The 72089-nt window shown below is 34.0% G+C and overlaps 4 protein-coding genes across 4 annotated transcripts in view; 1 reads left to right on the top strand and 3 right to left on the bottom strand.

Moving 5' to 3' along the window:
- The window catches only part of LOC133305497 (nucleotide-sugar uncharacterized transporter 1), a 5447-nt gene extending 2278 nt beyond the window's left edge, over positions 1-3169 (bottom strand). The window contains exon 1 of the mRNA XM_061505734.1: positions 3073-3169. Coding sequence (XP_061361718.1) covers positions 3073-3145 — 73 coding nt within the window. The 5' untranslated portion in view covers positions 3146-3169. The remainder of the gene's footprint in view (positions 1-3072) is intronic.
- An 8867-nt stretch (positions 3170-12036) lies between these two features.
- LOC133305537 (plant intracellular Ras-group-related LRR protein 6-like) lies at positions 12037-16234 on the bottom strand. The gene is made up of 3 exons (XM_061505788.1): positions 16037-16234; positions 14617-14786; positions 12037-12939 (listed from the first exon to the last, which is right to left on the bottom strand). The coding sequence occupies exons 1-3, from the start codon at positions 16232-16234 to the stop codon at positions 12252-12254; spliced, it is 1056 nt and encodes a 351-aa protein (XP_061361772.1). The 3' UTR covers positions 12037-12251.
- Positions 16235-29409: 13175 nt separating this feature from the next.
- On the top strand, positions 29410-33747 carry LOC133305341 (choline monooxygenase, chloroplastic). The gene is made up of 10 exons (XM_061505531.1): positions 29410-29699; positions 30245-30290; positions 30548-30683; positions 30926-31000; positions 31098-31310; positions 31575-31670; positions 32155-32276; positions 32479-32572; positions 33314-33364; positions 33453-33747. The coding sequence occupies exons 1-10, from the start codon at positions 29420-29422 to the stop codon at positions 33588-33590; spliced, it is 1251 nt and encodes a 416-aa protein (XP_061361515.1). The 5' UTR covers positions 29410-29419; the 3' UTR covers positions 33591-33747.
- Positions 33748-35099: 1352 nt separating this feature from the next.
- Positions 35100-62408, bottom strand: LOC133305339 (calcium-transporting ATPase 8, plasma membrane-type-like). Its single transcript, XM_061505529.1, has 34 exons — positions 62284-62408; positions 61825-61994; positions 57601-57717; positions 57472-57511; positions 55351-55460; positions 55128-55259; positions 54954-55043; positions 52214-52283; positions 51662-51732; positions 51441-51524; positions 51272-51349; positions 51120-51191; positions 50531-50614; positions 50371-50453; positions 49541-49649; positions 49359-49414; positions 48833-48875; positions 48664-48747; positions 48169-48306; positions 48001-48066; positions 47817-47915; positions 47549-47659; positions 47100-47270; positions 46721-46780; positions 44153-44317; positions 43957-44073; positions 43532-43630; positions 43142-43279; positions 42949-43049; positions 42290-42335; positions 41952-42086; positions 35855-35962; positions 35673-35764; positions 35100-35490 (listed from the first exon to the last, which is right to left on the bottom strand). The coding sequence occupies exons 2-34, from the start codon at positions 61981-61983 to the stop codon at positions 35352-35354; spliced, it is 3267 nt and encodes a 1088-aa protein (XP_061361513.1). The 5' UTR covers positions 61984-61994; positions 62284-62408; the 3' UTR covers positions 35100-35351.
- Positions 62409-72089: the final 9681 nt, after the last annotated feature.

Below are 72089 nucleotides of genomic sequence, written 5' to 3'. Positions count from 1 at the left end.
GATACAGACCAAAGCAAAATATGAACTATGCCTCAGATTGACATTGTTATGTATCAAGTATTGCCAAGGACAATTCAACAATTAAGAGTTGGATCAATAAGAAATGAATTTGAATAAAGATTGCAAAGTTCATAGTAAGCATATAGAATTACAAACGCAACTCCCAGAATTCATAACAAACCAGCTCTATTAAAAATGTAGCTTTATAAAATTGGAAGAATTGGCTTAATAAACAAACTCTCCAAAATAGTATAAGACCAAACCCCTGCACAAAGGCTCTTGAAAAAGACTTTGCAAGGGTATGGGAAATAAATACTTCATGAATACTACGAACCACGTGCGAAGGAACTTGAAAAAGTGAGATTCAAAACTGCACAGCACTATGAGATGTTTGCAATCAAGATACACAGAGAGATAGATATATGGCATCTTCCCAACTTAAATCTAAATCAACCTCAACATTAACATCAACATCACTTTTATCCCAAACTAGACATTGGGATTGGTGGTAAATGAACCCAAATGAAAAGTACGAAATTTAAGTATATATATATATATATATATATATATATATATATATATATATATATATATAACATTATTCATAAAAAGCAGAAAAAATAAATTAAATATATATATATATATAGGAGAACAAAAAGAATAAGAAAGTAAGGAATAAAATAAATAAAATAAAAGGAATATAGGGAAAAAAAGAAAAACACATAAATAAATAATAAGAGAAAAAAGGTTGAAAGGAAAAATGAAATAAAAGGGACGAAGTAAAAAAAAAAGAAAGAAAGAGAGGGAGATAAAGAGGAAAAGGACTAGAACGGGACCATCTGGAACATAGGAATAAAAACGGATATAAACCTCTACCATGCTTATAGCTTTTCTCAAATCCGTACTAAGTCACACCGTCCACCAATCTATATCCCACTCCATTAAGTCTTGTTTTACTATCTTCCCCCAAGTAAGTTTCGGTCTACCTCTATCTGTCTTTGTATCAGGCTCTTAGTAACAAACTTTTGTTCTTACGGAAGCATCCAAGGGTCTTCTTATTACGTGTCCAAACCACCTCAATCTATAATCTCTCATCTTTTCAGTCACGGGTACTACTCTTACCTATCGTCGAATATTTTCATTTCTTACCTTATCCATCCTCGTATAACCACACATCTATCTTAACATCCTCATTTCCGCTACTTCCATTTTATGCTCATGTTTCTATGTGCTGGCCAACATTCAGCTCCATATAACATTGCAGGCCTTACTGCTGGTTCTATAGAATTGTTTTTTTTAGCCTAAGGGGAATTTTGCACCACGTCATTTCATCCACCCTACTCAGATTTCATGATTTAAATCCTCATCAATCTCTCCACTTTTTTGCAAAATTGATCTCAGATATCTAAAATCATCTTTCTTGATTACCTCTAGTCCAAGCAGATGCACGAAATCTTGATATCTATCTCTTACCAGAGAAAACTCACACTTCATACATTCAATCTTGCTTCGGCTTAACGTAAATCTTTTAGACTCCAACTTGCTTCTCCACAATTCTAGTTTTCTATTAACACCAGTCTTGGTCTCATCAATACGCACAATATCATCTGCAAAAAGCATACATCATGGCACTTCCTCTTGAATATCTTTTATTTGTTCATCCATAACTAAGGCAAAGAGATAAGGACTTGGAGCAAAACCTTGGTGTACACCTACCGTGATAGAAAAATAACTTGATGTTCCATTACAAGCTTTACACATGTAATAGCACCATCATACATATCTTTGATTGCATCTACATACTTTGATGGTACTTTTTTCTTCTCAAGAACCCACCATAAAACTTTTCTTGGAACCCTATCATATGCCTTCCCCAAATCTGTAAACACCATATGTAAGTCCTTATTCTTTTCTCGATATCTTTCCATTAATTGTCGCAACAAGAAAATGGCTTCCATGTTATATCTTTGTGGCATAAAACTAAATTGATTTACAAAGACCCTGGTCTCTCTCCTTAAACGATGTTTAATAACTCTCTCCGACAACTTAATAGTATGGCTCATAAGCTTAATGCCTCTATAATTAGAACAATTTTAAATATCTGCCTTATTTTTTAAATAGGCACAGGCATATTTTTCCTCTATACATCAGACATCTTATTTGTTTGAAGAATCTTATTGAAAAGATTCGTCAGCCATGAAAAAGGGAGATTCAAAACTGCACAGCACTATGAGATGTTTGCAATCAAGATACACAGAGAGATATGGCATCTTCTCAACTTAAATCTAAATGATCTGTCAAATTATTCTAACAGACACAGAGACATAGGTTTTATAGGTAAGGGTCTTATCAGGGCTTACGGGCAGACCTAATTTAGTATATTTAATAAAATAGCCTATTAATAAAACAAGACATAATCTTTCTTTTACAACAACCAGCTTATAAGCCTACGAGCTAACCTATATCACATTATTTATTTTAAATAGTTTTAAATAATAAAATATTATTATTTTAGTTATTTTTTTTCTAATTCTTGATAGATTTGAAGACTTGATGGGCTTAAACAAGCTATCAGATAGGTCAAATCTATAATTTAGTATCACCAGTCTAATAATTTAGTTCAGACTTAAAATATTCAAAAGTTAATCTAAAATAATAATAAGTAAAACTTAAAAGTCTTGGCCTTGGTCTCTTTTTAACGCATAGAAAGAAAATTCGGAAGTCCCAAACTCATTTTGTATGCATTCACTCTTCACCAACAAAGAATAAGAGTTGCTGTAAACAATGTAATGAGTAATGACTAATAAGTAAAGTATTTGCATAAGATTCAGAAATATAATGTCCAAATTAAGTAAGCAGCATAAGGCAGAGCAATTGAATCCTCATTGAAAGCCAGAGAAGGAAACAATGCAACGAGACCAAAAGTCAGTATAATAATAGACAGTAATGAGCAGAAAAATGAATGATCTACATTGTCTAATCCTATATCCCTTAGCTAAAGAGAGGAAACTTTAACTACTTTGGAAATCAAAATATTCTAAATAAAAAATAAAAATGTTTGCTTTGCAGTACCTCTTTCCCCAGCATCGCTATCTTTGCGCTTGAGAATCTTCCGGAAATCTTTACTTATTAAGAAATTCAACATTTTTAGAAGAGGGCACTCCTCAGAAAATTAAATGGGTTTGCTCCAAGTTCTTGCTGAGACTGAGATTCTGACTGAAAGAGCAAACGAGAGAACCAGCAACAGCAAGTAACAGCACCGCTACTGGCACTTGGTTTTAATGAGGGGACAGTGAAACTGAGAACGTAAAAGACAAACACTCTGAGAGAAAAGAGAGGACGTGACCTTAAACACACGTGGATTCTGCCGTTGATGGCGGAATATGGCAGCTGTCGGCGACTGAATATGATTGATTACGATTCGAAAGAGAAATATTAACACCACATCAGTAAATTTTAGACGAATGAATAGTAGGCTGATTTAATTCTAATTAATTATCTTTGTTTTTAACTATTTATCTTAGTTTTCGTCTTTATCTTTATAATAGTTATCTTGATGGTTATCTCTATCTTCATTTTGAATTTTAAATTCCAATGAGTTTATAATTGGTCTTTTTAAGAAATAGTATATCAATGAGTCTAAAAACAAATTTTAGATAAATTTGTCTATCTATCTCCATGGTTATCTCTATCTCTATCTTTAAAGTTTTTTTAAAATTATTATAGATAAATTTATCTAATATTTATCAAATTGATATTGTTTTGGAATTGAAATCATAGTATGTATGTAATTTTAATTTATTCTAAAATTATAATAGATCATTTTATTTTTTAATCTTTCAACCTAAGAATTATATGATTTTGGTAAATATTGGACAAACTTTTTAAAACTTTAGAAATTTTATTCCCTTATTTTTATATATGAGTAAATATTATTTTTGGTCTTCAACAAAAAAATACAGAACCCATAAAAAAAATACTCATATTTCAAAGAACTCATATTTCAACAAAAATCATTTTTCATGGGCTAACATGTGTTTTTTTGTTAAATTCAGATGAACCTCAATTTCAAAGAACTTAAATTTCAAATGGATTGCAACTCGATTTTTTTTTCTTTGAAGGATTAATAGATTTTGTATTTTTTGTTGAGGACGCAAAATAGTATTTACTCTTTATTTGTTAGGATAAGATCACCTTTGATCTTATTCTTCAACTAATGAAGACCAAGTCTTTAGGAAGAGTTTGTTAATATCTTGTATCTGTATAGTTTGGTTAAGATAGTTTGTTTGTTCTCCATATAGTATTGTTACGATAGTATTAGTATTGTTATTGGCAGCGGAAGAATCTGAATCAGCCATGGGAAATTGGATCGTTACTGTGGCTCTGATACCATATAGAAAAGTATGAAATGATTGAATGATGAGTGTTGTATTGCTTTGTGGCAGATAACCAATTATATATACAAATGACAACAAACTGAAACAAACGATAACAAACTATCGTAACAATACTAATACTATCGTAACAATACTATATGGAGAACAAACAATAACAAACTATCGTAACGAACGATAACAAACTATCGTAACAATACTAATACTATCGTAACAATACTATATGGAGAACAAACAAACTATCTTAACCAAACTATACAGATACAAGATATTAACAAACTCTTCCTAAAGACTTGGTCTTCATTAGTTGAAGAATAAGATCAAAGGTGATCTTATCCTAACATTATTTATAAAATTTGAAGAGGTTTATTCTTCTTCATATTTTTAAATTGAGTTAAGATTCTGTTTGCTATCCATAAATAAACTAAGGTTCTATTAATCTAACGTAGGTTTTATCTATCAACCTAAGCGAAGATAAAGACTGGGGGTATGCAAAAAAGTATAAATTAAAAAAGTCTAAACTGAATTGAAAATCGCAATAAATTATTTCATGAGAACTGATTTTGTAAAACAGTTCTTGAATCCGAATTGATTTAAATTTTTTTGGTTATACACCAGTTCAGAACTAATTTGAAATAGTTCAGAAGAACTGAATCATTTATAATACAATATTACACTATGTCACAGTTCATTTTAGTTTTGTTGTTTTTGTGTATTTTTTGATTTTGATCCCATATATAGCATTTAATCATACAGTTGCTTAAATATCAAATTATAAATTAATCATACAATTGCTTAAATATCAAATCATAATGTTTTTTTTACCATTGTATGGTAAAATGCAAAAACTACTAGCTAATAAATATGATTCGATTCTTTTAAATAAAAATGGCATAATTATAGTTTTGGATTGAAAACATTGAGCAAGTACATTTCAAAATTAATTTGTAAGTTATAAATGTTCAAAACTAATTTCAAAACGAGTTCAATTCTAAACTGATTTCGAATTGATTTTTAGTTCAAAATTTATTTTCAAACTGTTCTATTCAAAAACTAAATAGGAAAACTACCTCAGTTCAATTCAGATAGAAAACCAATTACCTTCTTAAATATACCAATCCAAGCTTTCTTATTTCGTTGAAGCCAAGATCTGAATTTTCGACCAAGAAGAGTTTCGTGACGAGATTCATATTGAAATAATTTTTTAATATTTTTTGATTTTTAAATAAACTTTTATATAAATTATTTAATGAAAGCTACCTTAAATTTAGCTGATAAAAGAAGTGCGCTAAAGAAAATATAAAAAAAATAAATTGCTATCATTCCTTGTCCCTCACATTAAATCCACGCTCCCAAACAAAGACCCCTTATTGTTTAACGTAGCCCTTCCTTCCGTCTATTATTGCGATCAAAATGATGTCTCTCCATGGATCTTTGTTGCGTTGAACTAACACTTGAATTATAAGATAAATGTCTAAGAAGTGTTCATAAATCTTATCGGTCCAATAAGGATTGGGCTAAATCACACACATTTGAATCTGGTCCAATGACTATATGAGTTTTCGTTGGAGTAAGTGTTGTACGATGATGACTCCTAAGATGCTTATATAAGTATTAATTGTGATTTAAACGTGTTAATTGTGGCGTTATTTTAATGTATTAACGTGTTAATTGTGATTTAAACGCCACAATTAATATAGAGTCTACTATTGAATGTCTTCATTAACTGGGACAAATGTGAGATGCCTGCAAAATACTTTAATACTCAAGTCAGTATGTGAGTTATGAACTTAAGTGAAAATGGATTAAATGATCACACCTAAGCTTCAAGTCTTTGTTATATATATATATATATATATATATATATATATATATATATATATATTAGTTGTCTGCCTTGCTAGCTTATACCGTCTTAGTATGGCGGCATTTATCATTATTGGTGGGCTGAAGTGGCTCTTGCAGGTTATTCCGTACAGTAGTCTGTTAATTGCAGATTTACAGCCACACAGACAGCCTGCAAATCTGATCTATATATGATATATTTTCAAGCAATTTAAAATAGCAAAATATAATATACGAACACGTTTCCTTAGTCTTTGAGTCTTAACTATTGGGCTATTCATGGACGACTGAGTTTTATATCTCGAGTGAAATTGGTCCACACTATATGTCAATTGAAGAAAAACTTATTTGTTCTTTAAAACTTAACAAATCAATTTTTTGAGCTGTGAAAAATCGTGTGAATTCAATTCATTGTACATGGGTAAAGAACTTGCATCATGAGGAATCAATGTACATCATATAACAAATTTAAGAAATTGAGTTGTTTGAAATTTGAATCACTGGGGAAAGGGTGAAAGGCAGTTGGTAAACTTATTCATTCAATAAAATGAGCAGGATTGTTTCCGGTGGTGGAAGATAAAATGAATGAATGAATGAAGAAACTGACAAATTAAATGAGGACAACGATGCCGAGAGGTAAGCTGTACGAGAGTGACCCAAATGTATACGTTCAAAAAAATAGATTTGGATGGTTTCATATATGTCACATTAAAATGACAGTATGGGTTCATATAACATATATTGTTCCATCAAGTGGAGCAATTTGTTAAGGTATCAACACACAGATGCAAGAGACAACCAAACGAATAATCTACGAAAGTTTTTCTTTATTATCAAACTCTTTTTTCTTGCTCTGTACTTTCTATGACGATTACATCTCCTTATATGGTAGCTTGCTAAAAATAACTTAAGCACCTATTAAAAGCTATTAAACGCAATAAAACATAAACCGTAGAAAACTTACAGCCATTTAACAAATATCAAAACCAAACCCCCATAACACTTAACCAACATTAATTCCTAAACATAAAACTTCTAGAGACCCATTAATCTAAAAACCGTACATTTAAGTTTATCTAATAACACTCCTCCATAAACTTAAATGCTTCTTCCATCTTTCATCCCAAGCATCTTCTTGCAATTGTTGAGCAGCAACGTCGGCAGTGGCTTTGTGAAAATGTCCCCGACTTGCTCTTGACTGGTCACGTGTGTTAACTCCACATTTCCTTCCTTTACTTGATCCCGGATGAAGTGAAATCGGACGTCAATATGCTTGCTTCTCTCATGATTCACCGGGTTCTTGGCTAACTCTATAGCCGACTTGTTATCAACTCGAATCTCGGTTGGGCCGACTTGTTTTTCCTCCAACTTGCTTAGTAAATTGCTAAGCCATACTGCATGACAAACACACCAAGATGCTGCTACATATTCAGCTTCACAGGTAGACAAGGTTACAATGGGTTGCTTCTTCGAAATCCAAGTGAATGTCGTGTTGCCCATGAAAAACACATAACCAGCCGTGCTCTTTCGATCATCTACGTCTCCACACCAATCACTGTCAGAGTATCCAATCAACTTGTGTTTTGCTGAACTCGGGTAGTGTAACCTGTGTGAAATTGTACCTTGAACATACCTCAAAATTCTCTTTACCGCCTTCCAATGTGTGTATCTTGGCTCCTCCATGAACCGACTTACTACGCCGACACTCAACGAGATATCCGGCCTCGTGCATGTGAGATAGCGTAGGCTTCCCACCAAGCTTCTGTATTTGCTTGCATCAACTAGATCTCCACCATCATTCTTTGAGAGTTTTGAGCCGGGTTCCATAGGAGTTGAAACCGGCTTGCAATCTGCCATCTTAAATCTTTTGAGAATCTCCTTTGCATATGCCTCTTGAGAGACAAAGATACCCGAGTTGTCTTGTCTGACTTCCAGACCAAGAAAATATTTCATCAGACCAAGATCTGTCATTTCGAATTCTCTTGTCATTGTGCTCTTGAACTCTTGTATCATCTTGGCATTGTTTCCCATAAAAATGAGATCGTCAACATAAAGAGCTACAATTAACAAGTCTCCTCTATTTTTCTTAACATAAACAGCGTGTTCATATGGACATTGTTCAAGTCCATTCTCCTTGAAATATTTGTCAATACGAGCATTCCATGCCCGTGGTGCTTGCTTCAACCCGTAAAGTGCTTTCTTCAATCTCAGCACCTTCTTCTCTTCTCCTGCCTTCATGTAGCCCGGCGGTTGTTCCACATAGACTTCTTCTTCAAGAACACCATTCAGAAATGCCGACTTTACATCCATTTGATGTATTGGCCACCTGTATTGAGCAGCCTGTGAGATGAGTAGCCGAATTGTCTCCATCCTTGTAACAGGGGCAAACACCTCGTCATAGTCAATTCCAGCCTTCTGTTTATAACCTTTTGCAACTAGCCGAGCTTTATTTCGTTCTATCTCCCCTTTAGCATTCATCTTCTTCTTGAACACCCACTTCACTCCAATGGGCCGACTTCCGTTTGGTAGCTCGGCTAACTCCCATGTGTTATTTCGGTCAATGGCTTCTATCTCCTCATCCCTGGCATCTTGCCATTTCTTATCTCGGATGGCTTCTTCAAAACTTATGTTTTCAGAGTCTGCAAGAAGACAAACAAAATGTACCTCACTTGTTGACTCATATATGTCCTGTATGCTCCGCATCCTGGGTTGTCGTACCTCGTCTTCATCATCAGAAACTTCAGGGCTTGCCGGGTTGATAATTTGTGTTGAGATTCTGCCTTCAAAATTCACCTCGGATGAATTGCTCCAGTCCCACTCATTTGCTTCATTAAACCTTACATCTCGGCTCACTACAACCTTCTCGTTGACGGGGTCAAACAGCTTATACCCCTTTGTTTTTTCATCATATCCCACAAAAACATATTTCCTGCTTTTGTCCTCGAGCTTAGTTCTGAGCTGGTCTGGTACGTGTGCATAGGCCACACTACCAAATACTCTAAGATGTTCCACTGATGGCTTTTTACCGCTCCAAGCTTCTTGTGGTGTTTTGTCATCTAAACTCGAATGTGGATATCGGTTCTCCACATACACAGCACACTGCACAGCTTCCGCCCAAAACTCCTTCGGCATCTTCTTGTTTTTGAGCATTGACCGAACCATGTCAAGAATAGTTCGGTTCTTCCTTTCAGCCACACCGTTCTGTTGTGGTGAGTATGGTGCTGTTAGAAACCTCCTTATCCCCTGTTCCTCACAAAATGTCAGAAATTCTGTCGAGGTATATTCCCCACCTCGGTCAGAACGCACCGATTTGATATAGCTTCTTGTTGCCTTCTCAATCATCACCTTGAACTTTTTGAACACATCAAACACCTCGGACTTCTCCTTCAGAAAATAGACCCAAGTTTTCCGTGAGAATCATCAATAAAAGAGAGAAAATACTTCTTACCGCTAAAAGAACCCGGATTGATGGGTCCACACAAGTCAGTATGTATTAATTCCAGAGGTTGCTTAGCCCGAAACCTTGCCGTCTTCTGAAACGTAGTCCTGGCATGCTTGCCAAGTACACAACTCTCACAAAATTTTCCTTCAAAGTTTATGTCAGGTAACCCGTCCACCATCTTCTTCTTTGCCAACTCGGTTAGACCACCATAATGTAGGTGACCAAACCGGAGATGCCACAGTGACGCCTTATCTTCTACCTCGGCTTGTAAACATTCAACCTGTACACATTTCAAATTCAGTTTATACATACGATTCTTACCCATTTGAACTCGGACTATCACCCGACCTCGCTCATCTTTCAAATACAATACCCGGTCTTTCAAAATAACCGAGTAACCTTTCTCCATCAATTGACCCATGCTTAAAATATTGCTTTTTAGGTCGGGTACATAGTACACATCTCGAATTTAGCCAATTAACCCGTCCTTTTGTAAAAAACAGATCGTACCTCGGCCTTTTACCTCAACCTTCGAGGCATCCCCGAATGAAACATGTCCGGTTTCCACCTTTCTCATCTCCTTGAATAAGTGCTTATGTCCGCACATGTGGTTGCTTGCACCCGTGTCAAGATACCACTCCATGTCATCGTCTGACCTTCCTTCACTGTGTGTCATTAACAAGACACCATCCTTCATCTCGCCTTCTGTGGCTAGGTTAGATGTCTCCTCCACCCTTTTCTCTTCTCTGCATTCTCTTGCAAAATGTCCAACCTTGCCACAATTGTAACATTTGTCCGAGTTACAATCTTTTGAATAGTGACCATACTTGCCACACTTGTAGCATTCAATGTTTGAATAATGTGACCGACCTCCTCGACGACCCCGTCCTCTTCCACGCCAGTTCTGTTGACTTGATTGTCCTACCTCATCATTACAACCTTCTTGACTTCGGCCTCGGCCCCTACCACCACGGCTAGTACCTCGTCCACCGCGGCCACGTCCTCTACCTCGAAAGTTTTGAGAATAGAGAACCTTCTCATCTTTAATTGTTGCTTTGGTCTGAAGCGCTTGTTCAAGAGTCTCCTCCTTCTTCTTCTTTCTTTGTTCATGCGCTTCAAGAGAACCCGCCAACTCATCAATAGTGAGTGTAGACAGATCCTTGGACTCCTCTATCGCACAAACCACGTTTTCGAACTGGTCTGTCAAAGATCTCAGGATTTTCTCCACCACTCTGGTGTCAGGTATAACTTCTCCATTCCGTTTCAACTGGTTCACAACTCCCTGAACCCGGGCAACGAACCCGGATACTCCTTCCGTGTCCTTCATCTTTATTCCCTCCAACTCGGCACGAAGGGTTTGAAGCCGGACTTGTTTAACCCGGTCAGCTCCTCTATAGACATTTGCCAAGGTGTCCCAGGCTGCCTTTGAGGTCTCACAATTTGCTATCTTCTCGAACCCGGATTCGTCCACAGCTCGGAAGAGCATGAATAACGCCAGCTTGTCCTTTGCACGCGTCTCTTTCAACGTTTTAGTTTGAGCCGCCGAATAGCCTCCAGTGTCCTGTGGTTCTACAAAACCTGCTTGAACATTCTCCCAAGCGTCCTGGGATCCGAGAAGAGCCTTCATCTGGATGCACCAATTCTCGTAGTTCTTCTTCGTCAACTTAGGTAGTGCCATATCACTCCCCCTTTCCATAGCTCTGATACCAATTTGTTAAGGTATCAACACACAGATGCAAGAGACAACCAAACGAATAATCTACGAAAGTTTTTCTTTATTATCAAACTCTCTTTTCTTGCTCTGTACTTTCTATGACGATTACATCTCCTTATATGGTAGCTTGCTAAAAATAACTTAAGCACCTATTAAAAGCTATTAAACGCAATAAAACATAAACCGTAGAAAACTTACAGCCATTTAACAAATATCAAAACCAAACCCCCATAACACTTAACCAACATTAATTCCTAAACATAAAACTTCTAGAGACCCATTAATCTAAAAACCGTACATTTAAGTTTATCTAATAACACAATTAATATTTCCACTCTGTTTTCTATAATGGCATCAAAACAACAATAAAAGTGAGTATCCTCACATGCATGCATGATCACTTAACAGTGTTACTCTAGAGAGAGTCTGTTTTCCAGAGATATATAATCTGTCCATCCATTTCCTTGGTTTTCCAAAAAAATTCATTTTATCACTAAGTATATTGTGCTTCTTTTTTTTTTCCCTTGACATAAATTGTTTGTAAATGTATTATTGTTTGGTTTATCATTCCACAAAAGCAAGCATATATATTTAGGGCACCACATTGACCACAACGCGTGAAGTTTATTTACAGATCAGAACCAGGTCTATGGCTTACAAACTTTCAGAAGCTCAACACCATTACCATTATAAGTACAACCTAACCAGTAAAGTAAGGACACACGTTCATAATATTATAACATCCGGAAATTGCTGTAATTTTGAAACTGCAAGCAAAACTACTCACTCATACTGAATGGGCAATATTATTAATTAATTAAACAGGGTTATAAAAAAAGACAATTAATGTTAACCCTCAATTACTGAAGTAATTACGGGGCGAGAAGAGTCGACGAGGTGAAAACATTCCCATGTAACGTGGCGAAGCAAGACCATCAATGGATCTATTATACTCAGGCACAATGAAAGCCTCACGTTCTTCACGTTCACGGGCCCTACTTCTCATACCTCCATTGAAGGTTCCATACTTAACCAACTTTCCCATCCATGATTTCTTCTTTGTTGGGCTCTGATTGGCCCCGTTCATCTTCTGGCACAGGTACTCCTTCACCGCATGCAATCCTTGCTCTACAACTTCTGAAGGTGGTGAAATGAGGGGGTTCCCTTCAACACTTAACTTGTGGAGCTTTTTGAGGCATCCAATGGAATCAGGTAAGGACTTGATCTTGTTGTAGCTAACGTCAAGTTCAACCAGTGACAAGAGGAGTCCTATGGAATAAGGAAGAGAATCAAGGTACTGGAAGTTTTGACTCACGTTTAGGGTTTCAAGGTTGATGAGATTCTCAAGGTCTTCTGGGAGAGACCTGAGACAGTTCAAGCGTGCATCTAGAACCTTCAGAGATGTGAGGTGAGATGTGGAACGAGGAAGGAACACTAGCTTGTTGGAGTTCACTGCTAGCTTCTTTAGGTTTATGAGCTCAAACCCTATTGTTTCTGGCAACTGACTCAACTTGTTGAAATTTGCATTCAGTTCTTCTAAAGCTCTGGTGGGTCAAAGTTCATATAACAAACATGCAAGTTAATTTTAAATGAATTACCACATTATCTAATCAATAACTAGTAACTCAATGCATGCTGGCCTGAAGAAAAATTACAATGATGATTTTATTATGTAAAAATAAAGTGTACAATTAATTTTAGAATTATGATTATTGTATTGTTACTTCAGTGTATATATATCTATCATCTATTTATTCTTGTTGGGGATTGGGGTGTCTTGTGACTACATTTTACACTAAACTACATATCATTACTAGTTGTCTTTTCTTTTTTCCTTTCTTTTTTTAATAATTTGTTTTACACAGTGTCCCCCACCTTCTGTTTTATATACAAGTCAAATGTAACACAATAATGACACCCAAAGAAAATGGAGGATTTTTCCAAATTAATTAATATTGCCTTGTGTTTGTGACCGACAGCAGCCCACAATGCTTAGAAAAATTCTAATCGGCACATGTAGGTCGTCCTCCATGAAACATACAAACACTTATCATGGGACCCATTTATCAATAAAATTCTATAACATTTAATGATATATAGCTTGATGGTGGAACAACTTTTCTTCATTCGGAAGCAAAGAATCTTTCAAAGGGTTATATGTACGCTTTTTCTTTAAAACATTTTATATTGGTTAATTAACTATAATTTTTTAGTTAACAAAGTATATTACATAGTTAACGACGAATTTAATATAATATTACTATACATAATAATTACTTTCTTCATTAACTATATATACATATTGTCAATTTTAAAGTTATATGAAAATGGTGTAAAAAATGCTTTGTGAGTATTATTTTTCTTATTATATTTCTCTAACAATAAAAGGTTTTTTCTTTTTAATTTTTTATAGGTAAATTAATCTAATAAATAACGGATTGGTCTTGTAATAATTTAACAACCTAATTCACCGATCTTTATAGCAAATATAATTTAGCAACCAAATTATGTTTACAAAGAGACTAATAAATTCAGTTTTTAAATCAGTAGAGAGCAACAAACTAACCATAATTACATATATATTGAGACTAAATTCACTAAGCATTTATAATTCATGAAAATTAATTACTTGAATAGGCTAGCTAGTTCATTGCACCACAAAAATTAATTCAATGATTTAAGTAAAACAGCTTACTTTGTAATATTAATATAGGCTAGCTAGGTATATATTTAAGATCATTCCTTATCACAAATTACCTGCAAGTTTTCTAATCTAATCATGATATAGGATTTGATGATTTATACGCGTATGTAGATGCCCTAGTTTGAAGAGAAAAATAGATAAAGAGGCACGAGAAAAACACAAATTAAAGGTCCACGTATCATGAGGGGGAATTGCAACTTATTCAAGTGTTTATGATTGTTTCGTTCACTTTGTGTTGTTTAACTAATATAAGCTGCTTTAAATAAAGGAGATTTGTATTTTGTGGCAAATTGATTTAAATAATTGATTTAAAAAGACCACCAAGTCCTAATTCAATTGGTTTAAATAATAAAATTAGTGATTAACGTAATTAAAATATAATCGAATGAGTTAATATTCACATTAAAAACAGATATAATAAATTTATGTTTTGGTTCAACCAATCAATGTAATTAAATATTTTAAACATAGACTTATCAGTAAAAGTAGAAAGAGAAGTATAAAAAAAAAGGTGAACCTGCAATTCTGAATTGTTTTGGGAAGGTATTCGATGAGGTTGCCAGAGACATTCAAAACCTTTAGCTTAGAGAGGCAACCAATGGAATTCGGGAGTGACCTAAGCTGGTTGGAGTGCACGTCCAACACCACCACATTCAGCAGTCTCGCCGTTAAGGACTCTGGAATATTCTGTCAAAATATTCAATCAAATGTTACAAAATAATTATATATATATATATATTTTTTGTAATAATTTCTATATATTTCTTAAAGGCCATATATACTTGTGTGAACAATATCCGTGAAGGAATTAAACAACAACTTAAAGACTGCCTCTTCAGATTCATGCAAAGGTATGGAGTTACTACCCGAATTTGATTTTGCTTCGTCTTTTATTTATTTATTTATTTATTTATTATGGATCGGATATATATGTAGAAGAAGTTTAATCAATAGTGCAAAGCTATGAAACGGTCGGGGAAGACGGAAGCGGCCATTACATAAGACACAATATTTGACTGTTGCTAGCTAACTAAGCTAGTGCATCCATATTTTATAATTAATATTCCAACCCCGAAAATATATCCCTTTATTTTTTTTTTTTTTTGAGTTACCCAACCCTAATTATCTCTTTGAGACGAGTTGGTTCTCTCCGGTATCCCCACGAGCTTCGACTCTTTGAGCCGGCTATGAGACTAATCCGGAGTGCGGGGAACGATGGCTAAAGGTTCAGCCCCCTCCCCAAGAATGCATTCAACGGGAACACATATCCAACCCCACTAACTCAGCGCCAAATTACCAACTGAGCTGCACCCATTGGGTAATATATCCCTTTACTTGGTACAACTTGTTCTTATCTTTTGTTTTGTTTGACATATATATTAATATTCACGACACGTATGCGTTCAAGTAGCAGTCTATCAAGCAGGAGAGACGTGCATATATATACAAAATATATACTAATATGATTACGAAAAAAACTGTAAAAAAAAATGATGTTAATATTATACTAAACATTAATTGATAGTAACATCTGATAAGTAGCTTGCCCTTTTATCTATATGTTTGTGTAAAAACGAAAATATAAGTGCAAATATTTACAAAAAAAAAAAAATATAAGTGCAAAAGGAAAACCCAGGTTGGTTTTGACCTTTTCATCGTGGGTTTGTTAGATTTCTCGATTGTGCTATATCTGTTGGTTAGTAATTTATACATACAGTATATTAACTAAACTCAGCAGAAAATGATTACTTTACTTTTTGGGTGGATTGCATGCATTTGGCAGGAAGGTAATTTTAATTATAACATTACAACCCCGTGTATAATCTGTTTGAGTCTCCATTACGTACTCCATAAAAATTGGAAGAAATGAACAAAAAACCACAGATATTTTAAGTTCTAACATATAAAAAAGATATATATTGTGTGTATATAGTTACCTGAAGATTGTTATTAGAGAGGTCCAACTTGCAAATGGTAGCTAAATTAAGAGATGGGTTGGGAAGGGACTCCAAGGACATGCCACTCAAGTCAACTATTTCAAGCCTCTCTTCCTCTATGCTTTTGCTCCTCTCCGTCTTCTTCCTCATATCCATCTTCATCTTCGGCTGCTCAAACTGTTGCTGTTCGTACAACATCTTTCCAAAACACGTACACCACTATATAAATATATATATATATATATATAATACAGCTATTCCCTTTTCTTGTTCTTTTACTTTTTTTCTTTTTTCTTTTTTTCCTTTTACATACATATATATAACTACCGCGCGAGAGGTTTTGTAAACAAACAAAATTCAACAGTACTTGATCAAAAGAGGGACCAAGAGAGAAAGAGATATTGATGATGAAGGGTGGTGTGACTTGTGAATGGGAAATTAAGGGATGAGGGGTGAGAGGTTGAAGAGAAAAGAAAGAAGCGTTGGTTGGTTTATATGGACCAAGGAAGGAACGAGAGGACGTACGGATGAGAATGAACAAGGTAGGGGGAATGGGAGGGTGCCATTCATTTGCAACTTGTAAGTGACGTAGGATACAAGTACAAGAACCGTATACTTAGGGGTTTCGTGGCCATGTTCATGTTCCCCCATTTTGATAAAGTCAACACCCCTTTCATTTTCTATTCACATTAAAAAATTAAAATAAAAAATAAACACAACACAACACAAAAAAACAAATTATAATTATAATTTGGTTGAATTCAAAAACCCTCTTTCTTGTGATGGCCCCCTCCCGGCTACCCGCGAATCTTGGCAGCTTATGCTGGTGGTATATAATGTCAAAATGTTGGGATGTCGTGATGAAATCAAAATAAAAATCAAATCCAATTTGATACATTCTTAGATACAATATACCACTTGCTAATTTATTTAATTTAAGATAAAAAATAGTGCATGCATCTCAAAATTGAGTTATCGGAGTGGAAAAAATGATGCGGAGATAATTATACCAATATAAATTCGACAATATTTAAATTGGATTAATATAAAAAAGTAAAAAGTGCTATTTAATGTTAGAGCATAATATAAATTATTAAAAAGACCTCCATCCAAGTTTTGAGTTGAAATGATTCTTTATATAGTATCAAAGTTTTGGTAACCACAAGGTCACGCTTCCATTTTTGAGTGGAATTAAAATAAATTCAAGGTAAAACAAAAAATATTGAGTCTATATAATATCCACACTTCAAGTCCAATGAATTTTTGTATGAGGGAGTGTGTTAGGCATAATATAAACTATTAAAAAGATCTTCATCCAGTAACTTAAAATTTTAGGTTGAAATGTTGTTTACATTTAGAGTTAACATGTAATTTTTTAGTCTCATTGATAAGCTATGAAAAGATATCCATGTCTGAAATGATGTTCTTCCAATTAAAATAATTTTTATTTGTATATGTGATTGTTTTATAAGTTACTTTTATGGGGATTATTGTCAAGTTGTGTATGGCGTGTTAATTTACTTGACTAATCCATCCTTCTAATTTATTTATTCCCATTAAAACTAATTAATTAGTTAGTTATATTTTTAACTGTAAAAATTAAAATATAGCGGTTTAACCAAAACATATTTTCTTAGAAGTAATTTTTTTGGGTCGTAAAAAAGTAAAAGAGATTTTTTTTTAACAATACATTTTTCGTAAGTATAAACCTTGAAATCAAACTCGAGATCATTTACTTAAGACAACCAAGTCCTTATGCTCAAATCAACACAAGTATGTGTTGGGATAAGAACATGTATATTACCAAATATGTAATGGTTTGAATAGAAGGGATTTAATTATAATATGTGGTTTTGATCAGCAGGGATATGCAAAAAAATCCAAAATAACCGAACCATTTCGAAATTCAAACCAAATTGCTCCATAAAAACCGATTTATTAAAGCAATTCTTAAAACCAAACAAGATTTTATATTTTGAATATGGATCAGTTTTGATTTTATTAAAACAGTTTGGATATCCTAATTAAACTGATCAATAATTTGTGCTCCCAAAGGATTTGACAAAAGAGACTAATATACCAAATGAAAATGGTAAAGCCTTTGCTACATTTCTCTCTCTCTTTTTTATATCGATGTGGATGTGGATGAGTGAATAATGAAATGGAATGCCTAATTAGATTAAACACCTTATTCTCTTGAGTTGACTTGTGTAATTATGGACGCTTTTTCACTGTTATTGCTTTTTTTAACCGTGGTTATTATTATTATTATTATTATTATTATTATTATTATTAACTCATATTTCAAAACTTAAAAAATCCATAAATCAAATATGAATTCTTCGTATTTACCTTAAAAATAGGCAGTAATGATAATAATCATAAGCTCATAAGCCGTAATAAGCTAAAAGTTATCCATATATATGTGATTTTGATTTAAAATTGATTTTCATTTAAATTTGGTTTGAAACTGATTTTGAATTGATTTTCATTTAAAATCGATTTTGAACCATAAACTAGTTCAAAAAAAATTAAACCGATTTTGAAAAAATAAAATTGGTTGAGTTTTAAAAATCAAACCATTAAAATCGATTCGATTCGATCCATACATACTCTTAATTTTGAATTTAATATTGAGATTCATAAATAAATAAAAAATTCCAATTAAATCTCATCTAACTACGATAGGGTGAAGGCAGTCTTTATATGCAATTTTAATTTACCTAATTTTAAGTCACAAAAGAATTAGGATATGGGAAAAAAATACCTTTAAAATAGATAATTTTTGCCTTTCGATGTCTCACCTGCTAGGACACTTGAAAAAAAAATTATATTCTTATCATGTGTTTAACTTTTTTATTACCAAATCTTTTTAACGGTTGTGTAAGCTTAGTACACTAAATGTAGTTAAATAGACAATTGACTTACCGTTTTTAGTGTTAATATCGTGTAAACAAAACAATAAGACGATGGGTTGATATTTCACAAAAAAAGTGGATATGCCTTAAAAATATCTTGTTTTTGTGGTTTCATATAATTCCCAATTCTCAAATGACTTGGTGATGAAAATGCCATAAAAATGTAGTTGTTATAAAAATATGATAATGATCACTTTCAGAATTTAATAATGTAATTGATCCAAGCCCTGGCATGAGGAGGAGGCTTTAGTTAATATACAAGAGTGTCATTATCGTCTAACATCATAACTTTTTTAAACAATAATTTATTTTGCCTCATTTGTTTACAGGGGAAAAAAAATACTGTATAATAACACCGTTGAAATATATAGCTGAAAACAAACAACAACCTCGGTTTATTCCTTGTTCGGTTGGTAGGCTTTGTGATTAAAAATTGGTTCAATCTTTTCAGGTTGATGAGACGGAAATCATGTAATAAAATGAAAAAAGTTGTGTGATACAACTTGTGTCTTTTTAGTATATTTACATTACCTTTTTTCCTCTTCAATTATATCAATTGATGTGTCTAGTAAAAAATAATAATTTTTCATATTAATATAATATGAACACACTAAAAAGGACATAACACTACAAGAAAAGTGGCTTTTGCCGTCGGATTATTTTAGGCGGTTACCACTAAACCGCCTCAGAAGATACAATTCAGGCGGGTAACCAGGCAGTTAACAAGGCCGACGACTTTTGGTATCACACACCGTCAGAATTCGTGGCTTTATATCGTAACCGCCTTTGTTTGAATATATTTGGAGGCGGAATGTCTGGCGTTTGGGTTTGACCGCCCTAAAATTTGAGCAAACGCAGGCGGTTTAGACGTCGGATCTGGGAAATAGTCGTCGATTTCTTGTTAAACAAAGGCGGTTATTATTTAACCGCCCAAAAATGATGTTCGGAGGCGGTTTATGTAGGCGGTTTCAGTAAACAGAGGCGGATGTATGAATTTTGAGATTCTTGATATTTTGAATAACTTCCTGGTTCTTTGTATTCATTAAATGAAAATTAATACCATTTAGAGTCTTACGATCAACGTTATTCAGTTGTAGATTTTCCGTTTCTATGGATTTAAAAGAGAGAATGTGAGATTGGAGAGAAGGAAAAATTGACAATAATAGAAATACATTGAATTTAAAATTGATAATCTGTTTGGCGAAGGAGAAAAAAACTGATAATCTAATAGGTGTCACTTGTTTTGTAGTTAGGGCATCCATAGAACATCCTTCGTGGATTCTTTGGTCTTCGAGACATACGCAACACAGCCGCTTCTCCACAGTCACAGAACTTTAGCTTCGATGTTGATAAACATGAAGATTGCCCGGAATAATTTGATCATGACCGAATAATTTTATCAATTTGTATGTCATACCCTAACCCTAACCCTGACTCTGACCGTAACCCTCACCCTAACCCTGAACTTGACCCTGATCCTAAATGTAACCCTAACCCTAACCCTAACCTTAACATGTATGTTTCTGATTTTGGCTCTTTTTCGTTCAGTTTAATTGTGTGACGCAATGAGTGCTAGACGCGTTTCAAAGCTGCCAGTGGGGGAAACCGAGCGATTGAACGAGTGAATGACTGATTCACGGCCATTACATGTTAGTATACAAAAATCATAGATAGTATAAGTAAATTGTATCTAAACCCTATAGTTACGAATGTAAGTTTCACTATCAACTATGAAGCTTTTAACGTTCAATTGACACGGTTGGTGAAGACCTTTCAGTGTTGATATATATAATATACAGTGGCAATTTGTTTTATCCTTTTAAAAAGATTTAAAATTGTATCATTTTAAGTTAAAGACACAAAGTAGTATAATGATATAAGTACGTATATATGTATATTAATATACTCATAAATATTCTTACTTATATAAACGTATATTTAACTATTGTATAAGATCGAGTTAACTAGTTGATATACTTGTGTAAACTGATGTGAATACTATGTACACTGTTTATATAATAGAAAAAAAACTATACAATAAATTTAATACCAATTTATTACAATAAATATAGCTTTCGAGTGTAAATTTTTGTTAATATATAATGTTGTATATTCATTTTTACTGAAATTGATTATTAGTGTGTAGATCTTAAATAATTGAATATTAATTTTTGAAAGATTATAATAATAAATAAATATACTTTTGATATTATACAAAAATTATAGTATATAAAGCCAATAGTTTGAAAAAGATATTTGCCGGTTTAATTTTTATTTTTTTTTGGTGAGGAATATTTGCAGATTTTAATTAAAGAATAAAAATGACAACTAAAATGTGTAATATGAAAAAATATTTGTCGGTTGTCATAAAATTTAAAAATATACATTATATGAAAACAACAAAGTAAAACTAAAATTTGCGTGTTAAGGTTATAAAAAATAAAATGTATAATATCACTACTAAATTTACTATAAATTCACATGAGATTAATAATGATGAAAACAAAAATATAAATTAAGTATAAAAAATAATATATATTTAATATTAATATATATGTTTTATTTATTAATAAAACATTTTTTTAATTATGTACTTATATATAGTGTAAATAATAGTACAATATGTGACTAAAATTTTGGTTCAGCGGACTATTTCCCTCGTAAGTGAAATTTTTGTTCCCTCTTACCAACTTGGAACATTTCCCTCCTATGTGAAAGGCACTCCTCTCAGAATAACTTATACGCAATTGTCTCCACACTTAGCGATTTTTATTCTGACTGCAACCCTAGACTCCAAATGTGTCCAAATTTGGCTTTTTACCTTTTGGAGATTAAGAATCCAATTTCTTAATCTCTCCCAAATTTCCCCCAAAGCCCTAACCTCTCATTCACAGTGTCTCTTTCACCGTTTGCCCTAATCTGTTATTCAACCAATTTGGGCGAACTGTTCGAAGGTATCATCTCTTCTTCTCCGTCTCTCTTATTCTGTCTCTCATTATCGTTTTCATTTGCTCTCAAAATGTGGTTTGCACCTCTCATTCACAGTGTCTCTTTCACCGTTTGCCCTAATCTGCTATTCAACCCTTCTGGGCGAAGTGTTCGAAGGTATCGTCTCTTCTTCTCCGTCTCTCATTAGGGTTTTCCAGGTAAAATTTACTATTTTGTCTCTCATTATCATTTACTCTCAAAATGTGGCTTTGGTATTTTTTTTTCGTGTAAGGTTTTGAAGTTTTTTTTGTTTGCTCTCCTATTTTGTCTCTCATTTTTTTTTGTGTAATTTTTTCTACTTTCTTTTTTCTTTATTATTTATTGGGTTATTTATTGTTATCTTTTTTCAGAACATAGTAGTTGAATTTTTTGTTTTTGTTGCATTCTAGAAAGACTAAAAAATGATCAAATAATATGATTCAGTGGTTTGCTAGTAGGAATAGTAGTTCAATTTACTGTATAAGAATAAAGCATGGACCCCATTATCCTAATTCAGTGGCTGTGGTTGTTCTTGTTGGTGTGGGTGTTGTGTGGGAAAATGAGAAGTTGATGGTCATGATTGTAAGAGCTGATAAAGAGAAATCTGGGTGTGTCTGGCAGTGATTTTGGTGTCCCTGAGTTTTCTCTGTAAATTATAATTTATGCAAATTTTGATTGTATTTAGGTATGCTTTAAATTAGTTACTACTTGATTCGAGAATAACCTCATAGCTGTCTTAAAGAGTTGAAATTTATTAAAATATTTGGAATCTACTCGTCTCAAAGAAGTAATTAGGATTGGAACAGAATCCAACAGTGTTGGAACAGAATTCAACTGGCCGGGTTAAAGAAAACCTCCCCAGTCAATAATGGGCTTTTTTAAAGTCTGACTATCCCAAAGGTTTAAATTAATTTGAATATGAGCAAATAAGAGTGACTTTTTGAGCAAGTAAAATGTTAGTTTCTATTTGACGAACTAGTAGGAGAAACAAAAAAAATGAATAAACGAATCAAGGAAAACACACGTGAGGATAATAATTCAGACAAGTCTAACATTGCAGATGTTGGTCTAAGTGTCCAACCAGTTCAATTAGACCAAAACTACCAGTTCAGCCTCAACTTCTTGTAGTGGTCCTACACAAGCTGAGTATGATGCCCTGAAAGGAGAATTGGACACTATAAAAGGCAAGATGGCTGAGTTTGATACATTGAAATCGCAAATGGCACATTTTATGCAAAATTTTGTTGGCCACTCACCATCTAATCAGGTATATGGCAGTTTTTCTGTAAATTGCATATTCAGTTTGACTATATTTTTTTTTCCTTTGTAAAATTTGTGCTATTAGTGCAAAGCATTTCAGGTTGTGGTGTGGCACCATTGTCCTTTGGCTATTCTGATATTGTTTTCATTCTTCAGATATTTATCATTTATTGAACTTGAATCGACATTGTGCTTAAAGTTTGGTAGATATATATATATATAGATATATGGTAGGCTTTTCTGCGAATTGCACCTTCAGATTCACTATTTTTTTGTTTCCTTTGTTACCTCTGTGGTACTAGTGCAAAACATGAAGGTTGTGATGTGGTATTAATTATCTTTGGCTATTCTGATATTTTTTTCATTCTTGATATATTTATCATTTATTGAACTCGGATTGACAGTGTGCTTAAAGTTTGATACTGTTCCAAGTTGAAAAAACTGGAAATATGGTTGTTGACTGTTCCAACTTGAAAAAACTGGAAATATATATATGGTTGGTGACTGTTCCAACTTGAAAAAACTGTTCTATATATGGCTGCACTGCCAATATTGTTATTTTTATTGGAAGATGAATTACAATTGTTTTTTTGGTAAAATCTAAGTTTCCATTGTACTTGATATATGTCACCACACCTGCTATATATGTACTCCACTGTTGGCCTTGTAGTGTTATGACATTATATAGTCTGAACTTCATAGATGCTGATTCCTTCAGTTTGCATAAAAAAATTAGGAATGGATTATATGGTTGCTGGGATACATATTTAGTTTGTATGGATTATATGGTTGCTGGGATAAAGATTCAGTTCTGTTGGATTATTAGTGTGTATGGATTATATGGTTGCTCAGTTGCACTCTCTAACCTTGTTAAGTAATTCGTTATTGTTCTGTTCTACCTACTTATGGTCAGTTACTGCTTATGTCACTGATACATTTACCTAGAGCTGTTACCTCAAGTGTATATACTCCAGTTTTGTCAATAATAGAAATCTGATTAATTCTCAACCTCATTTTGCTTTATATTTTTTTTGCGTTTTCTTAACCTTTTTCTTAAAATTAACTTATGGATTAATATATGTTTTCTTTTTTCCTAATATATCAGGTTGTTGACTTGGGCTCTCCTGGAATCAGAAAGTCCTCCCATGCTAGTCATGACCCTTCTGATGGGCCAACTATATCAAATCAAGCACCCCAACCACCACAATCCTAATTTCACATGATTTGGTAGGTGTTCATTGAACCACTGTATTTTGGATATTTCAGTGGTTGTACATGGAATTTGGTCGTTTTGGAGTTTAACATTGTTGGTTGAATTCCAATGTTTTTCAAGTTAGGCAGTACCTGGATCTTTTTTTTTTGATGTAATTGATGACCTTGGTACGTTCTACATGCAACCAGCTTGGTCTGTTTTGCTTTTGTATGTTAATTAAGCTTTGGTCAATATGTATGTCACTGTTTCCAAACTTAAAGAATGAATGATGTTTACTTTTTTGCATAAATATCCTCGATCCATGCATGAATGTTTATAAAGCCTTGATTAAAATAATACTATACTTTTTTGACAGGTTATCTATTTTGGTTTTGAATATTAACCTTTGGTAAATATGTTTCGGAATTTAAAGATTGGAGAATGTTTCTAATGTTTTTGGGGTTATGCCCTCCTTACCTAACAAAAAATTGTTTACTTTTTTCTTTACTATTCTAATGCATCAATGTTTATAAACCTCTGATCAAAATAATAGGGGATTTTTTATTAAAACAAAATAATAATTCAAATTAATTTTAAGCTTTTTTAAAAATATTAAAAAGTTTAATATTGGCGGTTATAAAGACCATCCGCGAACTCCAACACGAGGCGGTTCACCCACCGCCAGAAATTATTTCACATTTTTCCGTAAACTATGCTGACCGAGTGACAAGTCACGTTGAACGTTGCTGTATGGAAATAGCAGGCGGTTAGCCTAAACGCCATAATTTTTTGCCGACTACATAAACCGCCCTCATAAGCGTCGAAATATTGACATCTTTGGCGGTTAGTCTTACCGCCTGCAGCTGAGAATTTCATCATTTTTGGAATATCCTACGACGACCTTACCCGACGAAAGAACCGCCCTTGTTATACTGTGGCAGCTGTTCCAGCGGTTTTTCTAAACCGCCTGAGAATGACGTCTCGACCGTGGTAACAAAGGCGAATTGTCAACCGCCAAATGAGTTAAATGCAGGCGGTTTTGACCGCCTCTGATAGACAAAACAACCGCCTTCATTTGCACAGTTTGTTGTAGTGTAAGTTGGTGTGTCTTTTAAAAGAATATCCACTTCATTTATAATAAAATCACAAATTGTGCATTTTCTCTCTCTTGATCAACCACACAGCTCCAGCTTGCAAATCATTGGAATTGATTCGTCTTATATATTAAATTAATTTTTTTTTAGAAATAGCTTAATTAAAACGAAATGCCCATTTATAATTCAACGACTAAAAATCTACAACGTCTCAAAGTGCAGCACTCCAACCACCCAATAGGCATCAAATTCAGATAAGGCATAATAAAAATGTTGAAACAAAAACGGGAAAAAGATGATGGACAAATGGGTATCGTGACAAAAGGTTTTGCACAAAATAATAAAAAAAATATATGTAAAATACGAGGCAGAAGCAGAATTTCCTTTGACGAAAGAGAAGCCTAGAAGAAAGCGTTCAAGATACGCAATTTTACAAATGGTTAAATTAAAAACAATATAATCATAAAAGTATTATCAAATTATTGGAGGAAAAAATGTTTGTTTTTTTTAAAGATACAACTTTGTGTCATTTTATATTCTAACTATTGATTTCCATCAATCAACGATTATTATTTATTTGGTCAAATTTATTAATTAATTAGTAATTCGTAATAAATTATAATCGTTGATTGATGGAAATGAACGATTAAGATCTAAAATGACACAAAATATTTTTTTCCCATTATTGAATAGGTTTTTCTATCTAGGCAATTTGAGAACTTTTAAATAAGTTTCTATATTTGTAATTTTCTTTAATTGATCCACTACTAAAAAATGTTATTTTTTTGACGAAAAAATTCCATTGAAAATGAAGTTTTCGATGAAATTATCGACGAAAATGAAGTTGTTGAATATCTCTTCGTGGGTAATAATTTTTTCGATGGAATTAGAGATTCTGTCTAAATTTTTCGATGGAAAAATAATTCCGCTGAAATTTTTCGACGGAAAATGAATTAAATTTTGTCAAAAAATCTTATATTAATTTTTTATATTTTGTAGCTTTTTTTTTAATCGATCATGACACCCGACTCTAGTTTGGTGTTTTGTCAATTTCATTTGCAGCATATTCCATTTGTAGTTTGGCACCGACTCTTATATATCTTGATGTCTATAATCATGATCTTTCCATTCAAAAAATGTTTTAATCCATGGAGATAACATACAAAATTCATCATATTTTCCGCTTAACCATATTTTTTTCCATGTAAAAGTAGAATACAAGGTCTAACTTTCATTACAGCATAAATTATGATGATATTTAGCTCTAAAGGAGGAGGTGAATAAATTTGGGGAATCTAAATGTGAGCAAGTGAAGTCACTATTTACGTGAGTGAGTGAATAAATTCTAGTTACAGGATGTAATAATGTATTCCTTTGCAAATATTTACATATTTGATGTTATTATTTTGTTATATAATGACATTGATATTATTAATTAATCTTAAGATATTATTTGTATAGTTTATGGTAAATGAAATTATTAGTTTAAATCATTTTTTTCTTTAATTTATTGCTTGATTCTTTTTTCACACTTGAGAAGTATTTAGATGTTAGAGATTATAAATAAAAGATTAACATTAATATATTTAGATTTTTTTAATATTTTAATTTTAAATGGGTTGACCTGTCAACCCACCTCAAAATAGGATTGATTGATATTTTCAACTCAGAGGCGAGTCAGCTCATCTTGCCCTGTTTTTGGCGGGTTGAAGGCGGGCTTGATTGGCTTGTTTTGTCATCTCTAAAATAAATGAAAGATTCCTAAAAGATACTAATCCTAGTTTGACAACAGCAGATCACATATTGGATCCCGAAAATTCACCAATGGTCCCAAATTCTATTATAAACTCTATGAATAAAAGGTAAATCTTACACGTACACACAATTTTGAACCTTCTATCATTTAGTTTTCACTATCCACGCATCCACACATTGGCTATGTAGTCGTCTATTACAATACCTAGTTATCCATTTCTTTTCAGGGGGCGTTTAGTTGAGGAGAAATTTTTTGAATACTAGGGAAATGTAATTGATAGGGAAATGATTGGAAAGTGAGTTTGGTAGGAAAATGTAAAAAAAGATGTTTGGTTGGAAAAAAATTTACTGGGTAAATTAGGTAAGATTTATAAAGTCTATGTTTGGTTTGAGGTAAAATATAGATAGAGAAATAAGTGACAATTACGAAAATATCCTTGTTTTTTAAATTTTTGAAAAAATAAAAAAAATTGTAAAATAAAGAGAAACGCAAAAAATGATAAACATGCTCGTGTTGTTTTTTTCTTTCTTCTTTTTTTCTTTCCAATGCATAGCCTTTTGTGTTTCTTAGGCTGCAATTTATTGACAATATTCGTTTAACTTTATTTCGATTTTTCCCATAATTGTAATCATGTTCTTTCGAAGTTTCAGAGATGTATGTGTACAACAGCAAGGGTAATACGGTAATGTGCTCCTTCATCTTTTTTGGGTTGCCCATCCTTTTCTAGAAATACCACACTTACATTGGTCAAATGCTATAATGATTTCTCTATCATTTTGCACATGATTGTGGAAGGATGGGGAAAGGAGAAGCATGACATAATTTTTAGATTCTGCCAACCAAACAAAGAAATTCTTTCCACATAGATACTTGAGAGAAAACACAAATCCAATATTGGCTAACCAATCTCATATTAGACATCTCCTGCTATCTCCAGTGCTGGAAACTCAGATCCCACTATAATGGCGATCTAAGTTTCCATGTTGGTAGTTTTTGAACCATAGATTCAACTACTTCTTGTACCTCTGACTGCAACTGAAGAGTTCCAAACATTCCTGACATGCAAATGAGTCCATAATCTTCTTCATGCTTGCGATTTTTCTAATAATTAAGGGAAAGTATAATTCAATCTTTAAAATTCCATTTACTTTGTGTATTGGCTATGAAACTAATTCCAAATGCTGAGCAGGATAAAAATTAAGATTTTTATGCTCCTCTCCAAAATGACATTGACGAGAATCATACTGAAATTCTTCCTCCGTTCAACTCTCTTGCTCCGAAAGACAAATTTAATGCATATACAACTATTCAATGACCCAATACCTTCAATTGCTTTTCTTTATCAAGATTTTTGTGTAAGTAAATTTGTATAAAAAAATTAGAATTGGTATAAAAAAAATTATCTTTCAGAACACAATTTATTCAGGACCTCCTTTAAAGCTGAATAATAAATAAATCCTACAACAAATCTCAAATCAAAATTTGTAAGCATTAGTATATTCTAGATACCCAGAAAGGATTAGCATAAGCAAGTTGTCTGCCAAAATTGTAAATTGATGGATGTGAACTTAAGATGTTATGTTCATGCAAATAAAGTAGATTGATTTTACAAGTATACGTTCTAATAATGTCATATGGTTATTGATTCTCATTTCACATGTGGATTGTGACAGCTGTACCCGACAAAAAAAAAGGGGGATACTTTGATGATCTACACAAACAAAGCTTCAATCTCCATTTGGATAAGCTTCTAAAAAAATTCGTATCAAGTTTGCTACTTGGTTAATCAAAAGTGGTTTATACCTTACAAAGTTCCGAGTCCATTTTTTTTAATAATGGTCTGGAGATAATATTTACGTTATAAATTATAAGTATTCGAGTTATTTATAAAAAATTTCATATAAAAAAAGGTATTAAAATATAATTTTAATACCTTTATACATATAAAAATATATGAATTTATATTTTATTTTTCTTCTCTCCACTTAGCTCAATGTACTATGTGTATAGAAAATAAAATAATTTCTGAGAAATATTAATCCATAAGAAAAACATAATAGAAACATAAATGAATTTAAATGAAAAATTAAAAAGTGAGTAATCAGTAAAATGATTGGTGCATGTCACATAACTGATAACATATGAGTAAAACAGCAGAAACAGAGTATTCATTGGAAGGAAGACACGCCAACGGTAATGCTTATGCAAATGGCGATGACAATGCAATTGGCACCCTTTATCCCTAACTCGCGACAGGGACAACCCCAAAACCTTAATTTTCCGAACAAACATTTAACAGTCGCTTGTTGCTCTCTTCGCAATTCAGACCTCCTCGTATCTCAGAGACTTGTCCATCAATTCAATCCCAAGATTCCCATAGAGGAAGCAGTTACACCGCCAACATCATGGTACACTGACCCCTCTTTCTTCCACCTCGAACTCGATCGCATCTTCTACAGAGGCTGGCAAGCTGTGGGTCAGTGTTATACTAATTTAAGTTTCAAACTTTTTCCTTCTTTTTTGTTCTTTTCTTTCTTTCTTTCTTTCTTTCTTTCTTTCTTTGGGTACTTTTTATTTTGTTTTCTTGTTCCTTCTGAGAATACAAAGGAAAACAGATTGAAATTGAAGATGTAGAATTCCAATCTTAATGATTAGTTTCACTGGTAGAGAAAAAAAATGATTATTTTATTTGTTTTTATGATGTGTTTTGTAGGGTGAAATACCTTTTCAGGAAAGAAAGATGATGGCTGATAATATGAATCTGATTATATATATATATATATATATATATATATATATATATATATATATATATTTAGAGTCAAAAGTTTCACTTTCCCCCCTTGTATTTTATGTCTCAGCTTCCACATGCGATCCTTCCTATTTCTAATGTCCTCAGTCCTCACTGTGATAGATTAACTATTATAATTTACGCCCTTTGAATTATGTCTCCTAGAATTTACCTTATGGGATTTTTTGTCAGCTGAAAAGTCTAAATTTTCACTCAGTTTTGCTTACCAGGATCCACAGAGCAGATAAAGGATCCCCATGACTTTTTCACTGGAAGGTGGATTTTTTGTTTTTTAATATTTTTTTTTATAACCCACCTATTTTGTCTTCAATAGAAATACTTCGATTCCAGTTCATTTTTTAATTTGTCATAATTACATATGTTGTCAACAAAGTTGTCTAATTGCAGCTCCATTTGGTTGAAAGGGAAAAAGGATATTTAGGAGTGACTTATTAAGTTGTGCACTCTATGCATTTTCTTTTTTTCTTTTCTTCCAAGTTTCTGTGAACCAACTGGAGGATTAAATATTGCAGAATAGGAGATGTGGAATTTGTGGTGTGTCGAGATGACAGTGGGAAGGTCCGGGCCTTTCACAATGTCTGTCGTCATCATGCCTCTCTTCTTGCTTCTGGAAGTGGACAGAAGTCCTGCTTTGTCTGCCCTTATCATGTGAGTTTGCCTACCGTGGTAAATGTGCATATGAGCATTATTTCGATTCTCTTTTCTATAGATTCCCTCCTTTTTTATGTTCTGATCCTTGTGAGGTTGAAGACACAATTGTCAAGCTTTGCTCCATGGGTAATGGTTGTTATCATGACATGATCCTTTCTCATTTTAGGTTTCTATAATTACTTCCTTTTTTTTGTTTTTGTTTTAGAAACTTAGATATTGAAAGACAATGATTTCTGCAGGGGTGGACATATGGATTAAATGGAACACTTCTTAAGGCGACTAGAATATCAGGAATACGGGATTTCAATGTAAATGTATGCAGTCCTGTTCTACGATAAGTTACTTATGCAATATATTCCTCACAGAGGAACAAGGTTGGCTGATTTCTCTGACTCTGACCTTGAAGGATAGGATTTTGGCCTTATACCAATCAAAGTAGCTACCTGGGGGCCTTTTGTTCTTCTCAATTTGGAAAAAGAGAGTCTTTCTCAAAAGGAACTTGATAGTCATAATGTGGCAAAGGAATGGCTTGGTAGCTGTTCAGAAATTCTGCATACCAATGGAGTTGATTCTTCACTAAGTTATGTTTGTAAACGTGAATACACCATTGAATGTAATTGGAAGGTGTAACCTCTTGGCTTACCTTAAATTTATATTTTTCCTAGAGGTTTTGTTTATTACTTTGGCACTTGGGTACAATTCCATTTTCTTTATGATTATGTGGAGGAAATTTTTTCCAAATTTGTGAAACTTTTCCCTCCCTTCTATTGGTAAGCCCTACTATAAGAAAATGTTATTATACACAATGTTATTTATTTGTTATTATTTTCTTATGTATCATTAATGGATTGTTGGGAGGTTGGTAATTTTGGGGTCTTCTTTTTGCAGGTATTCTGTGATAACTACTTAGATGGTGGCTATCACGTTCCATATGCACATAAAGGCCTAGCATCTAGTCTTAAGCTTGATTCCTATTCTATCACAGTATGCTTCTCTACTACCTTTTGTTTTATAAAATCTTTTCATTTTACATGCTACTGTACTAGTAGCATGATAATTTGAGTTGTGTAGACCTTTTTCGTTTTGTTGTTTTTAACCTTTGTTACATGTAATCTTTCAACCTTTCCTGCTCCAGCTGGAAAAAAATAAAATTCTCTCTCTCTCTCTTCACAGATCATCCTGTTAGCTATAATTAATTTGCTACAATAAGTTTAAGGGTTTGTCCACTCTCATGTTGTAGGAGAGAACATATCTTATGTTAAGACACAAAGTGGTGGGGCCCACCACTAAAGAAAAAAATGATAGCTCAATTATCGAAGTGTCTATAGCATAAGATAGTAGTCTCCTACAACATGAAACTACTATTTCCCTAAGTTTAAATAATAGAATACATTTGGAACTGGATTTTCAAATGTTCTTTGTTACCAGGGATTGCTTATGTACTAAAGGATTGTTATGAATGAGACAGATGTTTGAAAGGGTTAGCATCCAAAGTTGTGAAGGCAGCTCAGGGAAAAGCAAAGAGAATTATGATCGGCTTGGAAGAAAAGCTATATATGCTTTCATTTACCCAAACTTCATGATTAACAGGTGCTTGCTTTGTTATTTGGCCAATTAGTTGATCATGTTCTTCAGTCATTTTCTTATTGATGTTAAAAAAGAATTTGGTAGGTTCAAACCTCAGTATTCTGAACGTATCCAAAAAAAAAAAAAGAATTTGGTATCTACCACGTATTTGTTTTGCAAATTAGCATGCTTTCATAACGTCTGGTGCTTGCTGCTGGCATGATAGGTATGGACCTTGGATGGACACCAATCTTGTACTTCCACTAGGACCCAACAAATGTCAAGTAGTATTTGACTACTATCTTGAACACTCTCTACGGGTAATTTGTAGTTATATAAGCATATGCCTAATATTATATCCACGATTCAAGCCCATGATTCAGAATCTTTAAAATGTACCCTGGTGTTAAGCATGGGTTTGAACACTATTAGTCCAGTACATTAAGGATAATAATAAGATATGTTTTGTTTTCCTGTATAGGTTCACTTTTGGACTATAAGCTCAAAATTTTGTTTGCTGACATTTTTTATTTCCAACAGAAACCTTTTTTTGGGCGATGTGAAAGTAATCAGACTCTACTTCATTTGGCATCAATATTAGTCTTTCAGTATATTATAAAGAACCATATGCTGATAGTTTTGTACCAACTGGGATTAAATTTGGAAGAAACTTAGGAACCACACAATATAGCCTTTAGAGGCAGGGTTGATGATTGATGACCAGTGTATGGAATGTTAAGAAATGAGTAGTTCAGAGCCTCGCTTTCGTATTTTGAATGACTCCATAAAAAAACAAAAATCGCTTACTTTCTTGCTTTTTGATGGACGCATTGAGCAAAGCAACACTTTCATTGATATTTTGATTTTTCAGAAATCAAACCCGGATTTACACTCATTTTAATGGTTCCATAGTTCCTCAAAGGATTGAGCCTTTTCTTTTTTTGAATTTTCTGAGTTTTCACTCCATGAATCACTGAGGTTAGAGAATAAACAAATACTTATCAGAAAATGGAATTCAATTTAAAATATTAACTCCTGCTGCCTTCTCTTTGACTGAGCAGGATGACAAAGATTTCATAGAGAAAAGTTTACAAGAAAGTGAGAAAGTGCAGGTACAAGCGTTAGTTTTGCAGATTTGATTAGAAATTTTCCTCAAGTTGCAATATACCTAGAGTAATACATTTGGATGTTCATGAGCAGATAGAAGATATTGTGTTGTGTGAAGGTATCCAGAAGGGCCTCCAGTCCCCAGCATATTGTGTGGGCAGATATGCTCCTACAGTTGAGCAGGCCATGCACCATTTTCATTGTCTGCTTTATGAAAACCTGACAAAATAAATTTCATTGTTTATTACGGATAATTAATTACTGGAGCAACCAATAAGAACAGAATTCAATACTTGCACTGGGTGTATGACTGAATTTGAAATTGATGCATGTCATGTAAATAGTACGCTAGAGAGGTTTTTGTTATTTTGAATAAATATCACCTATGGGAAGTTTATATATATCTTGTAAGTGCATGTTTTGTTCTCTTTTGCCATTTTTTATGATAGTTTGATATATATCTTGTAAGTTGATGAATGGGATTTGATGAGTTGATGGAAATTTATGATAATTATCTCGCTGTATTTATATACACTTCATTTCAAATTTACTATTAACCAAAATTGATTTTGCAAAATCAAGATAATTAAAGTTGTAAACGCTCACCTGACCTTGCCTGACTTGTCATAGTAGTGGCTTTACGGTAGTTGTCTGGAAATGCTACCATTGTGGTTGTTTCCCCGTATTCAAATATGTTGTCGTGAATACCAAGTTTTGCTGCTCCAGTTTAAATTCTGGTCATAGGAACCGGGGGATAAGAATTCTACATTCTCATAAATCGCATAGCTCCCTCCCTAGGTTGCAGGACTATTTTTGAGAATGCCACACCTTGATGTTAGGACTTGGAAACTTAACGTACCCAACAGTGGCGAAAGCAGGAAGAATCTAAGCAAGAAAAGAAAAAAAACTTCAACTTTTATTATATTGCCTCCGTTCAATATATTTTGTTTGATTGAAAAGTGAAAGATACAGAAGAAGAATCAAAATGAAAAGTGAGAGTTGGATGAACCAATTCTTTATTAGCTTCCCTGTGCACCCACTAACACCACAATCCCTAATAAATAATGCTTTACCATAGCTCATCCCTTAAACTGGAACTACAAATAACTTGTGACAATATATAACAATTTAGCAACATTCTATTTCTAGCCCCACACTCTTTTAATTAAAAATGTTTTAAATCTCTGCAATAGGTTTTGCACATGATCTCATTAGAATAACAACCAATTAAGCACTTTTTTTATATATATAATATTTTTTCCTTCAAATTTTGTGGGGAGCACCCCTAATTCCGCCTCAGGTACCCAAGAATTAGTGTACCGTAAAAATTAATCCCTTGGAGGTAGAAAACGTTTTCTTTTCTTTCCTTTGTATGATTCAAGAAGTAGAGTGTAGATAGTTTATGGATTGAGGATAGCTCTCAAGGAGTAATCTACTAGATTACAACACAATGTCGTGCAGAAATATTTCTTTTGAAGGGCGTTGTGCCTCATCAAATTCCAAATTACATATAAATAGGAAAGCAGCTAAATTGAAATAATGAATAGGAATTATCATCCATATCACTGCAACTTTTCAAATATATAAAAATGGAATAAGTTATTCTACCTACATTTTTTTTCATACTTACCGTGCATATCATTTTTCAATACAGTTAGATTAAAATTTCAAAAGGAAAGTGAAATATTAATTGAGATTCTATCAGTGTTGAAGAGTACTAGATACTAAAAAAGTGTAGGTAAAAATATAAACAAGGGTTGGTCAAACTGACAAAATAAAAATAAAAAAAAATAAAAGACTAGCTGAAATTCCGTACACACCCTTGTTAGAACCTAGGTATAAAAAAGATCCAACTTTGTTTCCAGATCTGTAAAAAAAGAAAAGGCTCTGTGCAACCTGTGCACTATTTTCCGTTACCAAAAGAATGTTGGTCATCCTGTCAAAATAAAGCAGGGAGATAGTGAATCAGCAAGACTTCTATACATGACTCCATCAAGATGCCTCAGATTCCTTCTTTTGAGTTCTTCCACCATGAAATCTTCGGACAAAGTTATTGATGGGAGTAGCGAAAAAGTTACCGATGGGAGTGGCTGGCACTGGTACGAGTTTTCCAACCACGGCAAGAGGCCAGCTAAAAGAGTATGGTGAAAGACAAGGGAAGAAATACAGTTAGTCTGTGTGCATAAGGCAAGCCCTCTAGTCTCCAATAGCATAAATGCATTAATATCTTTCGAGTTATACATGCAATATAATATAACAATCAAGGCCCTTCCAAGTTTTCCTGCATTCAAGTACGTAAGACTATCAACTGACCTTATAAATCCTATAATGACGGAAATGAGCCACTGCTTCCAATTAAGCTTTACTGATTTAGTGAATTTTCCAAGAAATTCAATGATGACAATCTGAAAAAACAGTAACAAAGTTTATGGTGGCCCTACGAATATTTCATCAATAAAGCCAAACAATCAGAGAAGACTTCAAACAAGACTGACCTGAAGCACAACAGTTATTCCCACTATCCCCATAAAGAGGTAGTTTCTTGTGACTCCCTTGAATATGTTGAATTCATCTGGCTTTCGTGCATTAAATTCATTAAAGACCTACAGTTTTGGAAGAATATTTTGTTTGTCATCATTTAAATGAAAATCGAAAGAAGAAAATAGTGCAATCAACATATCTGTGAATATGAGGTGAAAAATGAATTGGGCATCCATCCATAACCCTTTTCTGATATCAATAGGATTTAGCAGGAATGAAAAACTTAGGAAGAATCCAACACCAATGCTTATGAGAGGAGGACAAAGAAATCTCAGGAACAATATGCGGCAACAATCAATAAACAATGGAGCTACTCAACTACGGCAGAGGGAAGCTATCCAAAATCTTTTGCAAATTACTTCTGGATCCCCTTCCTTTAGTATAAACTATACGAGAATTAGTTGGTTTCCCAAAATAATTGCAATAAACATCAACATCAACATCTTTATCCCAAATTAATTGGGGTCGGTGGTAGATGAATTCAAAAAATGATATGAAAAGATTGCGAATATATATATATAGAGTTCATCTAATCTCATGTTGCATGAGAGATTATCTCTCATGTTGTAGACACACATGTGGTGGGGCCCGCCATTTACAAAAAAAGGGAAAAAATGAAAAAAAAAGTGTCACGGTTTTGAATGAGTTTATTGGAGATAAAATTACTCTTATGTTGCATAAGAGTAGTTTTTCTCATATATATATATATATATATATATTATCCATAGAAAAGCATCACGTAATTACAAAAAAAATAAATTAAAATAAAATACAAATAAGAATATATAGAAGGACAGAAGAGAATAAGAAGGTAAAAAATAAAAAAATAAATAGATAAAAAAAAACATAAAAAGGGATATAGGGGAAAAGGAAAGAAAAACACATAAATAAATAGGTAGGAGAAAAAGATTTAAAAGAAAAGTGGAATAAAAGAGAAGAAGGAAGAGGAAAGAGAAGGGGGAGATAAAGTGGAAAAAGAGACCGTTTGAAACATAGTAATAAAAGCATGTCTACCTTCCATCATGTTTATAACTTTTCTGCACTCCGTCCTAAGACACACCGTCCGCCAATCTATATCTAACTCAATTAAGTCTTGTTTTACTACTTTCCCCCAGTTAAGTTTTGGTCTACCTCTACCTTTTTTTATGTCAAGCTCTTGGTAACAAATCTTTGTTTTTACGAGAGTATCCAAAGTTCTTTTCATTACGTGCCCAAATCGCCTCAATCTATGTTCTCTTATCTTTTCTGCCACCGGTACTACTCTCATCTTTCGTCGAATATTTTCATTTCTTATCTTATCTAACCTCGTATTTATAATAGCCCTAACCTAATTAATTAGCAAATAGCATGTAATTAAATAATTGAGCATGTTTTAGTGAGCAAAATTAAGTATAAGGCTTAATTAAATAAATCTGAGTCACTTTGAAGTTAAAAAGTGTACTCAATGAAAATTAAGGGGTATAAATGGATACTGGCGAAAGTGCCCAAAATATAAAAATAAAATTATAAATATCCCTAGAATAATATTCCAGACTTTTGGGTAAAATTTGGTAATTAATGGAGGTAAATAGATAGATGAACCAATACCCACATAAGTCACTTAACTAAGTAAGTGACTCAGAAAGCAAATAAAGGAGCCCCATTTCCCCAACCCCTCCGTCGAGAAACAGAGACAAAGAAGGAGAAAGAAGAAGAAGGGAAAGGAGGGAGGAAGAGAGAGGGAGAGCAAATCCCAACCGTTTTGGGTGATCCAAAAGCCTAAACTACTCTAAATCTTCCCCTCTTTCATAATCCAAGCTTAGTTTTGAGTGGGGAGCATTGTGGAGAGGGATATTGGCTCTCAAAAATTCGGCCCTTTGGTGAAATTTGGGGTTTTGAGAGTTTCTACCTCCATTGAAGCTTGAGGAGCCATCAATCCTTGGTTGTGCAACCATTGGTGGTAAGATTCTACCCCTTGAACCTTATTTTCATGGAAAATTGCATGAGTTAGGGTTCAATGAATAGTGAATTGGGGTTTTTGATGAAATGTTGTTAAATTAGCTATGTTCTAGGAAGAATGGAGCTTAGAGCATCTTATGGAAAATGCTAAGAGTGTCATTTAATCGGTGAAAATGAGCTTAGATAGCTAAATGAGTATATTTGGAAAATGGCAAGTATATGATGCTTGATATTGGACTTTCTTGCATTGTTAATAAATGGTTTGGTTTGGTTGGTTGTTGATTATGCCTTGGTGTTGTCTAGGATTGAGGCATTTGGACCAACCGTGAGTGATCAACCATTGGAGCAAGCTATGGAGCTTGATTAGCTCCATTGGATAGGTGAGTTCATGCTTATGTTTGGTATGAATTGTATAGCTTGGTTGATAGCTATGAGATGTTATTGGATGCAATATGTGTTGATTGCATTAAACCTTGTGTAGGTTTTGTTTGAGAAGTGAAGTATTGTAATTGACTGACTGTGGAACCTGTTGGTGGTGAACAAAGGTTGACTGAAGCATTGAGGTAAGCCTTCGGACCTTGGGTGTAATTCCCTTGACTGTTCTACCAAGCCCTGAAAGGGTAGAGGTTGTGATTGTGTATATAAATGCAATAAAATAGTGTAATGCTTTGTTATACGTATGTGTATGCATTTGGTGTGGTAGGATGGTGTTTCCCTATGTTGGTATGTTGCATGACGATGCGTAAATCATACTTGGTAGTTAGCTGGCCAGTAGGACTATTTGCATCTGAGTTTCCTTAGGACAGCTTGAGAGCTCGAGGGATTTCTCCTGGAGATGTATTGCACTTTGCATAGATATGTATTTACTGCATTATTATTGTTATTGCTATTACACTGATATGGAACTGTGGGGTGGAGAGATGCTCCAAGGACCCCTGGTTTACTGGATATATTCGTATATCTCACCCCGTGTTGTGGGGACCCCCTTTCAGGTAAGGATGCTGCAGGAGCCTCTGGTGGCAAGTGGCCATATCTGGATTAGCATATGCATGAAATGTGGCATTTCTTTTGAGATTATACATGTTGTTTTGTAGCTCACATGTATAGAATTGTAATTAATAGGCAATGCTAGATTTATGATTTGTATATTGGAATGGACTTGGCCTATGCTCATGCCTTTGGTCATCTCTTTTGTTGATGGGAGCCAAGGGAATGATCATAGTGTTTTGTAAGCTAAGTTCCATGATTTGTAATGGATATGTACTGTAAATGATGCCTACTTGAAATTCAATATATGCATGCTTGTTATGTATTGAGTTATTGAATTGGTTGGGCTGAGAATCAATTAGGTACCTTTTGTTTAAATTGGGAAACGTTGAGAAAACAAAGGTTATGCTGCCCAAATTCTAGCTAAATCTCATGAGGAGAGGTTGGATGAGTGCTAGGATTTAGTTTTGGGGCATGGACAATTGATGTTTGGAATGGGGATGAATCTTCCCCTAGACTTGGACTTGAAAAATGTGGGAATTGAAATTCCCTGGCAGCGCGCTTAAGCGCCCAGGAGCGCGCTCAAGCGCCCTGCTGCCCCTGTGAGTGCCAATGCATTCGGCCTCCTCGCGCTGGAGCGCCCAAAGTGGGGGCTTAAGCGCCCAGGATTACGCGCTTGAGCGCCCTGGTTTGCGCTTAAGCGCCCTTCGCTGCAGAAAGAAGGGAGGCTTACTGTCTCCTCGAGTTTTAGCGCCCAGAGTGGGGCTGAAGCGCCCACGCGCTTGAGCGCCCTGGTCCGCGCTTGAGCGCCCTTAGCCACTGAAGGAGGAGATGCTTCTGTCTCTGCGCGCTAAAACGTCCCAATGGGAGCTTAAGCGCCCAGGATAGCGCGCTTGAGCGCCCTGGTGCGCGCTTAAGCGCCCATTTACACTGAAATACCTGATACTTCCTGCCTCCGTGCGCTTAAGCGCCCAGATGGAGGCTTTAGCGCCCGATAACGCGCGCTTGAGCGCCCGGTAACGCGCTGAAGCGCGCGGGGCCTGTGACCAACACTCTCTTGTATTGCTTCCGATTGTCATAACTTGGGCTACAGTGCTCCGATTTGAGCGCGGTTTGAAGTCACGCGTAGCTAATGAAGAGATCTAAAATATAGTAGAAGTTGTGAAATAAATAGGAAGTAAATTAATGGTTTAAAAATGGAATAAGAACATGATGTTAAGCTTAATTTATCTGATTCCGCATGTTTTAAAATGAAAAATTTATCCGGATTTTAATTGAACCCATGTGATTGTAACTGCGCTTAATATCATAATGCGATGTTAACAAACCGGTTCTAGAACGGGGTGTTACAGTATTACCACACATCCACCTTAACATCCTCATTTTCACTACTCCCATTGTATGCTTATGTTGCCTATGTGCTGGCCAACAGTCAGCTCTATATAACATTGCAGACTTTACTATTGTTCTATAGAATTTTCATTTTAGCTTAAGGAAAATTTTGTGATCACACAAAAACCTAGATGCACTACGCCATTTCATCCACCCTGCTCTGATTCTATAATTTACATTCTCATCAATCTCTTCACCTTTTTGCAAAACTGACCCCAAATATTTGAAAGCATCTTTCTTGAGTACCTCTTGTCCACGCAGATGCACAGAATTTTGGTCTCTATCTCCTGCCAGAGAAAACTCACATTTCATATATTTAGTCTTGCTCCGGAAACTCACATTTCATATATTTAGTCTTGCTCCGGCTTGACGTAAATTCTTTAGACTCTAACATGCTTCTCCACAATTCTAGTTTTCTATAACACCGACCTTGGTCTCATCAATAAGCACAATATCATCTGCCAAAAGTATACACAATGACACTTCTTCTGGAATATCTTTTGTTAGTTCATCCATAACTAAGGTAAAAGATAAGGACTTAGAGCAGAACCTTGATGTACACCTGCCATGATAGGGAAATAATTTGATGTTCCATTACAAGCTTTCACACATGTAGTAGCACCATCATACATATCCTTGATTGCATCTATATACTTTGATGGTACTTTTTTCTTCTCAAGAACCTACCATAAAACTTTTCTTGGGATCCTATCATATGCCTTCTCTAGATCTATAAACACCATATGTAAATCCTTCTTCTTTTCTCGATATCTCTCCATTAATTGCCGCATCAAAAAAATGGCTTCCATGGTACATCTCCATGGCGTAAAGCCAAAATGATTTATAGAGACCTTGGTCTCTCTCCTCAAGCGGTGTTCAATAACTCTCTCCCTCAACTTTATAATATGGCTCATAAACTTAATGCCTCTATTGTTAGAAATTTTTTGAATATCTTCCTTGTTTTTGTAAATAGACACAAGTACATTTTTCTTCCAGACATCAAGGATCTTATTTGTTAATAGACATAATGCCTCTTTAAAGCCTCCTTAACTTCATGTGCTTGGATTCTGCATACAAATCTTCTATTCAAATCATCATAAGCGTCCATCCTCCAAGACCACCTCGCTTTTATCGCCATCTCCATTAAAAAGCTTGTTAAAGTAGTTCATCCACCTTTCATTTACCTCTGTATCTCTTACTAAAAGTTTTTGATTTTCATCCTTGATACACTTAACCTGGGTGAGGTCTTTATTTTTCTTATCCCTCATTTTTGCAGTGAACATATCACTAAAAATTAAACTTCAAATCTGCAGCCTTTCAACAATCCTAAACCTATTCATAGTTACATACCAAAAACACAACTAAGCCATTTGGGAATTAAAAAGATTGTAAAAGGAAGAGCTCAACCACAACTATAATAGAAAATGAAGAAAACAATAGTTTTAATCTTTTAAAGGCATAGTAACTTCCCTTATTTTATAATTTGATTTGAGTGGCAAGTATTCTAATTAAAATTTTCTAACTTATCTGAAATTATATTTCATTTAAAATTAATTTTTTTATGTATTTATGCATATTTCAATCCAATTAAGAGCTCTAAGTCAGAAGACAAATGAACGAGTCTTCCCTTCATCCCAAACAAAGAAACCTGAATATGAAATGTAGTGTCCTCTTCTAAAGCTTAGACCTTAGAGATTTGTATTTTCCCATAAGTTGGTGAAGATAAGGACTTACTTGACAAAAAACAAATGCATTGAATATCAGAGAGTTCTTCACTTTGATTGCAAGGTCATTGGTCTCGAGCCTGAGACCCAGTAAGCTCCTGCCTCGATAATTGAGTGTAAGCAAGACACACACTTGGTACATTGCCTGAAAGGTTCCAACCATTATTGATGATTTAGTTAGAGACAATAAAAATAATATGGCATTCACTGCATAATGGTGAAGCAAGACACTATACTAAAGTTTTAACATTTATTAGTTAGCTGTTTGTGGCTTAGCTTGCATTAAAATAAAATCCCAGTCAACTACAATGACAACAGGGGCACTAATAAATGAGAAACAGAACTCACCTGAATCAGCAGATTCCTCCAAATAATATTTGTTACAAGAGGTTCTCTGAAAAGCAAACAAGATACTGTCAATTTCATAACACAAACCATCAAAGCGCATAGGTACGGCATCTGATGTTTTGATACTGGAGCTTCAAACTCAGTAGGTCCAGTTTTACAAATGCATTATGATCCTTGCAAGCATAATAAATTCAGCGTTCACTAGCATCTTTATGGCTCTTGGCTACTGGTTATTTTCAGAGGGATTCATAAAGCCTTACTGCATTGAAGTCATACTTTGATTGTCCCATGCTATTTTGGTATTTTGGTATCTTGTACGTTATTCTTCTTTAATTTTCTTTCTTATATTAAAAAGTTACACTGAAAACAAAAATGAAGATTGGCTCAACTAAGTAGGATTTAGCAGTATTGACAAAGAGGTATGGGTTTCGTATCCTATTGGTGATCATTCATTGTTAAGTCATTTGTAAGTAGCATCATAAAAAATAAAATAAATACCCATGGCAAAAAAATTGGAAAACTAAAAAACAAAAGAATTGGCTTTCCCCCCTGAATTGTTTTCCACTCTTCTAAATTTTCAAGTTCTGTGCAACTTTCAGACAGAAGTCATGACTCATGATCCAAAGTCTCAAGTTCCAGAAAAAAAATATAATTCTGACCTTCGTCCCACTGGACGCTGATCCATCAGGTGATCAGTTGGTAGTTCAGTTGCCAAGGCTAGTGCTGCAAGAGTATCCATGATAAGATTTATCCAGAGAAGCTGTTGAGAAAATAAAGAGATATAGCTCGTAAGGATGACCTCCTGAATAAATGAGTGAGCCCAAACCACTGAGACACAGACAGAGAGTAAACCTGTACTGTATTTAGTGGGATGTCATCTGAGGAAAATGCAGCAATAACATTTATAGCAATAGCTGCTATATTGATTGTAAGCTGAAACTGGATAAATTTCTGAAGATTTGCATATACAGACCGCCCCCATCTGACAACCTGCTAGTGGAGAAAAATGAAAGGCTTGCTACCAGTTATGCTTCAAACATCAATTTATTATCAGCTTACATAAAAATAGTATTTGAAGCTATGCAATGCACCTCAATTCTATATAAGCCTCTCATGAAACAGAGTATTCAAAAACTTATAATTCTGCATTTCAAGTAATGTCAGAGGTAGTTCTTCAAAAGGTGGACGTTAAATATGCATCATTAAGAAAAATTTCCCCCGAAATATGATATGAGGACTAACCTTCACAACTGAAGCAAAATTGTCATCCAAAATAATGATATCGGAGCTCTCTTTAGCAACTTCTGTACCTTGAATGCCCATTGCAAGACCTATGTCTGCCTAAACTCCAAAAAGTATAGAATTACAAACAACCATGAAAACAAAAACTAGTTTACATAATTTGAACCAAAAAAAGTGCATTGGAACAATAGATTTAAAATTTGAAATAAGGAAACGGAATCATTCAACCATATAAGGACTTGTAGTCATGTGATAACATGATACTGAGATTCTAATAGAATATAAAAATCAATATAGCAATAACAATGTTGGCATGAGTTATACTCACCTTGTGTACCATTACAATAATTGTCATCATCTTAACATGTACTTAAGATTAAAAAAAAGTATAATCCCAAAAAAACAAAAGAAAAATATATGCAAACCTCATGTAGTGCTGGAGCATCATTTGTTCCGTCCCCAGTTACAGCCACGACATGCCCCTTCCTCTTCAATGCTTGCACAAGCAAAAGCTTGTCATTAGGAGACGACCGTCCCATAACCTATTACATGGCATTGACACTTAAATCTCATTTTCCAAGGAGTTACACCACTAAGGCTGTTATAGTAGTTGAATTTTACCAATATCCTTTCAGCAATTTCTTCTCTCCCTGCATCTGACAGGTCACGAAATTTTTTTCCTTCAATGATGTTTGGCTCTGTAGCATCAGCAAAAGAACCAAGTATTCCACATTCCAAAGCAATTGCTTTTGCAGTTTTAACATTGTCACCAGTGACCATTTTTACCTAGGATTAGAAACCCATACCAAACAAATCAATGCCTTTTGTACATATGCCAAGCATATTGCATTTCTTAACCTAAATAGTGCTTTTTTTGCAGGATATTTAAGATCAGATGAAGATACATCAACATCAACATCACTTTTAACCCAAGCATTTAAGATCAGATGAAGATAATAATAGAAAAATTGGCCTTTGCAATCTGAAAACTTATAAAATCGACACATTATTGTTACAAAAAAAAAAAAAAAATCATAGAAATGGAACTGCAAGGTACTTACCACTACCAGTATCTTAAAACCGTTCTTTTGTGTGTGTAATAATTAATGTATGATAAACCCCTCTAGTTCTCAAGATTTACCTTCTACAAGGAACATAATAACTAAGTCTAATCAACTTTTTTTGATAAAAGGAACACAATCATCTTAAATATGACACTATCTCAATAAGCTCTATGGTTATAATGTAGTAAGAGTAAAGCTGTATAAAGATTAATTGCTTGAGCATTCAAGCTTATGCAGAAGCCACAAACAACCTCGTGTTTCTCAACAGCAGCGCAGGTTAGAGCCCCTGATGCCACATTGCCACCCAAGGTTCCTTCTTATAAGGAAATCCTAGCCCCTGATAAACCCAACCATTAGCTTAACGGAGATGATGAAATACAGCCTGGAGATCGAAAAGTGCAACATGGCGTGGGCAGAAGAAGGTTTTGGGTCATTGGGGAAGGGAATGGCTTATGGGCCCAGTAAGGGAACCCACACAGTTTGTTTTTGTTCTAGGCTTAGTGACAACAAGACCACAATGGGTCATACTAACTTGTTAATTGCAGGACAACATAATACCCACCCTTAAACCAAATAGCACAAAATGTGGGTCGCACAAATCAAGTGGCCCCAAATTCTGAAATCCCTAAGAACCCTGAGACGAAGGGAGTTTCAAGCGATGCCAACGTCACGATAGCGTCATGTTCACGAAGAGAGTGAGGACTCTCCAATTGCTTCACATAATCACTTTCCTTTCTGCATTTGTATTTTGTTTTCCAGCTCTCTAGTTATTCTTCCTTTCCTTGTAATTTTCTGTTTCTGTTTCACTGTCATTTCAGATTTGTAATTACTCTTTGAATTTCCATATATATGAAAATCTGGTTTTACCAGGCCAAATTCCTGTTCTTTTTTGTTGGTTCTTTGTTTGAATTGAGGTCTCTATCAGTGCTTTCTGTTTCTTATACTATTGTCGAGGACGTGGCACAAGAAAGCAATGAATATTGAAGAGGATTATGATATGTATGTTGCTGAGACAACCTTTGACAGTGTGACAAACAAAGAGAACCTTGCCCCTTAATAAAATTCTCTCAAAAGGAGCACGCAAAACTCTGTAAACCACGGTGACAGGGGCTTGACTGGTCTCTAGTGAAAGTGTTTAGCAAGAGAGTGGGTTTCAATTTTCTAAAACTTAAAAGGAGCAGCTTTAACGAAGGGATGAGAGAGTTTCTCTCATTGAACTTAGCATAGACTATTTTCGGGACAAACGTCCTAGTTTTCTCAGAATATCTCAAGAAAAGAAGAAATTTTAGCAAATAAATCATTTAATGTTCTTTAAAATAAACACATATTTCAATGGATTTGGATCCTCTCATGTTTAAAAATGGTCATGTGGTCAAGTTGTTTGATCACAACCACTTATTGATTATGAGATAAGAGATAGAAAACTGTACGATTTTTAAATAAATGGTTGTGATCAAACAATATGATCACATGACCATTTTTAAACATAAGAGGATCCAAATCCTATTTCAATAGTAGTCATCTATGTTGCACCGATACCGACACGGGACACGACACTCCGACACGTTAATTCTAAAAAATGTTAGATTTTGAGACGTTAGGTCACATTTTGATATTAAAAAATATTTTTAAATTATGTAGTGTATATTATATTTAATATTTAATAATTTAACAAAAAAAATGAAAATAAACTTATAACATCCATCAACTTTGCAACGAAAGATAAGATGTAAATATTTACTATTATATTTTCAAATTGAAAATCTCTTATACACTCCATTGAGATTTATTCGGTATCCATTTTTAATTTTTATTATACCAGTTTGGTAAAACATCGATCAATTTTTTCACAATATGTAATGAAATTTAAAATATTATGGATGTCGGAGTGTGTCAGAGTATCAGAGAGTGTTAGAGTGTCGGACATAACACTTCAGATTTTTTGAAGTATCAGTGCAATATAGATAGAGTCATCAATGGGTAAAACCTTGGCCACTTAGCATCATAAATGGAGTAATAAAATAAAAAGTAAAAATTGTACTAAAACATGTTATGCTTGTCTCAATGACCTAAGTATCTTGATGGGAACAAAATGACTTTCAACATCAAAAGCATGTACTAATACCGTAACCCCAGCCTTTTGGCAAAGCTGCACTGCATCTTTTACACCAGGTCGACAAGGATCCTGCATTTCAATGCATAATTGACATAAGACAAATAATAAGAACATACTGAAATGATAGAAATCAACTTGTGGAAGTCATTCAACAAAGAGTGGGCCCTTTAAGAATGATTATAGACTCTAAACAAGACATACCAGAGAAAGAATGACGTATGGGAAAAGTATAAATAATGGTGCTAACGAGCTTCAATATAAAATTAAAGATAAAGAAAAATCATTTGAGTATAATATTCGATAGGACAAGAACACAATCGGGAAAATATAATACTTGTAATAAAACAAAGATGACAATGACACTGTAATTTCTGGAGGAAATACATACCTTCATACCAACAATAGCCAGTAAAACGAGATTATCCTCTGGTAATGACCAGTGAGCAAGTTCTTCTTCACTTGTTGGAACATTCTCCATTTCACACAATCTATATGCAATGGCAATACAACGTAGACTTTCAGCAGCCATATCTTCAATAACCTTTTTAAAAACTGTCATCTGCAAACCAGGAAAATTTCACTTAAAAGAACATTGACAAAATCAATAAAAAACTATCAAATGCCATCCAAACAGCTCAAAGTATTTTCTTTTGTTACATGAATGTATGTAATGTAATGACAAAAGATAGAGAAACGAGCTGGCAAGTAGGAAAACTAATTAGTGAAAATTCTTATAAGATATAGAAGATTTCCAAACAAGAGAAATTTTGGGGAGGGGGCAAAATAAATTGGCCTTTATTTAACAACTGATATCAATATATGACTATTTTCTCAAACCTCCTCTTCATTAATCTTCACCAACTGATCATTTGCATCCATAAACCCTGTACAGCAGGCTAGGACTATCTCAGCAGCACCTTTCCAATGTATATGGATTTCAGAGTTAGCCTGCAAAGTATAAAATTATTAGAAATAGTGCTCTGGATGATAAACAGGATACAGTGCGTCATTATATAATATATTTGCTGCCTAATAAAATATTAATCATTTTAGAACAGAAGCAAAAATTCTGCATATTTGAATTAAAATGCCAACAAGGTAATACCGTCTGTATTGCAACTCCGCCTCGTTTTTTTTCTGAATTGAATGGAAAGACGTGAATTATTGATGATTCTGATCTGGCAGCCTCAAAATTCATCCCAAGCTGAGATTTGATATAACATTCACAACTAATTGTAAACACACAATGCTCCTTAAAATGAAAGAAAAATTGAAGTTTCAAAACAGACCTGAATTCCCCAATGTAAAATTGCCTTTTCTGTTGGTGATCCAGAAACCTCAACACCGTTACCACCCTGTAAAGAACAGAATTATGCATAAAGAAGTATTAGATCCACTGAAATAGGAAATTATTATAGGGGCGAAAAACAGAGTGAAGAAAAACATTTCTAGCATACCTCAGGTACATAAACACTTCCATTAGTGTTCTGTGCAACACCTTCAATCAGCAATGAGCAGAGCATAGGAGAGAGCTGTGACTTTCTGTAAGGAGTAACAATCTTCTTCCCTCCAATACAAGCCTCAACTACAGTCATCTGTCACAAAGAATTTAGGTGAAATTAAAATCTGCTGGGTGCACTATTATCTCCATTAATGCCAACAAAAATGAACTACTTCCTCAAAATATTGACCCAAAATAAACAGCAACAGATCAACACGGTGTACCGTTGCCCATTCATGTTAGTTTAATAAGATGTCAAATTGACAGGTCAGTTGAAATTCTTAACTCCTAATCGTAGAAGTTGAGATGTTTCCTGCTTGACATAAGCTGGGAAGCATATATGCCACAATAAAATGAAAATATTTGCAGCAAGTGCCCTCCTACAAGTTTATGTGATTTACCATGAAAATTTAAAATATAAATCAGGTTTGAATACTGCATCACAACTAACCTGGTTCATAGTCAATGTTCCAGTCTTATCACTGCAAATGGTAGTGGCAGACCCCATTGTCTCACAGGCAGAAAGCCTCCTCACCTGCAATTAAATGTGTTAAATTAAACAGCATTTCTCAAATAGATACACCAAAATCCAATCAAAGCACAAACAACAATGAGCATACCAAAGCTTTATCTGCCATCATTTTTTTCATTGAGTAAGCAAGTCTACAAATAGTTGGCGGACAAAAAGTGTGTTAGTAGAGAGAAATAAAAAAAAAAATGGAGATATAGAAAAAAGAATATTCATAATCTAGTATGGACATAATATAGATAACGGTTTCATCATATAATTATTTTCATATTCTACATTGGCTCAGCGGTAAGCTTGCTTGCCGTGGTGTGTCAGGTCGCGGGTTCGAATCAGCCTCTCTGCAAAAAGTATTCCCTTCCCCAGACACTCACGAAGTGGGTATTTGAACTGGGTCGGCCCTTTATTCTACATTGGATCAAAACTGGGCCGGGGTCACTAACTTGGTCCCCAATTTACAGCCACTTAAGGATCAAATCTATAAATCATATTGAAGTATAAGGACACTCACAACATTATCCATAATGTGCATTGGTACCAATGTTATGACATATCTATCATGACTAGGTAATAAGGAAAAAAGTAAAACTAGAAATTCAGAAAAAAAATAGCGAACTTACGTTAAAGTAACTGCTAAAGGGAGCCCTTCAGGTACTGCAATCACTACAATGGTGACCTACATATTCAACGAGTTACAATCACCTCATACATATTAATTTTAAACCCTGAGAAATATTATGAGTATTAATCTGTAAAAGGATCATGAATATTCTGGTAGTCCAGTACTTCTCAATGCACATACCGCAACAGTGACTATCTTAATTACACCGTCAATAGCATCACCAACTTTGGTCTTGCCTGCTGTAAATTGAACACTTCCATCTGGATTTTTACTATGCCCAGAGAAATATCTGTGCTTATAGGTTGCCATTCAGAGACATGCATAATAAAAAAACTAAGTTAATTTGCAAATTACCCACTTCAACTTCGAGCCTTTGGCAAATAGTCCCATTATTTCACTGTTGACAATTAACACACTTATGCTTTCAATATATGGCAAATATCTCCCTGTAGTTTCAGTTTCGGTAATCAACCTGCTTAAACTTTCAACAAATGGAAAATTACCGCGTGCCTTCAATTTTGACAATTAATCAAATGAGTTATTTGAAACTGCATGGGTTAATAAGCCATATGTTAAAAATTGTAAGCGGGTGATTGACATAATTGAAATCTCATGGAGGTTGTTGAGATATATATAGTCTCACATTGGTTAGATGGGTTCTTTACATGGTATCAGAGCCTCGCTGTCCCTCACTTTCTCTTGTGGACTTTCTTAGCACAGGTAGGCTGGGTCTGTTGCATCTTCCACTCTTCAAACCCAATGGGCTCTCGTGTGAGGGGGCATATTGAGATATATAGTCCCACATTGGTTGTATGTGCAACTAATGTGGAGTTTATAAGGCATTGGGCACTTTCACCCCTTGAGCTAACTTTTGAGGTGGTGTATCCCAAGGTTCTTTACAGAGATTAACCACAAAATAAACCACGGGGCTATTTGATAAAGGATCAAAGTTGAATATTGCTATTAACCTAAAAAATATATTTGAATCATACAAAGAAACAGATGACAACCTGGCCAGTAGCACAATCAGAACAACGACAGCCACAGAGAGTCCAACAATGCCAATGAAATTGGCGAGACCACTTAAGCGTACCTATATTGAGGACTTAAATTGGTAAACATACTATAAGAAGAAGGAACTAAAAGAGAGACCACATGTAAAAAGAAGACCTGCAAAGGGGTTTCTTCCCCATTGTCTTCTGAAATGCTAGCCATTAGAAGCCCCCATTCAGTATTAATACCAACAGCGGTTACCTAAGGAAAGAAAGCAACCAACAAAAAGAAAAATCAGTAAAAGAGTTGTTTAATCAATAAAATAGGTGGACGAAAACTAAGAAAGAATTAATATAATCAATTCAACATATTGAATTATTGAACGAAGTTCAGAACAATTTAATCCATATTTTCACCATTCTAATTTCTCTCGGCCTCAGATGTTTTCAAAAAATCAGACTGGGAATAAAATCCCTTCCTCAACAGCATGAACTAAAGGAGTGTATAATCAAAACTCTATGCAAACAAAATTTTCCAGGAAGAACAATCAATATCTATATAAATCAAATTAGGAAACACTTCCCAGTAAGTGCACAGTTTTTTTGTCCTTGGGATAATTCACACCCATTAAAGCAAAAAGGGTTAGGGTCCTATTATATATGTTATTAATTACAGCCACATCCCTTTGAAAACTCCTTAATTTTGTAAATAAAATCAAGAATGAACAATTACAAAATGGAAGGGAAAAGGAATGTCTAAAATTTACAAGCATTGTGCCACTGCCATCTGCAACTTTACATCCAGACATCAGAAAAGGATCCTTAGAATTCTTATTGACCTGCGAAAAGGGAAATTGTTGTCAAGTTAGGAAAAGAGAGAAGTATTCTTATTCTCCTCATTATAGAAATAAATCCTTACAATCTTGCTCTCCCCGGTCATACTTGATTCATCAATTGCAAGAGAGTGACCGGTGATCAAAATTCCATCAGCAGGGACCTAGAAAACATCAGTTAAGAACTAAATAACAAGAAGGAAATGCAACATTAGGTATGATATGCAAAAATGGCAAAAAGATAAGCTCACGTACCTGGTTACCAATATTAAGGGGTATAACATCACCAACAACAACATCATATATGGAGATCTCAACTCTTCTACCATCTCTAATAACCTTCTCAAGCACAAATTGAAACATAAGGTTAATTTTTTTTTGATAAATTGATAATAATTTTAAAAAAAAAATATAATAACAATTATCAAAAAGTATAGCTAAGCCACCATAAAATAAAAAATAAAAATAAAACAAACCTCCAAATGTATGTTTCTCTTGTGCTCATTTAAGTCTCGAAACTGAAGAGACTGCTTATAATCACTTACAGCTACAAAAAGAGGAGAAACGAAAGAGGGTAATGTGCCCTTCAAAGGAGAACATGACTAGATATATAAATATTATGATAACCTCCACAATAAATGACAAAGTTGACCATGGACTTGTGTCTACACCAAACACACTTTATATCAAATAGAAAACTGAGAAATAGAATCATAAATGTTAAACTTTTGAGTTGAATTAGTTCTTTACATGGTATCAGAGCTTCAGTGACCACAAGGTAACGAGTTCGATCCTCACCGCCCCCACTTGTGGAATTACGTAAGCACAAGGTAAACTAAAAATTTGGCCTATGCATTATCCATGCTTCAAGCTCAAAGGGCTCTTGCGTGAGGGGGTATCTTAGAGAATAATATAAACCATTAAAAAGGCCCTCACCCAACAGCTTAAACTTTTGGGTTGAATTGGTTCTGTACAATAAATATATGCTTTAATGCATTATAAACTTTACAAAAACAAAATATTAATACCTGTAACAACAATAATTAGAATAACTGCAAAGGTAATGCTTCCCCCATCGTACCATCCTTCCGCAATACCCTGAAACAGAAAATTAATTCTGAACTGGGTCAACCTAATTCTCAGCATTAACAAAAACATATTCTTATCCCAGATTATAAAGGGCCTAACTGAAAATATAAAGGCTAAGGAACACTAAAGGTCAAATGAATGAATTGATGGAATAAAATAACAGTCAAAAGAATGCAATTTACAGATATATCATAAAAAATATGATGATCAAGTCTTAAAGCTCTTCCAAAAGATTGCAATTTACTTTAACGTTATTACAACCAAATTGTGCTCAAGAACCACAAACAACCTCCAAAAGCTTCACAATCTAAATATTTTCATTAATTCTGGTTAGAACAGATCCAACTAATATGCAAGGGTTGTATCAAATTAAACATTCATCAAGACACCAAATTCAACCAGGCTCAAATTCCAGCACTTGTATGAGCAACTAAAACATTTCTGATAAATACTTTTTTAGACACCTAACTACACATACAAAATTTATTTTCTAGCTGTCCTGATACGGACTAAAAAGTAGCGCCCCCCCCCCCCCCCCCCAAAAAAAAAAAAAAAACAAACAAAAAAGAGTAACAGTGAATAAAATTTGTCAATCAGGAAGCCTGTACTTGAACCTTCTAGCCTTTCATAACCATCAGCGCTCTTTACTATAGAAAAAATATTAGATAATCTCTAAATTGTATAGCTCAAAACTAATATACCATAAAAAAGAAGTACGGAGGTTGTAGTTTTGAACTCAACAACATACGACAGGAGCTATGTTTGACGTACGAAACCTAGTAAATGTGTGTTTGGATAAAACTTATACTCAAATCATCATGAGAGGGATTTAATCATCATCAACAGTACCTTTAACCCAAGCTAATTGGGGTCTGTGGTAGATGAACCCAATGATATATAAGAGGAGATTAAAAATCAAATAAAAATGGGGAAGGGGGAAGGGGGAAGGGGGAAATAAGATAAAAGACAAGGGGAAAAGAAGGAGAAAGGGGATTGAAGAGGAAAAGGACTAAAAAGGGACCATCTGAAGCATAGAGATCTCCATCTTGCTTATAGCTTTTCTCCATTTCGTCCTAAGACACATCGTCTACCAATCTATAATGTTTGATGTACGAAACCTAGTAAATGTGTGTTTGGATAAAACTTATACTCAAATCTCATGAGAGGGATTTAATCAAAAAAAAAAAATATTTTCCCAAAATTAATCAAAATTAAATATGCTATAAATCACATAACTATGTCAAGACTTATTTGGTTACTTGCTTGCCAATTAATAGACTGGATGGTCTCTTTTTTTGTTTTTTGTTCAAGTTGTTAATTTATAAATGTAGACTGCAACTCAAGAAAGGCACCTGGCCTACCAAATAAGAGCGCACTTGTATAAGAGTAAATGTGTCCCGGTTTACTATTACATTTTGCAATGCAACTGTCTCCATTTAATAAGAACACTTTGTCATTAGCCAAAGAAAAAGCACATGTCTATAGTTGTATATTTGTGCTAGTAGGCTGGTATATAGATGATATCAGTTAATCAAAAGCTGCTAAGCTAACTGAAGGCGGCTTGTACACTAGGTCTATATAAGGATTAAAAAAGGGAAGGAAAGCTATATAGCATGCAACATATGTTATCCAAGAATATAAATAAGGATCATTTAGTAGGTAAAGGGAAATATGACAGCTCGAGAAATAAGAAACTCAAGAATTTCCTTTTAACCTCTGATAACTAAGTTGGAAATAAAAAGCAGTTAGTAAAGGCCAGCAAAAGGTTTGAGGATTAATATTTACATGTTGGCTAAGTTAGTATTAGAGTAATAACATACTAGTTACTAGCGCAGCACTATGCTGCTGCAGATCTTAGGATAACACTATTCCTCTTGTAACATAGGCATACAAGGAGGAGCTTTCACAGCAAGCCATCAGGTTCTGACTGAGTGAAACAGATCCATAACTAACTCACAGAACAGAAACCAACCTAACAGCTCAGCAAACTACTAACAGCAACAGCTAACAATACTAACAGAAATATTGCTGGTGTAGAGGTGTTAACCTAAGCACTGCAGAAGAACAAGTGACAACTGTTACTACTTCAATAGTTAGAAGGGTTCAGTAATATGCAAAGACCAAGGCAAGGTTTGGAGATTAATATGTATTTCCAAAAAGAAGTTTAATAATTGTAAAGAACCTTGGGATACACCACCCCAAAAGCTAGCTCAAAGGGTGGGAATGCTCAAGACCTTATAAACTCCACATTAGTTGCACATACAACCAATGTGGGACTATATATCTCAACAATAATAACCCCCAAGGGTAGCTCAGTTGGTAACTGAGCTTCCAAGGGTTTGCTTGCATCAGGGATTCAAACCCTGCCTCAAGCAAATTTTTGAAAATCTTTGGGGGTTGCAAAACTCAATGCATCCGTTGTTCCAATGAGGGGTAGCCTTCAGGGCCGTACTTCGAGGACAAGGTGACAGAAGAAGGTTGAATGGGGATATCTCCAGGTTATACCCAAAAAAAAAAAATAGAAGAAAAAGTTAAATAATGATAATACTTGTATGTATGGGATGAGACATGTCCACTGTATCCACTAAGTAAAGAGACAGACACCTAACAGGATTTAATTTATTTATTTTTTTCAGCAATATTGAAACAAATAATTGCACCATAACTTTCTCAGCTAACCTCAGATTTTATCCCAAGTGCTAATGAAGCCATGGCAGCTACCATTAAAATAATCAAGGTCAAATCCTTGCAAGCATCCCACATAAACATCTGTGAAAGACGACAAAGACATCAGTACAATAGCCCTCTAGTAAAGAGAGGATCATCAAATGAACAATGAACACCAAAATTTACCAAAAAAGTACTTCCTTTCTTTCGAGGGTAGTTGTTGGAACCAAATGCATTCCTCCGTTTTACCAAGTCGGCATCATCATCTCGAATCCCCTTCTCTAAATTGGTTTTCAATAAATGTGATAACCCTATAACCTTATGAAGTGATTCAGAAGAATCATATGCATATTTATGACACTAATCAATACCATTACCAAATTAAGAAAATTACTCTTGGCACGCTTACCCCTCCATTTTCCCGCAGAGCAGTAGTATCATGCTCCCTTGAAATTGAAGAAAGTTGCTCTTGTCCAATTGAAAATTCTCCAGAGGAGCTTGAAGAAGGTTTTAGAGTTCCTGATCATAACAGTTAAAAACACAAATGATCAACAACAAAATCTTTATCCCAAAGTAATTGGGATTGATGGTAGGTGAACCCAAAAAAAAGATATAAAAGGGTTGAAAACAGATAAAAAATAAATAAATAAATAAAATAGTAATATATATAGGGGCAGGCTATTGTAACAACAAATTAAGGTTACTACCAAATTACCAATGTTACTACCAATCATTTTCACGGTTAGATCGATTATCTCAATCTTTGTATGGTTATGATTCTCCATATTAAGACCTCCATTGCTTTTATATTCTATCAAAACCTCCATTGCTTTTACCAATGACTATTTAGATCTCCTCCTAAGTTAAATCTTCTGCTCTCGTGGTATCCCCCCTCAAAACCTCTTCCAAGTTTTCCCAAAATTGGCTTTTATCATTTGGTTGCAATCCAACTTGGGGTGCATACACACTGAGGGTATTCAATATTAAATCACCCATTACAAGTTTAACCAGAATAATCCTGTCGCCTTTCCTTTTGATGTCAACAAATTTATCTTTGAAACTTTTTATTGATCATAATTCCAAAACCATTTCAACTCGTTTATACTTGTGTACCATAACTTGAAACCAGTTCCATCCACTTCTTTGGCCTTTTCTCCAACCCACTTAGTTTACTGCAAGCAAACAATATGCACTTTTCTTCTAGCAAAAACATTTGCTAACTCCCTCAATTTACCCGTTAAGGTTCCTATGTTCCAACTTCTCAATCGCATCCTTAATCCCTGAGTTGTACTTGCCCGCCACGCTGTCCATCTGCGTGTTGGGACCCTGACATACTTCTCACCAAATTCGGGTGAAGACTTGGCGCCTTGCCTTAAGGCAAGGACCCTATCTCATTTATCACTACACTCGGGACCCGATGCAGTGCCTTACCTTGTGGCAAGGGTCCTAGCCCATTTTTTCGCTACGCCGGGCCCGATGCAACGCGTCATTATAAAGGGTACACCCCAACAAAAAATCATAAGAGTTCATCTCATAAATATAGCTGCATTTTATCTCCGACAAATAGTGTCTCCACGTTTAATATACCGGGTCAAGTCCCTTTAAAAATTATTAAATAATGGAAGCAGTTTAGGAAGAACACAGAATTACAAACACCATTTATCGTCATAAAAAGATAGCGCTAGAATCCCCAAGACTAGGCTGATGATAATGAGAATACTTTCAATCATTAGGCAAGACCGTTAAAATCTCATTAATAATAATTCTTTTAAAAATTATTTATGCCGAAAATTAAGATATAAATATGTAGAAACAAACTATATAAAGGGGAATGAATATGTCACAAAAATTTAATTGAAATCTTAATGGCAATTGAAGTGCAAAAATGATAATTGGGCCACGTTAAACAGATCAGACACCAATCTTAGAAATAAATTTCAAGAAAAATTGGTTACTATCAAAAAATTAATAATACTTGACTTCTAAGCTACGGGGTTCCCAGACCAATATGGAGCAACTCATGAATATTACGGCATTAACATGGCTTATCAAAGAGAGATCAGTGATGTAAAAAAAAAAATATAATTCCAGACTTTTTACAGGCCAATATGCAGCTGATCAGATGAATACCATAGCATTAACAAAATTGACCCTTGTTTACCAAAAATAAAAATAAAAATTGACCCTTTAATGTTTATGTGCAAACATGCTACAAAAGTACAATAATAAACAATAACTTGTTCACCAACTACTAGAACTAACAGCCTGAATAGCCAAACAGACCAAAGTACTGAACTCATAAGCAGAATAACAAATTAAACAAAAAGATATAAAGGACAAAACAATAATTTAAGAGAGTGAACTTTATAAATTGCAGAAGAAGAATGAAAAATGAGTGTTAAAATCTAGTTACAAAAAAGGCAGTTCTTGCAAATCAGGAGACAGGAGTAAATCATAAATAAAAGAACATGAGTTACTAGTATGCTACAATTTATAAACAAATAGTAGTGAGAACAATCCAACGACTCACCGTTCACTTGCTTCCCAGCTTCCTTGAAACGATATGCAGCCTAATTGAGTAGAATAGTTAATTAATTAGCACACTTAAAAATGCGTAAACAAGAGCAATAATAGAGAAAGTCAACTGAAGGAACCAAACTTGAATAGCCCGTGAGTGCACTATAACCATTCTCGATATTCGCTTCCTCTCTTCTTCTCTCTCCAAATCCAAGGTGTAACGAAATCGTCGAGAAGCATTAAGCACAAGTGCCGCTTGCTAAAAACACAAAAGGAATTTCTTGTCTAGTTATTGAACAAAACAGCGTCTCCCGGATATAAAAAATAAATACATAATGCATCAAAATAGTCAAATACAACAAGCCATTGATGTTAATACAGTAATTATTACAAGCAACACTAATAGTGCTGAAATAATAAATGAAGGTGACTTCAAATCCATGGTGCATGATCAAGAAATTGCTCTATATCTTGTCTTCAGCCAGTTTTGGAAACTGAAATTTATATTTGCAGAGGCATACTTGCAACTTCAGAAAAGCCAAGCTCGTAGATAGAATTTTATATTGATTCTTTAAACAACATGAAAAATTCAATCATTAAGCGTCTATTTGGAAGAAACTCCTGGTACTGTAGTTAGTTTCTTGTCACAACTTGTACTTGAACTTCTTGCCAGGTGAGAGTTTTAAAATTTTCCAGTAATATATAAAACCAGTAATTGAATGATTTCTTTGATTCCAAAAATATAGGAAAATTTTAAACTTCAGAAGTATCTCATTACAAAATTAAGTAAAAAAAGTTGACAAGGTGAGAATTGAGTTGAGAGCAAAGTTTCTTGCTTTCTTCTTTTTGACTTCTCAGCTAGTTCTCACATCACTGTTCAGAGCTATAAAATCCTAGTCCCCGACTCCATTCTTGCTTTATTTGCAACCATTAATGGCATCAATCTTCTTAACATTAAAATATTAAATTAAATCTTTCCTCAGTTTTGTCCCATTAAAAACGAGATCTTTCCATCCATATTTTTCAGCAGGCACATAGAATGAAACCCAACAATCCAATGGTCTTTTCGAATCCAAATTTATTTACCATAACTGAATCCCAAATCCCTAAACTCAAGACTTGTTTAACCCACAGTGTACACTAAAGAAAAAAATGGAATGCACATCAGTTCAAAGTACATTAAACCAAATTTTTTCAGAAACTGAGTGTCACTGTAAGAGGACCAGCACATATCCCTCGATGACCACCTGTACAAGAAACTTATGGTTTGCTCTCACTGTAGCTTCCTAATTGATGCACTCTTTTTACTATCCAGTTAACATTGCGTTCAGTTCATCTTCAACCACATTCTTTAAAAATAATTACAGGAATATTGGATGCAACACAATCTTCACTCGAAATGATTGGCTGATCCAATTGTGGCAAAGCAATGGCAGTAAGCAAACCAAGATTCCAATCCTTTGCATAAAGTGTGTTGGAAAAGATTCACAAGATGTTCAAAATAGTGCTGAAGATCCCAAAAATTGTGTCAATTGGAATTTCTACCGCATTCTCTTAAATTCTCCAATCTACTCCAGATTATTTTGTTAAAAATGCTGAATCTTGGGCGACAAAACTTCAACCATCTTCTTATCTTTCTTAAAGTATTGTATATTTTTATCCATCCTCGTCATCTTCATGCTTTGTGCAGATATGTTCTTGTTCCCTCGTTTTGTTGATTTTAGAATTTAAACAAACAGAAAACAGAAAGAAAAGAACCTTGTATAATCTGTTATCCTAAAACCGCAATTTTGGACCTCTAAATCAATGGAGAACTCACGAGAGACATATACTATAAACTTGTCCTATATGACTGCAGAAAGAATAACTTAGGTTTGACAACAAATGAGTATTAACATTCAACTGATGTAAGTTCATATTTGAGTGTCAATGGATATAGATAGCTGCATGAATGCTAACAGCTTGTATTAACAGGGAAGAAAGTTCCACTTCTTCCGCATAGACCTTTAAATGTGTTGCTGTACATAGTATAGAAGTCTCACATTGTGTATATGTGTGTATTTGTTATTTAGTTTAATATATAATAGAAGTTTCCTTCGTGTAATTGACACAAGGATTACAATGAATACCTCTTGTCTCTTGGTAATTAACATGGTACCAGAGCGGTCCTTTGACGATGTATGGACGCCGGAAACTGACAGATATGATTATTTCCGAAAAAAAAAAAAAAATTTACTCAGCGGATAGTGGTCCACCGGAAAAAAACGCGGATTAGGATTCCTCTTGTTAGGCTCTAAAGGTTATACTCAGATATTTGGCCTTGACTATGGTGACACATTTTCTCCCGTGGCGAAAATGACTTCTGTTCGCCTCTTTATTACTATGCAGCCATTCATCACTGGCCTATGTATCAGCTGGACATAAAGAATGCTTTCTTCCATGGTGATCTGCGGGAAGAGGTTTATATGGAGCAACCTCCTGGGTTTGTTGCTCAGGGGGAGTCTAACCTAGTTTGTCGTCTCCGAAAATCCTTGTATGGTCTCAAGCAGTCTCCCCGGGCTTGGTTTGGAAGGTTTAGCACTGTTGTACAGCAGTTTGGCATGACTCGGAGTGAGGCTGATCACTCAGTCTTTTACAGACACTCTGATTCAGGTTTTATTTATTTGGTAGTATATGTTGATGATATCGTCATTACAGGTAATGATACTCATGGCATAACTCAGATAAAACAACATTTGTGCCATCATTTTCAAACAAAGGACCTTGGAAGACTCCGATATTTCTTAGGGATAGAAGTGGCCCAATCCAAATATGGCATTATACTATCACAGAGAAAATATGCTATGGATATTCTTGAGGAAACAGCATTGTTGAATGCTAAGCCCGTCGATACTCCTATGGATCCAAATGTCAAGCTTTTACCAAATCAGGGGGAGCTATTTTCTGATCCAGAAAGGTATAGAAGATTGGTTGGGAAACTGAACTATCTCACAGTTACTCGACCAGACATTTCCTTTGCAGTCAGTGTAGTAAGTCAGTTCTTGAATTCTCCCTGTGAAGATCACTGGAATGTAGTAATCCGTATCCTCAAGTACATCAAGACTGCTCCTGGCATAGGTCTTCTCTATGAAAATAAAGGTCATACCAGAGTTGTAGGATACTCAGATGCTGATTGGGCAGGTTCTCGTATTGATAGAAGATCCACTTCTGGGTATTGTGTATTCGTTGGAGATAACTTGATTTCCTGGAGAAGTAAGAAGCAAAGTGTAGTTGCTAGATCAAGTGCTGAAGCAGAATATCGCTCCATGGCCACAGCTACCTGTGAACTCATCTGGTTAAAACAACTACTGAAGGAACTCAATTTTGGAGACACTGGCCCAACATCTCTCATTTGTGATAATCAAGCTGCTTTGCATATTGCTTCAAATCCAGTGTTTCATGAAAGGACTAAGCACATTGAGATAGATTGTCATTTCCTTAGGGAAAAGGTTCTCTCAGGAGATATAGTCACTCGTTTTGTCAACTCAAATGATCAATTAGCTGATGTATTTACTAAGTCTTTGAGAGGACCTAGGATAGACCAGATATGTAACAAGCTTGGTGCATACGATCTATATGCTCCAGCTTGAGGGGGAGTGTTGTTGTACATAGTATAGAAGTCTCACATTGTGTATATGTGTGTGTATTTGTTATTTAGTTTAATATATAAAAGAAGTCTCCTTCGTGTAATTGACACAAGGATTACAATGAATACCTCTTGTCTCTTGGCAATTAACAAAATGAAACAAAATTCAAATTTACATTGCTATTACCAATCAGTACTTTGTGATTGTATATCTTTTTAGCCATTTGAGCAGGTCCTGCTTATCTTTTTAAACGTGATTCCATGAAAGCATAAATTCTATTCAATATTTCCCCAATCCCTACCCTCACTCGCCTCTTTTGTTCTTTTGGGAATAGATCTCTCATGTGAATTATTAACATGAAGAAAAACGTAGGCACCAAAAACCCTAAACAGAACCGTACAAATATTGACAAGATCCAATCAGTGGAGCTCTGTTTAGATTATTTTTGTTAATGTCTCCCTTCCTATGACCTTGACAAGTGAAAAACTCACTTGAGAGAATCCATTCCCCCTTCTTTTGCCCTCAATTTGGTTCCAAAACCATTAAAATGATAGAAAGCAGTGCTCTATGAATGGTAAAATTAACAACATGTCCACATATTGAGTACAAATTGTAAGACAGAGAAAATAAAAATATCAATCATATTATTATTGGAAAAAAAAAAAAAAAGAACATGACAGTAATAGCAATAACAAGAGACTGAGTGAGTGAGTTAGAACTCAGAAGAGTTTGACACATACCCTCCAACGCTTGAGGCGTTGAATCGGAGCATTCTCTGTGCTGGTAATATCAAATGGATCAGAAGAGTCGTCTCGGTCATCAAAATCAGTGTGAGACCCAGCCTCTATATCAAGCTGCTGCATCTGGTCGCAAGGAGAAGAACCCTTGGAGAAACTCATAGTTCCTGAAACTGTCGCAGGAAAGATGGCACCGTCACTAACTCTATATATCCCTCACTACTACTTCATAGTAAATCATAACACACGTTATTGTAAGAACATCCCGTTCCTTTATTGTATAGTTGTATTAAAAACTCCCACCACCACAACACAATCCCTGTTGAGATTAAAAGACAGATAAAAGTACTAAAAGATTGATGAAGAGAGATTATTACCATTACAAAAAGATGCTTGGTTGAACTATTTGTCCTTATAAGTATATACATTACATAAAATGAAAGGTAACTATATATACTATACCGCGCGCAGATAACAGATAGCAGCAGGTCAACAACAAGGAAGAAGTTATGTAAATAGATAGCTTTGGGAGAATGCAGAGTGCTCAGTTCACATGTTTGTTCTGCGACTCTCTTATTTATTTTTTATTTTTATTTTTATTTTGTTTGAAACCTTCGACTCTCTATTTAATTCCTGCAATGCAAGTATACGCATATACATACCTCCTCCCCTGGAAACTTCCTTCGCTTAATTTATTTACTTTATTTTCTAGTTTTAAATTTGTCGGTGTTAGAGAATCAAGTAAAGTATACTATAGTCATAGATTATTAATGTAGCAACTTCCGTAAGTACAGATGACTGGCATGGAGCATCCTAGGCCTGGAAAAAGAGAAGTGTTCCCGCTCATCTTTCTATAAAGAATATTTTTTATCTAATTATTAATATGATTCATCTCAAATATAATAATTAGCAAGTTACCATATTATTATTTATTTTTTGGTAACGAATCATAATTATCTTTTTGAGACAAGTTGGTTCCCTCCAATTTTTCCACGACTTTGACTCTTCGAGTCAGCTATGAAATTAATCCGGAGTGTAGAAGAACAGTCATGGCTAAGGTTCAGCCTCCTCCTCAAGAATGCATTCAGCGAGAATCGAACACATATCCAACTCCATTAACTCAGCGTTACTGAACCAACTGAAAGCTGCACTCCTTGGGTACAAAGTTACCATATTTTAATAATAGGTTACTAGGGCTTTGATAACAGGTTATTAGTTTATTAACTGCTTTACACCCATTTGTAACTAATAATTTCAATATTATTGATTACTTACTATAAGTATTATTTATTAATGTAAAACTAACATTTGAATTTTGGTATTTGATTATTATAATTATTTAAATTCCTTTTTAAATTTAGGTAAATGTTGTTTTAAAACAAATACTTATCTATTTGAATATAATAATTAATTTTAGATCTTTTAGCGTAAATTAATTTAAGTTTTAAAACAAGTTAATAAAATAATTATTTAAATTAATCTTTAAATTATAATTATATACATAAATAAAAAAATGCTAACCACGGATTATTACAATTAGCCCATGACGTAGACGGAATTGAATTGAGTCAACAATTTACTAATAAGAATTATATACTTGACTTGCTAGCCCGAATGAGTTGAGGTAATCCCTATTGACACTCCTAGTTACCACATTATAAAGTATAGACTAGATCTATGATTTTATAAAGGGAAATTATTATCTCCATCTACATGAGATAAGAATTTTTTCCTACACAAATTCGTTTTCCGTGCCAATTAATTTTTCTTTTCTTTTTTAATTTAAAATGTGGGACTCACATTTAACTTATCTCTACTTTTTTTCTCTCCTACTATCCTACAACATAAGAAAATATGCACCCTTTTATAAAATATAAATAAATAGCCTAATGCTTTTGGACGCTGAGATTTAAGGCGGAAGATACTTATTTCTAAGGGAAAAATCGCATGATAATTATTAATAATATTTTTTAAAGTGAAATATTATTCAAATATATATATATATATATATATATATATATATATATATATATAAATTTTCTGTTTGATTTGATTTAGATTGATTTTTAAAATTGGATAAAAAGTTATCCAATCCAACTACTTTATTATTTATTTATTTATTTCTTAATTTTTTCATCTTAATTAAATTGATTGGTTTTACACGCAAAGAGTATATTTAAATTCAAATACATGGTACATATTCGTATATTTAAACTAGAGTTCGCTTTTTCTATAGTCAATGTAGATAACTTATCTACATTGAGCCCAAAACGACATCGTTTTGAGGCGGAAATCAAGATATTATTGTAATTATAAGTTATTTCAGAGTTTTAATAGTCTTTTTCATTATAATTTTTTAATTTTTCAACTCAAAACGACGTCGTTTTAGCAATGAATGTAGATAACTTATCTATATTCACTTTAGAAACATTAAAGCCTTAAACTAAACACATTTTAGTTATGTTTAGCAAGTATTTATATAAAGTTGTGGATGTCTCAAAGCCCTAATCTCATAAGGAGAAATTTGTTATTATGTGTCGTAGGTGTGTTCCATCAACGGAATTCTCTCAATTACTCAATTAAGAAGTTGTCATCACTTGGTAGTATAGTCTCACTTGAACGTTTATAAAGAAAATAAATTAATGATATGCAATTGTATTAAAATTTTGGTATTAAAGAGTTTTATTCCACTTATGGTCCTATTCGGCTCAACCGAATTAGTTGATTAATCGATAAATAAATCAGTAAATAAATTTAAAATAAAATAAAAATGGAAGCATAAACTTTTTTTTTCTTTTACATTATAAACATACTCAATAAATCATTATTTAATGCAGTAAAGTAAATATAATTATAGATTATACGTATCTTCATTACATTTATTAAATCATATCACTTTATGTATTATAGAGTTATTAATAATTAATATTAAGTGAGATTATCTTCCTTTAAATTAAATACTCAAAGGTGATTACCAAAAAAAAAAAAATACTCAAAGGTAATAAATTAGCAATTATAGTTCAAAGCAACAAATAGTGTGAATTGTAATTTATGATCAAATTTAGTGTTTATTATCACTTCAGCAAACTTTAATGAAAAATATTTTATTATATTTAATAAATAAAATATGAGGTAGGTCATAATTAGAATTTTTTTCCTCATAATCTTTTACAATCACACAAAATCAAGTCAACGGTTCCTAGTTGATGTCATTTTATCACTATTATTTGATTTTGGTCTAATAATAACAAAAATAATTAATAAAAATAATTATAAGAGTTTAGAGAAAAAAGAGATTTTAAGTACAACCTTCCTCACAAAATATATATGGATAAAAGAAAGATTTAAAAAAATTAAACCTGTTTAATTTTTTTTATTTTCCAAAATAATCATTCATTTGAACGGGAATAATCTCTCTTGGTAAACTGAGAATAACCTCTTTATTATCATAAAGTGCTAAGGATCTTGGTGACTGCTCAGAGTCTGTATCATTTTGAAGGACACAAAGTTATGTCATTTTAAATAAAAAAAAAAGAGATAAATTATAGAAGAGAGACTGAGTGAAAAATAATAATTAAAAATGCGGGTCTCACCTCTTTATAAGAGTGGAATGATATAAGGTGTGATTTTTAAAATCACACATCTTTTTACCTTTATTCATTATCATATTAAAATTTTAATGGTCTATTTAATATTTAATGAAATAACCAGTTTTATAATAACACAAAGCAATAACTGTGTAATCGAAAAATAAAGATAATTGCCTTGGCCACTAAACGATGGAGCAGAGAATCGGCGAGAAAACAGTGCATAATCTTTCTATATATAAAACAAGGGAAATATAAGGATCATGTTGCAGGAATAGTACTGTTCATTCCTGCAACAAGGATACGGCGTCGTATCTTAAGGATACGACGTCGTATCCTGATTTTGGTTTGACTTTTTTTTTTAAGCGTGGGACCCACACTTGATTTGTGTGTGTAGGAAAGTGCTTTTGTCATGTCAAATGACAAAAAGGGAACCCATAAAACAAAGGGTCACAATTCAGATAAAGATGGAATATATGCGTCATATATATACCTGTACCACCAAAAAGGAAAAGGGATATCAACACCCAGCCACAGCCCAACGCGGCAACGCCACTGATGAAGAACGCAAGTTTCTACCTTCTAGCTAGAATTCCTTTCATCGAAAGTTTGGAATCTGCATCCAATAATGTGAAAGTCAATAGTGCAACGCAGGTATCAAAGTAGCTATATTAATAAGAGGCTTTTGCTTTCGTCAACATCAATCAGAGTGTATATATATATATATATATATATATATATATATATATATATATATATTATATAGTACGAAACTTTTCGGAAATTCATGTGGGACTAGACTATTCAATTATCCTGACCCTATATTTATGTTAATTTTTTGTTTCTCACATGAAAGCGCTCTGTCTGATGGTTGGATAATAATTTATTTTTATTTGGTACAACCAATGACAAAAAATGTTGTATTCACCCATGATTTGTTTAGTTTTCAGTAAAATGGACAGGACATAAATATGCGACTTTGACTGTACTGTTACGGATCCTCAAAAAAATATCGAAATATCACAATGTTAAATTTTTTTTGCCAAAGTGTCATATTCGGAGGCGGAGCCAAGATTGTTAATTTGGGGGAGGAGGGGACGAATTTTTCTTTTATATCAACATGTAATAAATATTTAGAAATTTAATATCATCAAATCTAGATTTTGTTTACTCAAATTCTCATCCAAGAAATGCAAAGTTTATTGAATAAAACACCAAATCTAGAGTAGCCAATAGAATTGATCTAGTGAGGGATTTTGGCAGGTTAGATTATATGTTTAATTTCCATTTGAATCCAAAAAAAATGATCTAAATGATGTTTTTTTTTTAATAAGAAATATAAATTCTAGTAGTATATACTCTTGTTAAGTAGCACGGCTAAGACAAAAGAAAAAATTGACAACAAGAATAGTAAAAAAAAAAGAGTAAAACAACCTTGACAAGATATACAATAATTATGTGATTTATTTTATTACAAGATGAAATACATAAGCATATTGTCATGATAGAATTAATGTTGCTAAGTACGAAGCAACCAGCAAAGAAGGGATAGTTGAAAACTATTATACAAAATACAAAAAGCTTAAAACTCAAACGTAAAGTAAAGCATAATCATTAGTATCTACGGACTATACATATATAGCCCTTATCATAATATATATTTACTAGAATCAATGCTTTGAGAAGAAGCCTTCAATGTTCTAGTCTCCACCATAACGTTTAAAAAAAAAAAACCATCAAATTCTTGGGGGAGGGGGGGTTTGCCAACCCCTAGCCACCCTCCCTTCGCCTCTGGTCATACCCTTAAACCCACAACAACTATTTTTTTTTGTCACGTGACGTATTTTCTGATGCCACCAAACTCGTTGTTAGTAATAGCAACTTTGGTAGTTAAATCAGTCGGTCCGTTTTTTTGAAATAAAGACACATAGCAGGTAGCACTAAACTCGTTGTCATTGACAGGCAGGAAATCACTGTCACTGACAGCGAGTTCAGTATTGCCTATCCAAGTTGCACATGATTAATGCATGAGTGTACATAATTTTCCCATCTCAGTCCTAGTATGGACTTATAATCGTTGTACGCTTCCCCAGGCTCAACATACCCCTATCAAAATTTTGTCAGATATATGGCACAAGTCCCAACATGTGCGAAATTAGGGTGTGCCAATCATGACCTCCAGCCCAGCCAGAGACAACTTCACCATCCATAGGCAAATCCAGCAGATGGTGTACATCTTCCAAAGTGATCATGACCTCACCCATCAGCATGTGAAATATCTGCATCTCTGGTCTCCACAAGTGCATGGTTAGTCTAAAACAGTAAAGGAGATGATGTTATCAAATAATTGTGTATTAAACCCTATAATACTAAGGGTTTCGATTTTCTCATGCGGTAGGAGACAATTTTCTTATGTTGTAGACACATCTTATGTGGGGCCCACATCTATTAAAAAATAAAAATGCAAAAGAAAATATTGCACGAAAATCGAAGGGTCACTAGTAGAAGAAAACAATTCACCTACGACATGAGAAAATGTTTTCCCTAATACTAAATGATATGCGTTCAGCATATGATGCTTTCTAACTTAAAAGAAGCAAGGAATTAATCATAAATGTGTGAAAATAAGTCATAAATGCAAGAAATGTTGATTATTCTTTCTCAATCATTCTCTCACTCAATTTATGTGTTTTAATAGCAGGAAACTCCAAAAAAGAAGTGGAGAGAAATGCAGTTTTTCAAGCTGGCGCACTTTGCGCGGGACTTGGCGCAAAGTGCGCCATTTGATCCAATTCATCCCTGTATCCTGGCGCACAGTGCGCTGGATGTGGCGCACAATGCGCGGGCTTGGCGCACTTTGCGCGGGACCTAGCGCAAAGTGAGCCATTTGACAGCTTTCCCTCTGTTTTCTCATGCAAAGTGCGCCAGAGTTGGCGCAAAGTGCGTGGGCGATACTTTTAAATTTTAATCTGGTGTGAATTACTCAAAAAGGAGGCCCAATTGGAGAGCAATTGAAAGTAGGTTTTCCCAAAACCTAATAAAAGGATCAGAAACAAAGGAATGAAGGACTTTTTGACAACAAGGAAGAGAAAAACAACAAAGAGAGGGAGAATTCTTGGGAGCTTCTTGGAGTTTCAAAGATTCAAACGATCAAGACGGAAGATCTTCATCTTCTTTCTCTTCTTTAGGTTCTGAATTTTATTTTATTTTATGTTTACTTTGTCAGACATGAATATGTCTGGCTAGTTTCATTATTGTGGTAAGGGTCACAACCCTTGATGTGAACCCCTTGTAGTTTGGTTAAAGTTTATGTTTATTTATTTAAATTGAATTTATCTTGCCATGTTCTTCATTATATAATTCTTTTGGAACTGATCAATCTATTAGGATTGAGAGGGTTAGGATTTTCAATAGGGATATTAGAATTCTAATTCCTGACAAAGGGTAAGACAACTGTTCATGTATGCACTAGGGATAGGCTACATGAACTGCAAACGTTAAAGATTCATTGATTCTAAGGGTTAACTTGAAAAGGGATTTCTAAGGAATTAGGATTCTAATAGAATTAAAAAGGTTAAAGTCACTAAGGAATTGGAGCTTAACTAATCATATAAAAGATGATGAATCGTTTGATCAATTGAATAAGTAAACGTAAATGTAATCCAAGTTGCAAGGTGTGGATCGTAAAGGTGTTTGTTTCTCTTTACCGCAATATTTTCTCAAACATTTTCTCAACCTTTAATCTTTTGTTCTTGAATTCTAAAGAACCTTTTAATCGTTTACATTTTCTTGATTTGTTCTCATTTATTTCACAAACCACAATTGTTCTTAAAACATTTTGATTAATCCAACAAGAGAGGGATAGTTATAATAACTTTGGTGCCTCAATCCTCGTGGAGACGATACTCTACTCATCATTTTATTACTTGGTACGATCGGTACACTTGCCGATTTTACGCAACAATAAACCAATAATGTAATTATATTAACCTCGTGATTTCTCAGTTGCGCGACATGATAGAAACTAGCTTGCCTTAAATAAGGATGGATCTACTTAGGAATATGAAGATGATCGTGCGCAGTGGCGGAGCCGGGTTCAAATTTGAGCCCGGGCCAAAAAAATTTACGTGTATTTATTTTTCTTAACTTTAGTTAGTTCATATCATACAATATTTAAATTGGGGAAGGATCCGTTTATAAAAAATTTTGCAAATTTTTGCAAATTATACTATATACTCTCGGAAGTATATAGTATTACCTAGTATACTTCCGGGAATACATAGTGTAGTTTGTAAAAATTTATAAACAAAAAGTTTGTAAATATAACCTCTCTATTTAAATTATATTAAATATAGAGCACCTGAGCAAGCAATACCAAGAAGAATTATAATTTTATTAAATATATTTTTTATACAAGTGGAAATTGAACACATAACCTAATACAACTTACTCAAATTTCTTACCTAAAATATTAAGTTTTAGATAGGATCAAAATACAAATTGTAGCCCGGGCTAAATTATAATTTTAACCCGAGTCAAATTATAATTAATTATATAATTACATATAATAAGTATAATTTGTTAAAATTTAGCCCAGGCCGAGGCCACATCCAGGATGTACCTGCCTCCGCCACTAATCGTGCGCGCTTGCGTGCCTGACATTAATCAGGTGATCATCTGCCTCATTCCACACGCATGTGGATACATGTTTCTCTTATAATGTCAAGAGACTACGACCAATGGAACCTGGATGAATTACACTCCGTGGAGAGCCTGGGAGCTAATAGGAGAGGGGTTATTATCCCAGTAATGTGGTGAACCGGTAGGAGAATCCATGTATCTATATAAAGAATAATTAACGCACATTAATAATGGCTATTTATAATTATTAATTTAAATAAAAAATTAATATGTCAACTATCTTAGGGATAAATCCCTACACTAACTGATATAACAAAAAAATGTTATTTATCCCTAGATTTTTCTCTTACACATACAAATCAAAGGTAGAAAGTTCATTCTATATTTTTTTTTTATTTCCTTTCTCCTCTACACCATGCGACTTCGGTGGCCTCAAGAAATGTGCCACGTTCAAATGATACCCGCGGCAACTGCAACGGGTTTGACACCACGGCAATTTGACAAAATTTGGAGGCAGTGTGGTATTCCGATAATATTTTTGGTAAAAAAGTGGCATTACGGATTCCCGTAAATCTTAACGCATTGAAGTGGTTTAACTTTAACCACTTTGCAATAATAGTTTGTTGGTTACGGTGTCAGCGTGGTGCTTGGAATGATGGGGCTTATGAAATGAGACTAAAAAAAGGGTTATATTTTTTTCATATCGTTAGAGATAAGTATCTCTTACTATAGATATATGATATGATAGAGTCTACCGTCCATTTAAAATAAAAATAAAAATAGTGGCATATTTTTTATGTAAAAAAAACATAAGATAGTTATCTTATTTAAAATGAGAGAATAATTTTCCTTAAAAAAAATATTTTCTTTTGCTTTCTTCAATATTGAACCAATTGGGGAAAGAGCGACCTATTGCTGTAAGAACCTAATAACCAATTAGACAATGAAGACAGAAAAAGAATGTTATGGTTATCCTATCTTCACATGTCAAGCAAAAGCATCATACAAATGCAGTTGGGCAAAAGAATTGCCTAATTAATGTACATTGAATAAATTTTTTCAAACTAATACAGTCAAATGCATAGCCAACTGGTGCCTGCCAGACCAGTCTCGTATCTTAATCAGTTCCACATGGATATGATACGTCACTTTCTGCCATGTCACTGGTCCCACACCTGACCAATACGGGACTGGTGTCGTATGATTTACAAGCGGTTTCTCTCTCCTAAAAATGGCCAGACTCCCCTCCTATGAAGAAAATCCTGAAGATGGAGGAGGGAACGGTGGTTACAAATTGAAAAGAATTGATATGCTACTTTTGAATAAAGAAAAACTTGGAAATCAAAGAGCTGTGAAGGGTCAGATAAGAACCCAATTCAGGTAATAAAGAGCCAGAAAAATTCAGAGGAACAATGTAAGGAGCTGAACATTTCTTCTTCTAATGGAATCAAAAAGAGCCCAATTCACACCAGAAAGATAAGACTTGAAACACAGAAAGGTGCGGCAGAGCTCGGCAAAAAAAAGGTGAATCAGGTGATGGGAATAAGAGGAATTTAGGGATGTTGAGGAAGAGCAATTCAAATTCAATCAAGAATTCAAATGCATGCTCCAAATGCCTAGTTGCCAAAATTTCTTAGGTGGATTGAGAGTACCCAAATGGGTACTTATTTTTTCTAAAAGTGGAAAAATTTCTCCCATTTAAATTCAGCTTTTAATTTGTATTTTCATTTAAGTTCCAATTTTTTTTTTCTTTTTGGCTAGGATGTAGATACATCCATTGCACCCAAGATTTGTTCTCTGGTTGCCTACATTAGAGAAACTCAGCTCTATCAAAATCCAGTTCATATTTTTTCCCAAAAATATATACTATACACAAACTCCAACGTACAATCGAATATTGCCAAAAAAAAAAGAAAAAGAAACTATGATTAGTAATCACTTGTTAAAGTAATAAAATCAATTAATTAATTTGTCTAACATATTTAATCCATGAATTTGACTACTTTAGAATGAAAGGTATAAAAGGATAAGGGCTGAGTT

Source organism: Gastrolobium bilobum, unplaced genomic scaffold, assembly GCF_033153095.1.
Source record: "Gastrolobium bilobum isolate Gb01-03AN ecotype WA unplaced genomic scaffold, APGP_CSIRO_Gbil_v1 utg1221, whole genome shotgun sequence".
Lineage (NCBI taxonomy): Eukaryota > Viridiplantae > Streptophyta > Magnoliopsida > Fabales > Fabaceae > Gastrolobium > Gastrolobium bilobum.
This window is presented reverse-complemented; position numbering and strand designations above follow the sequence as displayed.

Bases quoted from the DNA above. Each gene is read 5' to 3' on its own strand.
- LOC133305341 (XM_061505531.1), top strand. From the start codon at position 29,420: ATGCTTATGCAAATGGCGATGACAATGCAATTGGCACCCTTTATCCCT. The intron at 29,700-30,244 runs GTCAGTGTTATA...TTTGCTTACCAG, and splicing joins CAGAGGCTGGCAAGCTGTGG to GATCCACAGAGCAGATAAAG. The intron at 31,671-32,154 runs GTATGCTTCTCT...TGAATGAGACAG, and splicing joins TTGATTCCTATTCTATCACA to ATGTTTGAAAGGGTTAGCAT.
- LOC133305537 (XM_061505788.1), bottom strand. From the start codon at position 16,234: ATGTTGTACGAACAGCAACAGTTTGAGCAGCCGAAGATGAAGATGGAT. The intron at 14,787-16,036 runs GTAACTATATAC...ATATTTTGACAG, and splicing joins TCTCTAATAACAATCTTCAG to AATATTCCAGAGTCCTTAAC. The intron at 12,940-14,616 runs GTTCACCTTTTT...TTGACCCACCAG, and splicing joins AAAACAATTCAGAATTGCAG to AGCTTTAGAAGAACTGAATG.
- LOC133305339 (XM_061505529.1), bottom strand. From the start codon at position 61,983: ATGAGTTTCTCCAAGGGTTCTTCTCCTTGCGACCAGATGCAGCAGCTT. The intron at 57,718-61,824 runs GTATGTGTCAAA...TTGTGTTTTTAG, and splicing joins AACGCCTCAAGCGTTGGAGG to CAAGCGGCACTTGTGCTTAA. The intron at 44,318-46,720 runs GTATTAGTACAT...TTCTAATCCTAG, and splicing joins GCCAAAAGGCTGGGGTTACG to GTAAAAATGGTCACTGGTGA.